We start from the raw sequence: 72,089 nt of genomic DNA, 5'->3' as shown, positions 1-72,089 counted from the left end.
TTCTAGGGCCCCTGGGAATAAAGTTCTTTTTGCCCCTAGCTCCTAGGAACCCCCACACACGATCCACACCGGGTCCAGGAATGAGAGACCCCCGTAAGGGGTCGAGCGGAGAAGGAGGGTCGCGCCATTGACTTCAATGGAGGAGCGGAGGTCCCATTGAATCTAATGGCGACGTGCGCCATGCATTGTCAATGGCGGCGCCGGCCATTCATTCCAATGGGGAAAAGCCGCGTGGCGTAAAAACGACTAAGTGTGAAATGCTGAAAAATGTAATTCCATATCTCCGGTTCTGAAATGACCAGAGGGATGGGATTTGGGTGGCATGTAGCCAAAGTTCCAGCTTTAATGCATGGCCATTCCCAGCCCCCTCCGATTAACCAGACGGAGTGTGGGCGAATGTAAAGATTTGTGTTTTTTCCCATAGACTTCAATGGCAGCGGTTTCTCCATTGAAAGCCTATGGCGGGAAACCCCATTGACGGCAACGGCGGAGCCCGCCATTCAACGCTATGGCGGCGGACCCCGTTGATTTCAATGGGAAAGAGTGAAAAGCAGAGATTCATTTTTAAAGGGACGAATCCTGTATATTAGAAATGTGTTAAAGTGCATTTCTGTATCTCCGGTTCTGGAGGTCGCAGAGAATTGAAAATTGGCCAATATGTAGCGTCATTGTAGGCATTAGTAACTGGCAGATTTCGACCCACTGGACCAACCAGAACAGAACTTATTAATATGTGAAGATATTAAAGTGTATATGGGATTTTGGATCTGCTCTGAAAATGCAGACTCCATCTGCTATGCTAATAGGGCAGGAAGAGCATCCTGAAGATTTAGCATAGCCCGGTGATCAAAAGTTAACTGCCCTGATTGTTTATACTAGGGTCAGGAACAAAGGAAGTTGAGTGGTTTGTGAGTGTCATACTTCACACTTAAAATCTACTTCAAAGAGATTTTCCTAGCCAGCTCGGCGCCTAGGGTTAAGAGTAAAGGGCTGAAATGGTATATAAGTCAGAGTCACCCCTTACTCAATTGTCTTCATGTATTGTCGTGATGTCCACATCTGAACCTGAATTATGGAAGAAATGGCCCATCCTGTATCCTGATGGCTTTCTTGTCCTAACCTTTAAGTAAGTGCCTATATTTTGTCTGTTATTTGTATAATCTCGTGTGTTCACCTTTTTCAAGGAATAAATTATATTTTATCATATCTAAGCCTCGTTCAGTTCAACCCAGTTATATCTTTGGTGTGTATTATTAATAGCCTGTCACAAAGTTACAGTCACAGGCAGCACTGTGAGAATTGAGAGTTAAAAAAACCATTAACTGATTCATGCTGTTGATGCGGTAAATTACCACTTTTTGTCATTCTTTCTTTTTCTTTGGTGTAGGTGTGGGGGGAGGGAGGGTTGTTGTCAATGATTATGATTATCATGAGTGTAAATAAATATTTATTTTATTTTTATCAGGAACAAAAAAAATCAATATAAAAATAATCATGAATAATACAAAATGCAGTCTTTATTAAGTTCTTCTGTCAGATGGAAATTGAGGGACGGTGGATAATCATGAATAATGCACATTGATAATAATATTAAGTAATAATATATATTATATAATAATATATATACATAGTAATATAATTTTTTCCGTCTTTAACTTCTTCCTCATTCTGTGTACAGTACAGTAGTTCATTGAGAGAGGGGAGGTTTTGTGTACATCATGACTGCATTTTAGATACTGTACACTTAACTGTACAAACATGTCACAGACTTTACACGATACCCCCCCTCTCTCCCAGGCCATCCTTTTTTTCTGAAAAGACAAGAAAACAAAAATTTAGTGCAGTTATGTGCATACTGTATTATGGCATTGTGTGCTGTGTAGTACTGTCAAACTATTCTGTACTGGAACTACTGTATACTGTGACTACTGTAAAATACTTTGTAACCAGATGGCTAGTGCTGCTCTCTCTGGAAATAAAAAAATTGAGCAGTTACAGTAGGTGCATACTGTATTATGGCATTGTGTACTGTATAGCTACTCCATATTGGACTACAGTATGCAGTTAGTACTGTCAAACTAGTCTATACTGGAACTACTGTATACTCTGACTACTATGAAAGAAAAAATCTGTGCCATACTTACCTGTATCATACTGTACTTACAATACTACAGTACTGCAGTACACTGTACCATACTACCTTCCTGATGCTTGCCCATTACGCGCGATCACAATGGGCAACACAGTCGCAATATGGTCAATATATTTATTGCATCGTTCCACAGGGAGTACATCGTTCCAAAAACTCAGTATGCCTTGCGCCAACTCATCCTTTTTGGAGGGTTTCACGACTTTTCGGATATGGTCCTTCAGCTGATGCCAGACCATTTCGATCGGATTGAAGTCTGGCGATCTGTCATTGGAGGGAAAAAAAAAGAACAATTAGTTAAAGAGATACAGTACACAGTAAAAACGGTGGGAAAAAATGAGACACGGTTACCGCACTTACTCCCCTGGCGTCTTCACCCAGTTGATACTGCGCTCAAGGATATGCGCTGTTGACGCTGTCCTGGTAGAAACGGTGACCATCCGGGAACTCACGCGTGATGTATTCCACAATCTCAGGCACAATTTTCTCTTGGAAGAAAGCTTTATTCATGATTCCTATAACAAGAAAAGAAAAGTGCTCAAAAAACTGCACACTAGTACAGTGCGTAAGGCAAAAGCGTGTGACATACATTTTACTGTACCTTCAAAGATGACGATGCATCCTGGTCCACACCTAGAGATGGCACCCCACACATGCATCTTTACTGTGTGTTTTGGACGCGGCTTCATAGATATGCGACCTTTTTTGTGGAATGCAAAGGTGGCAAATCTCTCCAGCGAAACAGTAGACTAGTCAGTAAAGATGCAATCCTGGAAAGTTTCTCCACTGTCGATCCATGCCTGGGCCTGGACCACTCTCTTGATTTTGTTAACGTCCCTTATCATAGGGTACGCTCTGAAATGACAAGGAATAAATAATTTTAGAGGTACAGTACAGTTTCTTAAACAACACTTTTACCTCCTGTACTGTCCAGTACTAACCTCACACGTCCATATTGCCATCCAATACTGCGTCTCATCTTCTTTATGCTGGTCTCGGATACAGTGAGATTGTAATTTTGCTGCAGAGTGTATTTGACCCTTTATGCACTCTTCTCATCATTCTCTTCACTTATTTGTCGCCCTACAATGTACAGAAAAACAACAAACAGGTAAGTTACAGTGCAGTAGGCCACAAGCACAGCACATCATTTGCAGTAAAAATAGTATTGTTACGCTGTGCAGGCCGCAGACCAGGCCAGTCCTCTGTACTGAGGTGGGATGTTGAATATACACACCGACAGCAGAGGGAGTGGGTCCGGGATGTGGTTGTAGCGTGGCCAGGCCTGGATTAAGATTTAGAATAGTCGTATTTGCCGAGTTCAGGAATATAGAGAGTTCCGTAGTTAAATCCGTTTCTGTGTCCAAGGGTCTGAGAGGTAAGAATCGTGATGGTAAGCCGAAGTCGGGAGCCAGAGGGGTAAGTCAGACAAGCCGGTTCAAATCTGTAGGAGTAAAGACAAACAGGAGCACGACACAGTTTCCAGGCTACGCAGGAAGCAAGGAGCTATGCAGAGCAAGGAAGTGAAGGCAAAGCAGGATATTTAAAGTGACAGTGACCAATCCGGACGAGGGGCATGGCGGAGGCGTGTCGAGGAGCTGCTCGTGAGTGGCTGAGAGACCAGGAAATAGTAGAACCCAGCTGAGAGTCTGTATCACCAGTGCCAGAATCCAAGATGGCAACGGCAGAGTTCAAGGTATGCACTGGGCGGCGGCATGGGTAGCGACGGGGGGCAGGGGCAGCAGCCGCTGCAGTACTGGTAGTCAGTAAGGATGGGTCACGCTGCAAGGGACGTGGCCCCCGATTCCTTACAGTACCCCCCCTTCAGGATCGACCTCAGGACGATCCATCCAAGGCTTCTGTGGAAATTTCTTGTGGAAGCGGTCCAAGAGAACTGGAGCATGGATGTCCTCCTTGGGTACCCAAGAGCATTCCTCTGGGTCATAACCCTTCCAGTGAACAAGGAATTGTATCTTTCCTCTGGATACACGAGAATCCATGATTGTCTGGATTTCGAATTCAGGTTGTCCTTGGACCGTGACTGGTTTGGGTCTATGGGTCTTAGCAGGGAACCGTTTGCTCTGGACGAATGGCTTGAGCAAGGAAACGTGGAATACGTTTGGAATCCTCATGGAAGACGGAAGTTGCAGACGAAATGCCACAGGATTGATTTGTTCCTGGATCAGAAAAGGCCCTAAGAATCGGGGGGCTAATTTCGGGGTCGGAGACTTCAACTTGATCTTGGACGAAAGCCAAACTCGGTCCCCTGTTTGGCCTCGGGGCCTGTTGACGACGGTGGTCTGCCTGAGACTTGAATTTCTGAGCGGCGCTAAGAAGCGCAGACTGAATCTTGATCCATGACTTCTGAAGAGTAGTTACCCGTTCAGCAGCCGCCGGCACTCCTATCAGAATGTTTGAGATTGGCAGTTGACTTGGGTGGAAACCATAATTCACCAAGAACGGGGTTTCGTGCGTTGATTCATTACGAAATGAATTGGTTGCAAATTCTGCCCAAGGTAGCAGGTCAACCCAATTATCCTGAGAATCGGAAATAAAACACCGTAGGTATTGTTCCAGCGTTTGATTTAGTCTTTCTGTTTGCCCATTAGTCTGGGGATGATAGCCTGACGAGAAGGATAGCGCCTTGCCAAGCCTCTTGGAGAAAGCCCGCCAAAATTTCGATATAAATTGCGTGCCTCGGTCCGAGACTATGGATGTAGGTATCCTATGGATGCGAAACACCACCTTGGTGAAGATATCAGCTAGGGTGGGCGATGAGGGAAGTCCTTTGAGTGGAACAAAGTGGGCCTGTTTTGAAAAACCGTCAACGATGACCAAAATGGTATTCATCCCTCTGGAAGGGGGTAGATCCACAATGAAATCCATTGAAATATGTGACCATGGTCGTTCAGGTACTGGCAAGGGCATGAGCAAGCCTGAGGGTCTTTGATGAAGAGTCTTGTTTTGTGCGCATACTGGAGAAGCACTAGTAAATTCATGAACCATTTTTGCCATATTAGGCCACCAAAAGTACGCTTGATAAGATGCAAAGTTCTTTTGAAGCCGGGATGGCCGGCTGAACGGACAGAGTGGCCCCATTCTAATATCTTTTGATGAAACCTGGGTGCGGCATAAAGAGTTCCTTCCGGTACCTCTAGACCACTCGGAATTTGTGTTTGAGCTTCAACGATCTTTTCGAGAATGTCAAATGAGTTGGCGGAAATGATAAACTTAGAAGGTACGATAGTTTCAGGGGTTTCTTCGGATCTTTCCTCAGGAGAAAATTGTCGGGACAAGGCATCAGCTTTTGTGTTCTTAGAACCGGGAATATAAGACAGAGTATAATTAAATCTTGAGAAAAATAGTGCCCAACGGGCTTGACGAGACCCCAGACAACGTGCATTTTCGATATAAAGAAGAGTTTTTTGATCGGTCAATATAGAAATAGGTTCACGGGAACCTTCCAGGAGATGTCGCCATTCCTGTAAGGCCATCTTGATAGCCAAGAGCTCTCTATTGCCAACATCATAGTTCTTTTCAGCGGGCGAAAACTTCTTTGAAAAAAACCGCATGGATGAAGCTTATCTTGAGGGAAGAATCACTGGGACAGGATGGCACCTGCACCACAATCAGACGCATCAACTTCTAAAGTAAAAGGAAGACTAATATCGGGGTGTCGCAGAACGGGTGCCGAGATGAAAGCTTGTTTCAGGGTTTCGAAGGACGAGAAGGCCTGCCGAGGCCATACAGACGGGTCAGCTCCCTTCTTGGTAAGGGCCGTAATGGGAGCCACAGTGGTGGAAAAATTTCGGATGAATTTCCTATAGTAATTGGAGAAGCCCAAAAAACGCTGGATGGCTTTGAGAGAGTTGGGCTGAGGCCAATCCAAAACAACCTTAAGTTTTTCAGGGTCCATTGAAAATCCTTAATCTGAAATTATATAGCCTAAGAAGGCAGTAGAGGTTTGATGAAAAAGACATTTCTCGAGCTTAGCATAGAGATTATTGACACGAAGGCGAGCAAGAACGAGCCTGGTATGCTGGACATGATCTTGAAGATTTTTAGAAAAAAATAGGATATTGTCCAGATAGACGATTACGAAAGAGTTGAGAACATCACGGAAGACATCATTCATAAAATCCTGAAAAACAGCAGGAGCATTGCATAAGCCGAAGGGCATTACAAGATACTCGTAGTGGCCGCTTCTGGTATTGAAGGCAGTCTTCCATTCATCGCCTTCTCGGATGCGAACAAGATTGTAAGCTCCTCGGAGGTCTAGCTTGGAAACATTTTTTGCCCCTTGAAGCCTATCAAAAAGTTCGGAGATCAGCGGAAGGGGGTATCGATTCTTGACTGTGATGAGATTGAGCCCTCGGTAATCAATGCATGGTCTCAGGGATCCATCTTTCTTTTTGACAAAAAAAGAAACCGGCACCAGCGGGGGACGAAGAATTACGAATGAATCCTTTTTCAAGGTTTTCTTTGATGTATGCTGCCATGGTTTCAGTTTCAGGGAGAGACAAGGGGTAGGACTTACATTTCAGAAGAACAGCGCCGGGAACCAGATCAATGGGGCAATCATAAGGTCTGTGAGGAGGTAGAACCTCCGATTGTGTCTTGGTAAACACATCGATGAAATCCGCATATGCTTCAGGAAGAGCGGAAACATTAGCTGGGGGCGTTTCCAATCCCGCGAGGACTGTGGTAGGAGAAATGACCGGCAATGGTGAGGCGTCTGACTCTGGCTCCCACTGAATTGTCTTGCCATCCCTCTAATCAATGCGTGGGTTGTGCTGCTGTAGGCAGGGTAATCCTAGGATAACTGGAACGGCAGGAGAGTGCATCACGTCAAAGGATATGATTTCGGTATGAGTACCGGCAGAAAGGGTGAGAGGAAGAGCCTCTAACGTGATGAAGGCAGGTTGCAAAGGACGACCATCAATAGCCTCGAGGCCAATCGGCGATTTCTTAGCGATGAGCGGAATCTTGTTATGAGTAGCAAAATCTTGATCCACAAAGTTACCACCGGATCCTGAATCAAGAAAAGCAGCGGTGGTTACGCGAAAATTCGGACCTTCAAGCGAGACTGGAAGCATAATTCTCTTAGGGAGTTCCTCTTCAGAGATAGGGTGAGAAGATATTGACCCCAAAATGAGTCCCTCTTGCCCCATTGGTCGTGTTTGTTCTTTGGGCCTTAAAGGACAAAAACGTACCGTATGCTCAGGAGATCCACAGTAGTAGCAAAGGCCCTCATTCCGGCGACGAGCCCTTTCGGCAGTCCGGTCAGGGGTTCTATCGGCAGTCCTGTCGGTATTACGGAACTCTTGACTGGCAATCTGCATGGGTTCCACCGTGTCTAGAACAGGACGAATAGCTGGGAAGGATCTGAGAAGAATAAGGTCAGAAAATTCTGGGACGCTGGCGTTCATGACGGCGCTGTTGAAGGCGCTGATCCACTCGTATGCATAGTGCGATCAATTCCTCCAATCCCTGGGGCCTGGGCTAAACTGCAAGTTCATCCTTTACAGAGTCGGACAAACCTTGCCAAAACACAGCAATAAGGGCTTCTTGGTTCCAATGCGTCTCCACCGCGACAGTCCGGAATTCCAATGCGTATTTGGCTACGGACCTACGACCTTGAGACAATTGACCAAGACAAGCAGCGGCAGTATCTCTGCGGGCGGGAATATCGAATACCTGCTGGAATTCTTGGCGGAAGAGCTGGTAATCCTGGGTGACTTCCGCACTCAACTCCCAGATGGGAGAGGCCCACGCCAAGGCGTCCCCTGTTAAAAGAGAGTAAACATAGGCTACCTTGGTGCGTCCGGTGGGGAACAGGCTGGGAGAAATCTCAAACTGTATTTCACATTGGTTCAAAAACCCACGACAGGCTAGAGGGTCACCCGCATATGCTTTAGGCGTAGAAATCCAGAGTTCTGATGGCCGGTTGCCACCCTGCGTGGCTGGGGCCGGAATAGGCTGTAGTGAAAGCTGGGAAAGCTGTTGTACCAGGCTTGTGATCTGAGTTCCCAAAGTATCAATGCAATGCGCAAGTCCCCTGATTAGTTGGCCCACCTCAGTCAGGTCTGTTTCTGTTGGGCTCTGCATAATGTCACGCTGTGCAGCCCGCAGACCAGGCCAGTCCCCTGTACTGAGTTGGGATGTTGAATATACACACCGACAGCAGAGGGCGCGTGTCCGGGATGTGGTTGTAGCGTGGCCAGGCCTGGATTAAGATTTAGAATAGTCGTTGTACTTGCCGAGTTCAGGAGTATAGAGAGTTCCGTAGTTAAATCCATTTCCGTGTCCAAGGGTCTGAGAGGTAAGAATCGTGATGGGTAAGCCGAAGTCGGGTGCCAGAGGGGTAAGTCAGACAAGCCGGTTCAAATCTGTAGGAGTAAAGACAAACAGGAGCACGACACAGTTTCCAGGCTACACAGGAAGCAAGGAGCTATGCAGAGCAAGGAAGTGAAGGCAAAGCAGGATATTTAAAGCGACAGTGACCAATCCGGACGAGGGGCATGGCGGAGACGTGTCGAGGAGCTGCTCGTGAGTGGCTGAGAGACCAGGAAATAGTAGAGCCCAGCTGAGAGTCTGTAACACCAGTGCCAGAATCCAAGATGGCGACGGCAGAGTTCAAGGTATGCACAGGGCGGCGGCATGGGTAGCGACGGGGGGCAGGGGCAGCAGCCGCTGCAGTACTGGTAGTGGGTAAGGAGGGGTCACGCTGCAAGGGACGTGGCCCCCGATTCCTTACAAGTATACAATGAGATACTGTAGATCTACACAATATATAGTTCTATTAATATGCAGCAATATAAAAAATATATATACTGTTGTTATATAAATATACCGAAATGACTATAAAATCAGATAGATCTACACAATATATAGTTCTATTAATATGCAACAATATATTATATATTATTGTATTATATAGTTATATAAATATACTTACGCGTTAGTTACCGTTGGTGTCCTCGTGCATGATAGCACACGGTGGTTGATGGCACAACGAGGCCAGAAGCAGCTAACCAGCGTTGGATATCTGCAATTCGGTGTCCGCTCGTGTACATCTCCTTAATTCTCATGCTGAGATCCTTTGAAATCTTTTTAACAGGCATTTCTGCGGGTAGAAAGAAATACAAACACAAGTCAGCCGATAACAGTTCCTGCTAGCGGGGCGAAACGCGTTGAGTGGACCTATTTTGATCTTGGAGGCGATCCGTAGCCCACCATCCCTGCAGCCGTGACGTCACATTCTCCGACGGGCGCAAGGAGGGAAGCTCTGACTGCGGATATCGAGCAGTGGAAGCCAGCTGAACCTAAGGGAGGCGGTGAGCAGTACGGCGAACCTCCAATTTCACCATTTGTGTGATTCATGCTTGTTTTATATTGGCACATTGTAAGTGCGCATTTTTATACCCCGTTTTTTACATAAAGAAATTTATATAAGTCTGATCGCACTATGTAGTTCTCTTTCTCACCCTACACATATACCATCGTTGACGGAGCCTTTGAGGGGGATCCTGACCACACCATTCCATATGGGTAGCAGCCCAAATTGCAAACTACTTTTTATTCACTGATTTCCTGTGAGTAGATAAGACATACGAGCCAAGAAACCACCATATATTTTATTAATTGATTTCCCATACATCTGCACTTATTTGTGTGTTTTCTGTTTTCTTTTCCCTATGTGCTCCCCCTGGATTGTTTGAGAAATTGCCTTAACCTTGGAACCCGGGAAACAGGTCCCACCAGAGGGTTCGAGCTGGGTGTTAAGATCATTATCTTCACTATATATCACTTTATTTATTATTATTATTTTACACCTTTTTTAAGTTGTTCGCGCTTCTATATCACTTTTTCACAATATACAGATACTGCATTGTGCCATCTGCTTCCATGGATCAACCCCTACGGACGCAGGAACCCACTCGCCTCTGCCATGCCTGTCATGCAGATAAAGCGAAAGGCAGGAGCCGTTTCCAAGCCAGGGCCAAAGCGACAGGCTAAGGCCAATAAAGAAAACCTTCTGCTGACCCCAAAGGCTAAGGGTTTTAAAACACGCAAGCCTTATTATGTCAAGAAGAAATACGGTGATGTACACTCAACGCAAAACAAATGGCAGCCAACCCATCGAAGCCGCAGGCCACTTCCTCGTTTATGCCTCGACGACTCTGCCGCCGGTCTCCCTTAAATCTACAGCCCATCTTCTCCACTACTCGTCCAGGACGCTGCCGCCGCTCTCCCGGAAACTCACATGCCATCTTCACCACCGCTCTTCGGCGATGATGCCGCTGGTGCCCCTGAAATCAACGGGTCACTTTCTCCATTACGCTTAGACGACTGCCGTTTCTCGCCCAGAAATCCACAGGTCGCTTTCTCCATCCCTCTTCGACGACGCTGCCGCTTCTCCTCTCCCGGAAATCCACAGGTCACCTCCTCCATCCTTCTTCGGCGACACTGCCGCTTCTCTCCATGGAACCCCCATCTCATCCTCCATAGCATCCATCCACCCACATGTCCACAGCACACCATGCACAAGAACCAGCTCGTTTGACCGCATGCTGAATGGGTTAAGTGTGGATATCCCCTTGAACTCTATTGTGCTGGCAAAGATAGATCTGCTTCTGGAGACCATGCTAACTATGGATCAACGGATGCAGAAGATAGAGACTGACATAGCGGGGATACATCATTTGCTCGGTGTTCATGCCCCTGTATCCCCGACGCCGGAGCAGGAGGGTGGCATGGATGTGATGAATGGGACCTTCGACCACCTTCCATCAACAAGCGCACCCCCTCCACCAGAAGATTTTGTGTACATGTATGCCGTTGAGGAGGAGGATAACATGACAACCCCGTCAAGACCACGCCAGGAGACAACACGGCGACCAAGACAGGAGGAAAGCTTCCTCCCAGACAACCTACCCTCGCCTGCCTCCACAAGTACACCCGCTCACAGAAGCACACCCGCTCCCAGAATCCAACCTACATACGCTTGCATCGATACGGTGCCCAACATCATCCTGCGCGAACTGCCACCGGCACTCAGGGAGAAGTATAGGGTGATGAGTGCTGGTTTACCCCACAAATATGCCTTGTTAATTTTCAAGCACCACATGTCATACTTGTTGTACTGCGAGTGGGCATACAAAGTGAACTATGAAGGAAATCGCGAAAAAAAGGCGCTTCCTGAAAATTTAAGAAAGACTATTGTGGAGGAATTGCGGTGCTATTTTTCAATGACAGATCCTGTAATGAAAACCGTTCAAGACTGCATTAATGCCATTTTGCGCCATACAAGGCATCGGCCCTGGAAGGACGATCTGGTGGGTATCGCATTTGCGTGACTGTTCAACTGTTGTTTATTTTTTGTAAATGTTTTTGTAAATGTTTTGTCTTGCTGTACTTTAATAAAGGAGATGTTGCGTGTTTTAACTTGTATGAATAAAGAAATGTTTTTGCTTAAACAAGACCTGCACAACTCCAGTCCTCGAGGGCCGTAAACAGGCCCGGTTTTCAAGGTTTTGTATATTTTATGAATAAATAATTATTTTTATTAACACCATGTGACTGTTAACCATACTGACTGACTGTAAATGTTTTGACTTTCTGTACATTCTGTACATAAATGTTTCCACTAGCAGTAAACCATACACCTGTTGATGTTTTTAATTGCTGTACACGTAAAATGTTTTTACATTGTACAGTATTTGTAAATAAATGTTTTTGTACTTACTCCATCAATAAAAGAAAATGCTGATTTGTTTTAAATTGTTCCATTGTCTCCTTTAATACTGTAACAAAATACAGTGTTTCTAGAATGTACAGTACTGTCCAGGCATACTGTACTGTATACTGTAGGCATGCTCAGTACTGTACATCACAAGAGTATTAATACTAATACATGCTGTATGGGTATAGAATACACATATGTACTGGAATACATGTAGAATAAATGCATACTTTTTATTTTCTCGGGTTTATTATACAGTATACTGTATATAAAAAATTATTGTATACGGTCTGAAAACATCAGCATACTGTTTCAGGTATTCTATCCTAATCAATAACAACGGTCACTAAACTGTAGACTCCGGTACAGGCATTGTTACACAAAGCGATATTATCCATCGGTATCCCTCCATTTGCCTTTTTCCGCATGATGACAAAGTTTTCATTTCTGAGGGGAAAAAAAAGGAAAAGTTTTACTGTAAAGGTCAGTCCCCCAAAGAAGTTCCCACAGTCAGTCCCACCAATAATTTTCTTGGGGGGCGTCTCCTGTTCACATGCGCATGCGCCTACCGCCGATGCAGTGACACTGTCATATTCTCTAGCCTGCAGTACCCAAACTTGTCCACCGGGATTGCTGCTGCTAAACTAAGGAACATTCCAGAACCTGATACCTGACACCTCTGCACCTGTGCTCCACCTCTCAGCCTGCCTATATAAACCTCCCTTTCCTGTTCCTCCTTGCCTGTTTATACTGGTTCCTTAGCTCCTGCAAGGTTCCTGTGTTTACTGCTGTGTTAGCTATTGCTATCATCCTGTTCCAGTTTCCTCGTTGCCGACCTCTGCTTGTTTCCTGACTTCGCTACCTGCCGCCTGCCTCGGACCCCTGCTTGTTTCCTGATTTTGCTACCTGCCACCTGCCTCGGACCCCTGCTTGTTTCCTGACTTCGCTACCTGCCGCCTGCCTCTGATCTCTGCTTGTGACCCCTACTTCGCTCCCTGCTGTTCCTGCCACTGGGATCCACTTCAGCTGAAGTCCAATCCTTGACAGACACGCATATGCGTTTCAAGAAGGTTCCAATGCGCCTAGCTTTCCACCAATTGTGCAGTATCTACTGTAGAAGCCGCTCAGCCAATGATATTGCTTACAGGAGAATCGCTTGACTTTTGAATCGCACTGATATTGATATTTTCACAATAAAAAAAACAGAATAAAATACGGCAACATTACTCACCATAGACTTTCCCAATCAGCTGGCGCCGGGCCACTGCCAGTCCAGTATTCTTGATCATAAGCGTCGTTGACAGGTGACAGCGGGACTACTACACCTGTAGTCAGCTGATGAGGCTGGAAATCGCTTTGGTACATGCAAGCTTGCTCGAAACTGTACGCGAAATCCGGCTCAGGCTGCAGGTATCCGTGAGTGGGCAGACAGCAAGGGTTGTCACTTACGGTCGGACCGTTATTGGAAGCCGGTGCTGGTGCTGGCGCATTGCTTGCTAGCGACTGACGTTTCTTACTTGGTTTTAACACGACCTTTCGCCTTTTGCCATCTACATGATCATAGATACAGGAAAACCCCGGTGATACACACCAATACCCTCCAATAAATTCGGGATCAATACGAAAAAAACATGGATCGCTACATAACTTTTTCCTTATTGCACGCTTCCACACATGAGGATCTGGTGAAAATTTGTAAAAGTCATAGTTTTCGATAAAATACTGATAAATTTGAACTACTGTTGCCATCTTATCATCTGTTGCATTAATCGCGGCCCATATTAAATAAGCCTACGTTCTGTCAGGTTTTTGGAACACGGGCTGCACTTCTGCACTCATGGCGGGACTCTCTGGACAATAACCAGAAACTGGTGCTTGTCTTTCTTTAATATGAAAAGCCTAAATTGATACATTATTGTAACCTCTTCCTTCAGTCCCAAGGCCAATTTACAATAGCACACTGTGGTATTAAACAAAACACCTGCAAGTCGACACATTACTGAAGCACATGCGAATTACAATTCATGAATATCTGCCATCTGGCGGACACGCGAAGAATTGCAACCAATTAAATCTGAAACATTATCAATAAATACATCAACCGCAACATGAATTCTGTGTGAATGCGGTGTGTATGTGGTCAGAATGCGGTCAGAATGCGTCATGAACGCGGTGAAGTGCGTGGCATTCGGAAAAAAATCCCGGAAAAATGCGGTGATGTTGGAGAATAAAAGGGGCCGCGGCTGTATTCATGTTCTAGTATTCTGGTTGCAACTTAAGAGGAACCTGTTATTTTTCATATTTTTGTCCATTCTTCCAAGAAAACCTTTCCCCCTGATTCCCTTTCCCCAAGAAACAGCATAATTTGGCTTTTCAGTGAATTTTATATAATTAAGAATTGTATATATACATGAGAGAAGGGGTATTCCGTAATCATGGGTTGCTCAACTCCAGTCCTCAAGGCCCCCAATAGGTCAGCACCATCAGAAGCTCAGTCGAAGACATATATAAAAATACCCCTAATCCCCCCAATACATATAAAAATACCCCCCAATACATATAAAAATACCCCCCAATACATATAAAAATACCCCCCAATACATATAAAAAATACCCCCCAATACATTTAAAAAATACCCCTAATACATATAAAAATACCCCCCAATACATATAAAAATACCCCCAATACATATAAAAATATCCCCCAATACATATAAAAATATCCCCCAATACATATAAAAAATACCCCCCAATACATATAAAAAAATACCCCCCAATACATATAAAAAATACCTCCCAATACATATAAAAATATCCCCCAATACATATAAAAATACCCCCCAATACATATAAAAAATTACCCCCCAATACATATAAAAAATACCCCCCAATACATATAAAAAATACCCCCAATACATATAAAAATATCCCCCAATACATATAAAAATACCCCACCCCCACAATATATATATAAAAGTACCCCCACCGCCCCAATACATATAAAAATATCCCCTCCGCATTACATATAAAAATACTACCACCCTACCCCCCCAATACATATTACAAATTTACAGACTTCCTTGTGGATGGTCAGGCCAGGCCCGGTGGGCCTCTCGCCAGGCCCAGCTGCCGATCATCTTGTCGCCGGGCCCCCGGTTCTCCCTCAGCTGCAGGCCTCTTCCTCATTCTGTCCCACCTCAACCTTCCAACATCAGTGCGCGCCGGGCCTCCTTCTCATTCCGGTGCACGCCGGAAGCTGGGCCAATCTTACTTACGGTGCGTTGACATCAGAGAAGCCCGTCGCACGGCAGCGTTGGAAGCTCATGTGGGACAGAGTGAGGGAGAGGCTTGCAGCTGAGGGAGAGTCGGGGCCCGACCGCAAGACGACCGGCAGCCAGTCATGGCCCCACCTTCCGTCAATTACAGCACTCTCACTCAGTCTCCCCCCACCCAAAATACATACCAAAAAACCCCAACCCCCAATACATATAAAAAAAATACACCCCCAATACATATAAAAAATACACCCCCCAATACATATAAAAAATACCCCCACCCCCAATACATATAAAACAGGATTAGGACACAGGATTTTGTAGCTAGTTAGGTACTGTAGCAGCAGATGTTATTTTAATATATAAATCTTAAAGTTGTGGGGTTGTAGATGTGGCCAATCAGATTGCTCTGTATCCCTGCCCCGCCCCGCACACGCCTCTCATTGGCCTGCATGGCTCTATGGCTCTGACGTCACCCAACTGCCACTCTCTTCTCCTCCTCACCCAACTGCCACACACACGCACAAGCACCCGGCCACTGTCCTCTTCACCCAGCTCACCTCCCCACCCTAACCCCCCCCACACCCATCACCCCCCCAGCTCACCTCCCCGCCGGCTCCCCCCATCACCCGCACCACCAGGCTCTGCCGCTCCATTCTGTCCCGCTCACCCCCTGCGGCCTCCTCCTTCACACGGCCGCTTCTCGGTGAGGGTCGGCCAGTATGGAGCAGCTCGGGCCCGCCTCTGGTTCCTCTGCCCGGCTCTGCTCCCGCTGCATGGCCGCTGTTCCCACCGCACTTTCGGCTCCTGCCTCTGCCGGTGTACGTTGTGGATGGCGGCGGAGGAGGTTGGGGGGTACAGCGCATGAGAAAGCCGCCACTGAGCGCCGCACGGGACTGCGGGGGAGGCGGGGCCGGCGCCCGAGAAAGCCGCCGCTGAGCGCCGCACGGGACTGCGGGCGGGGCCTGCGCCCGAGAAAGCCACCGCTGAGCGCCGCACGGGACTGCGGGCAGGCGGGGCCTGCGCCCAAGAAAGCCGCTGCTGAGCGCCGCACGGGACTGCGGGCGGGGCCTGCTCCCGATAAAGCCGCCGCTGAGCGCCGCACGGGACTGAGACCTCTGTGTGTGTGTCACTGTTTGTGTGTGTGTCTCTCACTGTTTGTGTGTGTGTGTGTGTGTCTCACTGTTCGTAAGTGTGTGACACTGTGTGTGTGTGTGACTCTGTGTGTGTGTGTCTGACAGTGTGTGTGTGTCACTGTGTGTGACACTGTGTGTGTGTGTGACACTGTGTGTGTGTGACACTGCGCCCCCCCCTCCTGTCCACTGTCCCCACCCCCCCTCCTGTCCACAGTCCCCACCCCCCCTCCTGTCCACTGTCCCCACCACCCCCTCCTGTCCACTGTCCCCTGTCCACTGTCCCCCCCTCCTGTCCACCCCTCCCTCTGGGGGGGGAGGGGGAACGGAGAAAGAGGGGAGCACAGAAATAGGGGGAGAGGAGGGAGCGGGAAATTTAACTCACGTGCAATGCCGGTTATATCAGCTAGTTATTCTTATTTAAGAAAAACTGTTTAGTCATATTGCAGGTCAACCTCTCTCTCTTTCTTGTAGCTGCACAAGTACTTTACATACTTATAATAATTTATGATTGATACTGTGTCCAGTCTTTGGTGACATTTCATCTAGTTCTTTGTTTATTTAAAGGGTTTACATACCTTTAAAAAAAGGAAGCAATTGTGACGGGAGGGGTTAACCAGACTCTTTAATAAAGGTCAAGCCCGTTTTGGTTACTACTGCTCCATGTATAAGAGTCCAAGAGAGTTAGCTCTTGGGCCCAGTAACTATGTACCATTCCAATGTACTGTGTGTAATAAAAGCATTTTTTGTGTTTTTCCCTTTCCGGGCATGCAATCAAACAGGGATTGCAAGGGTAGGAGTTTCAAGGTTTTTTTTGCGGAGGAACCGTTGACACAATGTGCCTAGGAGGTTGGTATCCAGAGTTGTCGGTTCCCCTATAAATATACCCATAAATAATGCCTGATTCTCAGATACATGTAGGCACATTGTCCCGGCAATACCTCCCCTTGAAAATGCAAGTATGACTCACCACTAGGGTACCCTGCTTCAGCACAGCCCAGAAAGGAGAATCAGGCACAGGGATAAATAGATATCCCTGTAACTGAGGGTATCCCTAAGTTAAGGGGGGTTATCCCAGCTAGTGCCAAGGTGACCCACAACCAGTATATAAGGTTGGGGGGGATTCAGAGAGTCCAAACTGAGCCACAGGGGAAGTGTGTGGGGACTAAGGCAGATAGAAATTAAACAACAACATTTTTCCTGTTCTGTTCCCTGTCCGCCAAGACTCAGAAGTGTATTAAAAGATACTTTAATGTAATGTAATATGCTGTTAACATTCTGAACCGATGTCCAAACAGGCTGCCCAAGCTAACCCATACGCGCTGGTACATCTGCTGGACATCGGAGTTCAAAGCAGCCAGAGTTTTCCCAGAGGTGTGAATAGCATTTAGTCAGTGGGGAAAACCGGAGTACCAGGTCCGGAGATGAATAGCAGTCCTCCGGAAAGCCACTTGTTCTGCCATACCTGGTGGTGCCTGCCCAGCGGGTGGCATTGGGATAGCCAGGGAGAGAGGTGTCAGGCTTGCGCATGTCTCTTGGCTATTTCGGATTTCCTGCTGACCCGGCTTTTCTAGCCGGCTTGGCTCTGATTGTCAACTTGGGAAAGTTCCCACGCGTTGATTGGCTGTTCAGTATTGTGAATGAAACTGAAAATACTATAAGAATCGAGGAGCCAATCAGATTCAGAGTCTCCTGTAGTAAGAGCGCGGATGGGCTTTTCAAATTTGCTTCTGTGTGAATATCAGAGCAACCAGCTTCGATTTCGAGCCTGAAAAGTCTGCCCGCCAGAGTCTAAGTCCAGCTTTTAGGGTTCTCAGAAACAAACGTAGCGGCCGCGGCTGGGATTTTATGCCGATTTGAGTTCCAGGAGATTTGGACTAACTCGCGGTCAGAAGGGACCAAGTTCTCAGAAGAGAACGTAGCGGTGGCGTATGGAATTTTATGCCGATTTGGGTTCCAGGAGATTCCGAGCTAAGTCCCGGTCAGGGTAAAACTCTCTCATAGAGTTCACTGCACCTAGGAAAGTCTAGTTTTCGACCCCAGTCCCAAAGTAAGTGTGTCATTATGTCTGTATTTTGTGTTCCATTGTGTGTAAGCGAATTTATGCAGAATAAATTACAATTTATTTCATTACCTTGTTTTGCTGGTAAAAAGGTGTAAATAACCTGGTCTCCCGTGACAGCAATTATTTAGTCACTTCCTGTATAAAACAGTTTTGGAAATGTTGTTATTTCTTAAAGGAGCAGTTCTCCATTGTAATTGTTTGTTTATTTAACTTCCACTTTCTTTTCTTTACCAGAATAGGAAGTATGGGGTCCCAGCAGTTAAAATGTGCTATTTTCAGCTCTTGGCACTCCTGGTTCTTGAGATACTTACCCCTGGCGGCAGTGCCGGTACCATCTCCTCCAGAGGCAGCGGTTTAAATCTTCTGCGGGCGATAGGAAACCACAACGTCATTCAATGAAGTTTCTTATTGGCGCACATGTTGCAGGGCTTTTTAACGACCAGGAAACAGCGATAGAACCTTTACCAGGGTGTATCCCTGGAACAAGTTAGTTCCCGGAGCTGAAACTAAAGCAGGTGAGGAGGGAGCAGTCCGTTAAGTAATCATGTGAATGCTGATTTTGTTATTGATGTTAAAAATGTTTTATGTTTATGTAGCCCTCTTTCCCTCCCCCACCCCTCCCCCCCATCCCTATGGGAAATGTTCTGCTACTGGTGTATTCTGTGGCTGCTTTTTATACCTGAGTGGTAGCAGGAGATCTTTGTGATGTTATGGGGAGGACATCAGGACAGGCTCTTTAGTGGTCAGCGCCTCCAGTCCAAGCGGATCCTGAGGCTTCAGGATGCACCTCATAGACACTTCTTCTTTGATCTATAGCCATGCTTCAAATACTACTCCAGGTGTTGGTATTACTGAGGTGTATTGAACAGCAAGATACATGCACTGAATAACATATAATTAATACCCTATCACCTATTGGATTAGGCCTCAGCACACTCCTCTAGCGGGAGAACTGTCTTCAGTGTCTACACACTCTGAAGTCTATCCCAGAACCACCTCACTCACACTAACTACTCTACACTACATAGAAGAACCCCCCTTCTTCCCTGGGGAGTGGCTTGTAAACCGGCCAAATCACTGTCATAGACCCCCCCTTACAAACACAGGCAGGTCCTGAACTTTATTTAACATGCACAATGAACAATATAACACACTCAGCATAGTCTACTGCTAACACTGCCACTTATTAAAGGGGACTTACATTGTTAGGAGTTCAGGACATCAGTAGTCCCAGGAGACTGGGCTACATGTAAAAACAAACAAAAATAAGACTAATTAGTATATAATTTTAGGTTAGTTTTATATACATGACACTTTTTGGTCAGAAACCTTGTTTTGTAAGTAATACAGTAGGTTTTGATAACTCAGAAGTCTGTAAAAAATAAATAAAACCCTATCTTGTAAATTTGATCATCTGGTTTTGTGTTGAGCTTTCCTTTTCTTATTTTTATTGCTAATTGTTACCTTAATACATTATACTTTTGCATTGTATATGCTCTGGTTGTCTAATACCTTTTTGCGGTTGTGTTATAACATTTTTGTTTTAAGAAAACATGCATCATTGCAGGATGTCCATTTTTTCAGGGTACAGTGGGTGAGTAAAGAACACACAAAGCTGCTTTAGTTTATATGATAGATGTACATAATTCAATAAATCAATTTGGGCTTGAATGATTATGCAGTCTTATTCCTTTTTATGTAAATGGTCACCCTTCACATTTACTTCGGTAAATAATATAAATGTAACTACAGGTACTTTGCTGCCAGAGGGGCCTGGCTTCATTAGTTGGGGTTGGATACTAAGGCTGCGCTTACAGTGCTGGCGACGGCGATGTGACCGATGATGTCATCCGTCGCCACCAGCAAAAGTTATAATTTGTTTTATATCGACGGTCGCCAGTGACGTCACTAAGGGGGCGGGCCACGCAATTTGATTGGTTTAGAGACAGTCACATGTGGCGACTGTCTCTAAAAAATCAAATTTAACCGGCTTCCAAATTTTTTTGCCGCAACGTTGCTCCGTTGCGCCGTTGCATTTACTCTTAGCGCTTGACGGAGTCAATTGATTTGTTTTGGAGCGACGTCGCTGTCGCCGTCGCAAGGCACTATAAGCGCAGCCTAAGGAGGTTATGACTTAGCAGTGATAACTGCTTTTAAGTGAGATAAATGCCTTTATAGCGTGATACTGCCTGCTGTGAGATTCACAAAGCAGTGATAAGTGCTTTTAAGTGAGATAAAAAGCCATTATAGCACGATACTGCACTGTTATCACTGCTTTGTGAATCTCACAGCAGGCAGTATCATGCTATAAAGGCATTTATCGCACTTAAAAGCACTTATCACTGCTTTGTGCATAGCACCCAGAAAACCCACTTATCACTGCTCAGTGCATAGCCCCCTAAGACCGTTAGACACTAGTGACTAAAGGGTGCTAAGCTATAGCACACCTTTACTCCCATTCATTGGAATAGAATTTAGGGTGTGCTAAACTCTATCACCTTTTAGTGCATATGGACCCACATCTTTTGTCTTATTCTTTTTAGCTGTCCATAATAATTATTGCATCTTCAGCATTAAAGCAGCATTTAAAAAAATATATTATCTGAACCAGGATGTCCTCAGAAACTGAACCATATTTTCAGCTCCAGGGTCCCCCAGATCCCAATATATAGATATATTTCATTTTCAAAGCGCAGGTAAATGGGCATAAAACTCCCCCTCCCCCCCCCCAAATATGGCTGCTAGAGTCACTCAGATTTGCTGCCAGAAAGATATTGATCCTGCCAGTCATTTCCCCCCACCCCCCAGACAAATAGTTCACCTTTGCAGAAACAACTACAAATATAAATCTCTAAAAGCAGAGGGTTCCAGGAGCTGAAAGGACAGTGATTCAGCTCTGGTAGGCTGATTGGCTCTGAAATGCTCATTTATATTGAATATATATTTATTTATTTATCTTTGATAATACCAATTCCCACAGGATATGGTGTCAATTATTAATTAATTATTTCACTCCACTGTGCACTGCTTAGTAATTCAGTATTATTGTGAGTATTTACATAATATTGTCAAGGTATGAGGGGGGGGGGGGGGTGGGGGAGACTACAAGGAGTCCCTTTTCCTACAGCTAACAATCTTGTGATGGGGTCAAAAACACTAGCACAAAAGATCACTTGCCCCAAGGTCCAATATACACACATACACACATACACATGTAGCGCACTTTCCCCCACCCTATGGGAGATATGGCGGCTACTGTGTGTGGTGCGTTACCTGCACCTCACAGGAGGCCTGAACCTAGGCTGCTGGGAGCCTGAGATGTACCTGATCCATCTGGTGACAGTGCCTCCACCTGCGCGGGATCTTAACAGTGTTTGTTGGATAACCCTGTGCAGGACACTATATAAGTAATACACACTGGTATAGTATAACAATAACGGTTTTACTAAGAATAACGACACAATAACAGACCCACTCAGGCCTCGCAGGGCCGTAACCCCACAATGTTCTCCAACCAATGTCCCCACCTGGTGGGTTATACCCCCAACGTACGGAGGGGCCCTTAAGCACCAAACCACCCTGGTGTCCACAATTAGGGACCCACCCAAATGTGTGAGACAGCGCTGCCCACTAGAACAGAAGGTGTATAGTTGGTGCACGTGGTGAGGTACCTGCCGGGTGCTCCAACACCCTGGCGCACAGATGTAGTAAGATGGGATCCACAGATCCAGCGAAGTTGCCCGTGAAGCCTCCGCCTCTACATTGGTTGGTGTCCCACGTGGACGGTGCCACCATGCAGAATGTCTCTTATCTGTAGTTGGTGATCTGATCCCAGACCACCTGATGCCAGGGCACTGCCCCTGACGAAGATCCTAGCGAAACGCCGCGTTGGGTGTTCCTGCTTCTGCTGTGCTGATTGGTGGCTTGTTGTGTGGGACCTGGTGTACCTTTCTCTGCCGCTCAAGTCTGCTGGGGAGGTGTGTGCTGTGTCTGTCTGCGCATAAGCCGAGCGGTTGTGAGGCGCTGATATTACTACTGTGGCTAGATTAACATAAAGAAATACGCCAACTGTGTCGGACGGCTCACCATCCTATTAGTAACGCAAGTATCATAGGTCTGTGTATTTACAGACCATCCGTTTGCAGCTTGTCTGCAGTTTTCAGACCACAATTTGCACTGTGAGGTGCTTTTTTCTTAGCCCACACAGTGTTTGTGGCAGCAACTGCCTGGAGATAGCAAGAGTGCTAGTGACATTTTGCAAACAGCATCTAGTGGATACAATACATCTCCTTGCTGGACATATAATGACTAATTCTCTGTTTGATTCATGTAGAATTTGTGTGTACAGTTGTGTGAAAAAGAAAGTACACCCTCTTTGAATTCTATGGTTTTACATATCAGGACATAATAACAATCATCTGTTCCTTAGCAGGTCTTAAAATTAGGTAAATACAACCTCAGATAAACAACAACACATGACAAATTACACCGTGTCATGATTTATTTAACAAAAATAAAGCCAAAATGGAGAAGCCATGTGAACAACTAAGTACACCTTATGATTCAATAGCTTGTAGAACCACCTTTAGCAGCAATAACTTGAAGTAATCGTTTTCTGTATGACTTTATCAGTCTCTCACATCGTTGTGGAGGAATTTTGGCCTACTCTTCTTTACAACGTTGCTTCAGTTCCTTGAGGTTTGTGGGCATTTGTTTATGCACAGCTCTCTTAAGGTCCAGCCACAGCATTTCAATCGGGTTGAGGTCTGGACTTTTACTGGGCCATTGCAACACCTTGATTCTTTTCTTTTTCAGCCTTTCTGTTGTAGATTTGCTGGTGTGCTTGGGATCATTGTCCTGTTGCATGACCCAATTTCGGCCAAGCTTTAGCTGTCAGACAGATGGCCTCACATTTGACCGCACAATAAACCATTATCAGTCAAGTCATTAACCTTTTAAGTGCCCCTTTTTTGAGCTTCCACAGCATTCGTCTTTTGGTGCTGTACTTTCTTTGGTTTTTGTACAGTGTGCTGTCTGTGTCCCTCACACTGATACTATAGGGGCAGTGCCCCTATCTATGGGCCTGTCCCTGTAGGAACCACAAGTGGAGGGGAGTCGGGGCCTAGCTAGGGCCCTCTTGCCTAGTGCAGGGGTCACTGACACCCTGCACACACACACACCCTACCATTCTCCTGTCCCAGCTCCGACTGCTGGTGTGCTCTCAACACGTAAAATGTATCCAGTTCGTGGCAGGAGAATACGGCCGCGCAATTGGCTAAGCTTAGCCACCTGACTAGCAGCCCCTGGAGCTGCTGGGGAATGTAGTTCCCTCTGTGGAGCCTATCTGTAAGGGCTCCTGCTCGCGCTTGCTCCTGCGCATGCACGAGGTGAACTAAGATAGCCGCCGGACCTGGGAATGCTCTATGCATGCACGACATGTCTCTCGAGCCGGTGCCAAACCCAACATAGCGGCGCCCTGTAGCGGTGCTCCCCGCGGGCCTCCCGCGACCCACTCGCCCGGCAACAACCTTCCTGATCAGAGGTAAGAGGAAGGGGGGGGACGAAGGAACCGGGGACCTAGTTACACACACATACACACACACAGCAGAATCACTACCTGTGAAGTCCAGATCTTTTCAGACAGTATATTCATTTGTTATGGAATATGCTCACTAAACTGTTAAAAAATCTAAATGATGTTTGGATATTTTCATCTTGTTTTGTAAACATTTTAATCTGGTTTATTCCATTAGATTTGTACCAGGTGGCTTTTGACAAACATGTTGATGTATAAACGTGCCTTCTATTCCCCCCTTGAGACCATCTACGAATTAAATGAATATAGAAACATTTAATCAAGAAATGGAAAGTATAAAGCTTATATTTATTCGAACTATATAGCTTTCAACATCATTTTTATCCAAGGTTACAAAAGGTCACAGAGCAAGCACTGGGGCTGTAATCCCACTAGTTCCCCTAACATAAATGTCCTTTAATCAATTCTCTAAAAAAAAAAAAACAAGCTACACAATTAGAATGCGTTTACATCAATGATTTTACCGCACAAATGCATTCCCATGATACGTGATTTTTTTTGTGGAATATTCTATTAATACATAATCAAGTCTTTACAAGGATCTTCTTTTCCAAGGACAATATAACAGGGGCTGGAAGAAGAGAGGACACATGCTTAGATTGTTTATGAGAAGGCAAGGTACAAAAGCAGGGACTTCCAAAAGGTATTTGGTTTCAACAAAACAGACGTAAACATGGTAATGATGCATGTCTAACACAAATTGCTGTGCCAGGGATGTTAATCTTATTTTAAAGTGAATTCTCAAATTTCTTAGTACAGCAAATTACAACATATGTAGCACCCCTGTGGGACTACTATTTTATGCACACCTTGGGAAGCCACAAGTAATTGTAGCCTCTGCTCGAAGGTGACCCCCTCTCCCCAGGTGGTGAGAACAGTAAACCCTGTAGCAGGGCGACCGTAAGGCTGCGTCCATAGAAAGACAGGCCGCACTGAGCCGTGCGAACGCTCCGCGCTGAGCCCCTGCATCCTCAATGAGGTTGTCTTTAGAGGGGGCTCACGCGAGCGTCCGCAGGTGTGCTGAGGAGTTGGATTTTTCAGCCGACAGCCAAGCTGTTTTTCAGCGCGCTGTCGGCTGAAAACATCCAATCAGCGCGAAGCAGCGTCAACATCACGGTGCTGTGACGTCGGCGCCGTGACGTTGTCAGTGCGTTGCGGGCGATTGGCCCAGCGACGTCACTGCCCCGCCTCCCCCGCCTCCCCCCACCTCTCGATCGCGCCCGCTGGCTCGCCTGTTGAAGCTGTGCGATTTCATGCACATGCAGCCTCAGCGCTGTTCAGCACTGCTCCCCCCTCTATGGACGCAGCCTTAGACACTGGGGCTACCACGGCTGCACTCACTGGATCATGCTCACCATCTGATTCCTTTGGTCCTCCGCCTCCCTCTTCCGACTCCTCCAGGGGTGGACAATCCTCCTGTTCCCCGGTATCCACAGGTGAGGTTATGCACACCTCACTCAGGTGAAGCTATGCCCGCTTCATGTTTCTCAAGATTCTCCTCCAGCACTGTCTTTGCCCGACCGGCGGTCGGTAGTCCAAAACGTTCACACCGGGTTGCAATTCGTGAACGATCCCAGGTCCGATAGTGACCTGACCTTCTGTCCATCTTCGCCTGGTGGATCAAACTAAGTGACAGAGAGAACCTGTGCTTTTCCTGCTTTGTGTAACGTGTAAGTTCAGTACTTGTTTTGAGAGCACGCAATATATGAGTTTCTCTTTATGTTAGAAGACTGCGCAGGATTTTAAAATATAAAGCTCAATAATTCCACCTCTGCCACCAGTAAATATAGCCTGTCACGTGAGACCAGGCAGTTTACACCTTTTTACCAGGATCATTCATTGAGCAAAACAAGATAATGAAATAAATTGTAGTTTATTCACAGAAATAGGCATACACACTGTGAAACACAAAATACAGACGAAAAGCACACTAGGTGCAGGGAACTCTAAATAATAGTTTTACCCTGAGCGGAACTTATCCCGAAATCCTCTGGTTCCCAAATCGGCATGAAGTTCCACACGCTACCGCTCCCTTCTCTTCTGAGAACTTGGACTTTTTCTTGACCGGGTGTTAATACCAAACTCCTGGAACTAAAATTGTCTTGCAATCCCTTCGACCGCTACGTTCGATTATTAGAACTTGGCCGCAAAAAGTGGGACTTTACATTACAGCACTATTACAGTATTAATAAAATATACCTTAATATCTGCCTAAGTCTCTGGTTATGGGGAATAGAATAGAAAGATGTACTTTTATTTCTATCAGCCCTTATTCCCCACACACTAGCTACTGGACATAGACTGTACTAGAGAGTCCCCTCACAACTTTATCAACAGTTGGAGCACCCAAGAACCCAATATAGGTTCTGGGATACCTGGGCAGTAACTGGAGGTATCCCCCTTAATCTAGGGATCCCTTATAGTTACAGGAACACTTTTCATTCTTTTGCCCCATTTACCTTTCTGGGCTATGCTGAAGCAGGGAACCCTAGCAGTGAGTCATTTTCAAGGAGAGATATTACCGGAACAGTGTGCCTACATGTAGTTAGGAATCAGGCATGATTCCTGGGTACATTTTTAGGGGAACCGACAACTCCGGACCCCAACTACATACAGTAGGCACATTCTGACAACAATTCCTTCGCAAAACCCCCCTTGAAACTCATGCCATAGAAATCCCTGCTCGCTGACATCCCTGGAAAGGCAAAAACACATAAAATCTTTATTGTCGCAAATTACAGGTTATGCATATACAGTCACTGGGCACAAGAGCTAACACTCCTAAACCCTTATATATGGCTCAGGGGTAACCATTCATGGGTTTGACCTTTATTGAGAGCCTGTTACCCCCCTACCATCACACCCCCTCCTCACACTCATTCCCTCCTCCCCTCACACACACAATCTCCCCACAAAATGCATACCAAAAATCCCACTGCCAATACAAAATAAACCTTCCCGCCCCCGAAATACATACAAAAAAAATCCCCACTCCCCAAATATATACAACCTCCCCAACCCCCATATACATACAAAAAACCATACCCCACAAATACATACAAACCCCACTCACACCCCAAAAACATACAACAAAAATCAACTCCCAAATACATATTACACCCCCCATATACATAACTCCCCACCCCTATACACATCCCAAAAATCTCTCACCCCCAAATTCATACCAAAATCCCCCTCACCCTCCAAATACATACCAAAACTCCCCCACCCCAAATACATACAACCCCCCCCAAAATACATTTTTAAAATAAATAACTAAATACAACCTTATCTACATTGGGCATGGTCTCAGGCCTCTGCTGCCCTGGGTCTCCCCCCAACTTCTTTTCATGGCTGTTGGTCCTCTCGTTGCTGCCGGGCCCGGCTCTCCTCCAGCTCTGGGCATCCCTCACTGACTGTCCCACGATGAGCTTCTGACGCCAGCACACGTCGGGGGCCTCCCTCTCATGCTGGTGTGTGGTGGAAGCTGAGCCCAGCTTGCTTCCGGCACGCGCCAACGTCAGAGAGGGACAGTCAGTGGGGAGGCCTACAGCTGGGGAGAGTTGGGCCTGGTGGCAATGAGAGCACCAGCAGCCAGGCAAAGAAGCCACCAGGCTCAGGACACTTGTCCCGGCTCTCCCCCCCTATTGGCGACCCTGATCGTATGGGTAGCTACAATTGTATCGTCTATCCATCACATGGTATGTGGAGTTGCTGGGCAGAAACAGCCACACCCACCTTCTAGAAGGTGCCAAGTTATGTCACTAAGTAAAGATACTTTGTAGAATCTAAACCCCTCCCATAGTAGCCATAGTGATTAATGATGTCACTATGGGGTGTATATATATATAGATATATTATATATATCTATATATATATATATATCCATCCTGTAGAGGTAGGAGCAGCCATCATCCAGGCACTGGATTGCCAGATATAGTGACAACAAAGGAAAATAATGTGCCTCTTTGGAGAATGCTGCATGAAGACCCCAAGGAAGAAATTATATATGTGTATATATATACACACACATACACACACACACACACATGTTCCTGTAAATAAAGTTGATAAAAAAAGTTCCTGGGGTCCTCCATCATTTCTTCTACTGCTTCCCATACCAGCCCTGCACAAATGCCAGCACTCTTAGAAACAAGGTACTGTAAATAAGAGACGGAGCATCACCTGAATAGATATTGAATCACTTTGGTGTGGCCCTCTTCTGTTGCCTGGGAGGAGGGGGGGGGAAGTTGTTAAATTATGGCACCCTATGTGGGGCTGGGTAAGCAAAAGAAAATTTTCTGCATTTGGAACTTTGGAAGACTAAACGTGAGTTTTATAACTTTAATAATATGAACTGTAAAAATGGAGATCCGTGGGTCTCAGAATATGCATAGCAGTGGGCGCTGGCTATGGTACAAACACTGATGTATTATTGCTGAACTGTTCGATTTTGTCCAGCTATAACATGTTGCTGGAGAGACTGAATTGTTGCGTGAAAGCTTCCTGTCAAACCGTGGTATACAACCAGCGTGCATGGCTGCATGCAATCTGCAGAGCGTTTATCAGTGGTGCGAAATCACTTGCCTCACCTGATTCTGGACTGTTGGGCTGTGAAGAATAAATATTGTCTTGCCCTACCAGTTTCACCAAGGGGAGGAGCCAACCGCTGCTATCCTAAGTGTCACGTGTGGACAAGAGGGAATACTAACCGTGCCCTGACACATGAGCTACCTGAGTACTGGACACTTGAGACTGGCACCAACTCGTGAGTATACCTGCAGTGACTGTTCAAATACCGATTTATCTTTCAACATGTCTACTGCCTCGCCCTGGACTGTGACAGAACTCGTCTTCTGTGGCTCCTGAAGACATCTTTTTCGAGGAGACGACCTCAACCCTAATGGAAAAGCCTTTACTGGGTAAACGCCTTCATCCACAGTAGCATCTGAAGATATTTTTGTTATATCTCAGTTATCCCCAGAAAGGAAGGATCTAGTTGCTGGCTGGGTCCGCATTCCAAATGACCCGCATGATCAGCTGCCGCCGAGGTAAGACCGAGACATGGTGGGAAACGGAGCCTTGACGGAAGAGGAGAATGAGGCCTACCGGCAATCTCTGAATGATATGGACAACAGGCTGTATTTTAGTAAGTTAGGTACTAATATAATATACAGTAGTACATTTATGCTTTCCATCTCAAGGGACCGCTCTTTTTTATTGTTGCCTGCTGCCTATGTGAGCGGTAGATTATTAAAATGTACCAATCATCTACTATGCGACTAAATTAACAGGTTCACTTCTGTAAATGTGAATTGCATTAGAAATTTTGTATTCATACATTTTGTGTAATTACATGATAGTGCTTCTGTTTAAGTTCCAAGTTTTTGTGACACATTACACAACAGGGCCGTTAGGGATCCTAATAGTGTTCAGTCTCCAATAATACAGATGTTCTGCATAAACAGCTGCTAGCAGAGTAGTGGGAACATCCCAAGCTTACTGAAGGTCACATGGCTGGTTTAAGCTGTTTGTGTATATGCAGATCAGTGGGGGAACTCACAGAGAATAACCATTCATTCTACTAGTATAGTTCCATATATATAAGGGGTAGCATGTGGGGACTGAATACCGGAACGGGGGCTAGAATGCAGATCAAGTGCTAGAGATTCAAGGTGGCATGTCCGCAGGCACGCCACTTGTAAGCTCAAAATGAATTACACAGACTGCTGCCCTTACCCTACCGGTGTCCTTGCTACCCCCGCAGCCAGTCCGTGCTCGTCAGTGGTGAAGACGCCATCTCAATGCTGATGAATAGGCTGCACCCCGGCTGTATCCCAGCATGCAATGCGCTCCGGCGCGTCCCAGGATTCAAACGGATGGCGCCTCCGCTTGCGCTGGAAAGGTAAATAAATATCCTCCTTGCTAAAATTGTGAGACCCCTGCGTGCTCCATCCAGTATAGATATAGGTAAAGTCAAAGTAGTAGATAGTCACTGCTCCCTTGAACTGCACCAAGCTCTAGAGTATAAAATCAGCTTTATTGAAACAGAATGCTGAACATCACAGACAGGAACACTTTGACGTGTTTCATCCCGACATGGGACTTTATCAAAGAGTAAAAACCCTTACCCACAAGCAGACCTAAATAGAACAAGCTCCAATCTGATTGGACAGAGTGGATTAAGACCCAGCAGATTTGAATGAATAAATAAAAAAAAACAAAGAGGCTGGGTCAGAATGTTCTGAATGGGAATGCTTGTGTGTAAAAACAATTGGTAAAAACAGTATCAAAAAATAACATATATGTAGAACAATTAAAAACAAAGACACGTGATTTCAAGCATTGATATAAACTAAATTAATGAAACAATTCTTATGTATATATGCATTTTCATAAAAAAAAATTATTACAACTTATAGCCAACAATCACAACAAATTTGCAATATAGTGTCAAAACATTGGCACACTCTCCTATTGGATGAGGATATTTGTACTATGGTCCAAAGTGGACCGAGATTTACTTACCGTAAAGCTAAAACATTGGCATTTCATCAATCACCAAGTCTTTTTGAATCTCTATCCAGTTTTCCCAATGTTAGAGGTATACCAAAAGGGTTCTTTGGGTGTTGAAATTGTTCTGTGTGTCAATATGCATTGTCTGCTAAATTTATTACATATAATAATAATAATGCTAAAAAATATTATATTAAGAATTTTCTAAATTGTAATACAAGTTTTGTTGTTTATGTTCTCTTTTGCGGATGTGGCCATAGATATGTGGGCCACACCATCAGACCACTCAAGATCAGAATAGCAGAACATGCTCGTTTAATCAGAAAGAAGGATTTGATCCACCCAGTGGCCAGACACTTTTCTCAATGCCCTAGGGGGGGTATCGGCAATTTTTCTTTCTCTGCTATAGAGCATATACCTCGTCATCCTAGGGGTGACAATAGAGAAAATACTCTTAACAAGAAAGAGATGTACTGGATATACACTCTCGGGACTCTCTACCCACTTGGCATGAATTCTGATTGGGAGTTAAAACACTTCCTTCAGGGCTGAGGGAGTTAAAGAGTACAGAGACTGTATCACCATATACCATGTGTTAATTATTATACCTATTTTTGTTAATTTATTTAGCTATTTTGGTTATTTCTTTCTTATCCTTCTCCATTTTTATGATCATGCATATATACATAAGAATTGTTTCATTAATTTAGCTTATATCAATGCTTGAAATCACATGTCTTTGTTTTTAATTGTTCTACATATGTTATTTTTTGTTACTGTTTTTACCAATTTTTTTTACACACAAGCATTCCCATTCAGAACATTCTGACCCAACCTCTTTGGTTCTTTTGATTTATTAATTCAAATCTGCTGGGTCTTAATCCACTCTGTCCAATCAGATTGGAGCTTGTTCTATTTAGGTCTGCTTGTGGGTCAGGGTTTTTACTCTTTGATAAAGTCCCATGTCGGGATGAAACGCGTCAGAGTGTTCCAGTCTGTGATGTTCAGCATTCTGTTTCAATAAAGCTGATTTTATACTCTAAAGCTTGGTGCAGTTCAAGGGAGCAGTGACTATCTACTACTTTGACTTTACCTAAAGTATGTTATGGGCACAGAGTTATGATGACCGATACATAGTTACATGAAATGAAAAGGCTTATACATTATATATAAAGTAATTGCATGAACAGTTAGAGATAATATATATTATAGATGTATGGAACAGTTACAGACCAGATGAAAATGTGAGACAGCCTTCGTTTTGAAATAATTTAGACTGGTGGTGACGTTAAGAGTCTCAGGTAGATTGTTCCAGTTGTGGGGTGCATGGTAAGAGAAGGAAGTACTGCCGGATACTTTGTTGAATCGTGGGACCGTGAACAGTCTTTTGGAGTTAGATCTCAGGTGGTAAGTGCTGTGTGTAGTAGGGGTAGGTAAGGAGCTTGTTTTGATAGGCGGTTAGCTTGCCCAGAAAGTATTTGAAGGCAAGACAGGAAAAATGAACTTTGTGCAAAGACAAGTGAGGGCCAATCTAGTTATTTGAGCATTTTGCACTGATGTATGTTATAGTTACATTGGAGGACAAAGCGGCATATTTAGTTGTAGAGGGTGCTTAGTTTTCCAAGGTGAGTTTGGGGTGCTGTACCACGTAATATGTGCCCAGTCTATAATTGGCATTAGCATCTGCGGTGTGATACGCTTTTTGACCAGCTGGCTTAGAGAGGATTTGTTCCTATAAAGCAGGGATATGCAAACTGGGGGGCGCACGGAACTTACAGAGGCCCCACCCTTTTCACCACAACATTTAAATAAAATGCCAGGGGAGCGCACAAGGCCTCTGTATGTCTCTTATCTTCACTTCGGCGGCTTCTGGCTACGTGTCACCATGACAATGTGGAGTCGAATAACGCCATGGGGTCAAATGGCAACGTGACGTCACATGTGTCAAATTATGCCGCCGATGCCAGAGGAAAGGTAAGGGGGGAGGGGAGGGAGGGGCAGGCAGGAAGGCACAAACAAAAAACAATTGCACATCCCTGCTTTAAAGTACACCTAGTTTGGCATAGGTTTTGGATGTCATGGTTTCAATTTTAAATGGGAGTCAAACCATATGTCCAGATATTTAAAACTAGTGACAGGGACTAGGATGTGTTAGAGTTGGTTCTGATCTGTTGCTCTATCATTTTCAAGTATGTCCTGGGCATAGACTTAAGATGACAAATAATACATGGTTACTAATACAGTTACATAAGTGAACAGGGTATATATACATTATATACAAGACATTGCACGCACAGTTAAAGAGAATATATATTATAGGCGTATGTAACAGTTACAGATCAGATTAAAATGTAAGAAAGCTTTAGTTTTGAAAGAACTAAAACTGGTGGTGGCTGTGAGAGTCTCCGGTAGGTTGTTCCAGTTTTGGGGTGCACGGTAAGAGGAGCGGCCGGCTTTTTTGTTGAGCCTTGGGACCATGAACAGTCTTTTGGAGTCAGATCTCAGATAAGTGCTGCATGTGGTAGGGGTAAGGAGCTTGTTCAGATAGATGTGTAGCTTGCCCAGAAAGCATTTGAAGGCAAGACAGGAAAGATTAACTTTGCGCCTAGACGCAAATGATGACCAATCTAGTTCTTTGAGTATTTCGCAGTGATGTGTGTTGTAGTTGCATTGGAGAACAAAACGGCATATTGAATTGTAGAAGGTGTCAAGTGTGGGTTTGGGGTGCTGAGCCGTATACTATGTCCCCATAGACGATAATTGGCATTAGCATCTGCTGTGCGACATACTTTCTGACTAGCAGACTTTGGGAGGATTTGTTCCTGTAAAGTACACCTAGTTTGGCATAGGTTTTGGATGTCGGGGTATCAATGTGCATTCTGAATGTTAAGTGGGAGTCAAACCATATGCCCAAGTATTTAAAACTAGTAACAGGCATTAGTGTGGTGTTAGCGTTGGTTCAGATCTGGAGCTCAGTCAATGGAAGCTTTCAAAATTTAGTCTTGGTCCCAAATACAATTGTTACAGTCTTGTCAGTGTTTAAAAACAGTTTGTTTTGGAAAATCCAATTTTTGAGTCTCAAAAAGTCAGATTGAAGTATGTGTTCAAGGTCGGAGAGGCTATGGCTGTGTGCATATAATATTGTGTGAGCACCATACATGTGTATTGAAGCTTCCTTACAAGCTGTAGGAAGATCATTGATTAACACTGAGAAGAGTAGGGGCCTCAGAACAGAGCCTTGCGGGACACCACATGTGATATCCAAGGGGGTGAAGTTAGAGCCTGAGATGGACACATGTTGGGAACTACCTGATAGGTAGGAATGAAACCAGTTTAAAGCATGTTTCCCTATTCCAGAGCACTGGAGTTTATTAAGCAGGATAGCATGCATGATCAACAGTATCAAAAGCCTTTGCAAAATCTAGGAATATTGCACCAGTGAGTTGTCCCGGTTCAATCTTATTAGCTGAAGTATGCCATAACATGTGCTTTGAGTTAGCAGAGCTCTCTCTCTCTGTAACATGTTTACCATATATAGAGTTATTTACTGGAAAGGAAGTGTGACTCATCAGTTTAAGTATGCATTTTTCTACAACACTTAGCACAGATTGGAGGAAGCCCAACACAAAATACTATAAATAAGAGCCTAGGCTGGGGATAGTGCCAGAGGCTTCTCCATGGACCGTGCAGGTGCCCTGGCCAAGAATTCCCCTCTCTCTCGGGATCAGACTAGACTGATTGGGGCTTCCCCGGGTGTTTGGAGCGTTTTTCCTGTTGTATGCTGTTAAGCTGTACAAGCTCTACGTGAGAAAATAACCGAAGCTAAGTAAAATCCCTTTTTGATTACATCTCTAAGACTGTTTACTGACTCAGAGGGTGCAAGTTATTGGCTAAATCCAGAATCTTTGCATTACAGGGGGCAATTTAACAGTGTAAATTGTAAGGTGTCTGCAATATAAAATAACACCCCTCCTCCTCTCTTTGACCTATCTCTCCTAGAAATGGAGTATCCCTGAATGGCAATATTTGCATCAGGAGTTTTAGGGGTTAGCTATGTTTCCATGAGAATGATGGCTTTGGGTTTATGCATAAGGCACCATGTTCTTAGTTCATCCAGTTTGCGCAGCAGGCTCTGGCTATTTATATGGGTGACAAATAGACCCTTTCGGACATTTTCAGTATAGCTTGCCCTGTATGACTGTTGGTCTGTGATTGATAAATTATCTGACTGTCATTTGTTTCTACATTTCACTCCACGTATGCATGGATTTGCACCATTTCATATTCTATTTTGTAAAAAATGTTCAATCCCCAAACCTCTACCAGAATGTTTTATGAAATAGAATATGAAATGGTGCAAATTGGTGCATATGTTGAGTGAAATTTAGAAAAAATTACGGAACGGTCTGAGAATTTCTAAATAACATACCTCCTCACATAAAACCTCAAATTTTTACAAGGTGTGGGCATTTTCACTTCTCATTCGCCACACCTGTGGCTACATTAAAAATTATGTTGCCCAACTCTGGTCTAAAATACCCCTAGCACTGAATGGGTTAAAGCTACAATTCATGCTCGGGGCACCTCATGACAATGGACTTGTGGCAATTTAAAGCAATACTACAATTAAACGCCTATCACAGTCCAAACTGGAGTCCCCTATTTTGTCAAAAGCTTCTTCTGTCAACAGACAGATCTTGCAAAGTTGAGCGGGGGCTGGATTACGTGTTATTTGTCGAAACGGATTGGGCCATTGGATGTGTCCGGGTCTCACGTTAAATTAACAAAACAAGTTCTGTTTTAGAGGTACTGGTGGATATTCCCAAACACAACCAACTCCAGATGGAATCCATTTGGTTCTAAATACCAGCAGGATGCACTGAAAATAACTACAAACTATTCCCCTTCCCAGCAGTGAAGATCTTCATTGTAGCATGTTGGATACGTTTTAACATCACTTTTTTTTGTTTGTTAGCATTTGACCATTTCTATATATCTGTGCATCAATAAAAAAAAATCCAGAACAGAAAGCCACTTATAACATTTTATTTTCCAGAATTACAAAATATGGTTGTGCTAATTAACTAGTATGGCATGTAAGCAAAACAAGGGCAAATACTGGATATGTATTAAAAAAAATAAGATATTATTTTGCATGATCTCCAAAGTGCATGGAATTTGTTCTCATTCTCGTAGGTAGTGATATTCAAAAGTGCAGCCAGTCTCCTTGACCCGATGTAGTAAAGCTAGCACGGAAATCATGTAAACACAGTTAGTGCAAAATGGGCTATAACCGTTGCAAGCAAAATGGTAATGGCCAACATCTTACTCACGCGTGACTTCCAAAACGACGAGCAAGGCATTTACAAAAAATACATTTTCTTTGCAAGGTCTTGGTTTATTTAGGACATTACAGTTTTTGCATGTGAAGATGATCAGGAAAATTATTCAATGTTTGTTTACTGAACAGCAGATTAACATAAAAGGTGTATTAGAAAAATAAGAGCTAATAAATTATGCTGCAATTGTACACTGAATGTCAATTCTTAACAGAGGGATTACATAAGGGCACTTAAACGCTCAAGGTACTTTTGCACTAGAAAGGTAAATTATTAAAAAATAAAAAAAAATTAAATCCCTGCAGGACCACAAAAAGTAACTTAAATGTTCAGATGTCAACCTAGATCATTGCAGGCGTAATGCTACAAGTGCAAAGTGTGGAATTCCATACTGAACATACTGTCATCTCCATAACCTAACCCTTGTATATATACTGTATGCATCAGGACAAGAATATCTGTATACACGAATAGGAACTCCTAATCCTAAGACATTCAGTAAGGTTGTTGAGGGTAGTTGCCTAAACAGTTAACTTTTGAGACATTCTAGTTTTAAATGATTTTTTAGGCTCACTTTGTGGGGAAAAGCAGCAAATGAGGGAAAGCGAATTAGGCATTGAAATATAGAAAGTGAAAACCACTTTGTTAATTTATCAAAGCTTCTCTGGAAAAAGTAGTTGATGCATAGGTGTATTGCTAAAATAGGTTTTTAAAATGATTCCACTATATTTTACTGAGGTCATAAGCTAAAAATATACTACTGCTGCCAAATGACTCCATTGTACAATTGAGCCTCTTTGTACGATTACTTCAAAGCAGATTTTAAGGGCCTTATACTATATAACCTGAAGTTTGGGCTGTTTTTGTCTGAAAATCCCCATTAAAAAGTCAATGGGGATTTGTCTGAATACGGCCCATGCAGCTCTTTGAGCTATATAGAATTACCCCATATAAAGATACAATTAGATTGTCAAATGCGAATGACTGAAAGGAAGGCTGCATCAAAATCAGCTACTGTAGTAAGGACCACGTTAAATTTAAAAACAAAGCCAGGCAGGTTTTACTTTAAACTGCTTAGAGCGAGAATAGTCACAAACTTTCTTTTTTTTAGTATTACATAAAATTGGGAGACGGAGTCAGCTGCCAGACTGAGGTAGTTTCCGGCGGCCATTTTGCCTCCAAACGGCAATTCTCATCTGGTGGCTAAACCCCCATATCTCAAGAACCAGCAGTCCGCCCGCCCGCCCGCCCCCCCTCCAGGTTCATGCAATATAACAAAACGAGTAGTGCAGATTGCTGCTTTAATAGTTTTAGAACATATAAGCTTGATACCAACACAAGTCATACATAAGGCATGTGCATACATTTGAGACCTAAATAACACCATGTTAACGATGATACCAGGGGTTAGATAACGATAGTAAGTGGTCTGCAAGTCTCATGCACAACAATATCTGCTCATATTTGAAAACAGAACAAAGACCAGACAAATAACTAACATACTTAGAAACAGTATTTTTGCTACTTTTTATTGCATCAATGCAAACCTTCCAGTCCTGACGAAGGTGCCATGGTTGCACAGGAAAGCTTGCCATGAATACACCAAAAACATTGATTCAATGAAATGCAGCATATCTGTTTTCCCCCCAAGCATGTGTTATTTTAAAGGAGCAGAGCAGGCGTCAAGTGGAGTACTTCAGCCTTTGAACATCCAGCAATGTGTTCTCTTTACTCAGGAACTGTGTGCATCTGACGACTCTTACTTGGATCAGTTTAAAAAAAAAGATTAACATAATGCCTAAAATTGTAGTCTAGCTGTTAATGCTGAGCCACAATACTAAGCACATAGTCTTGTGGATTCCAGATCTTGGTAAAAAAAATGTGACCATTTTACAGTTATTCATCATGAATGAAGCAGCAGACATTAGACTGAAATGTACAACACATTGAGGAACCTCCGCAGGGGAGAAGGTTAAGTTGATCAGTCTGTACTGCATGTCTCCATTCTGCACATGAACATATCATATTTTCAATAGATGAGCATTAAGGTATTAGATGTTTTGTTGAAATTGTTCAAATAAATGTTTGTCAACGTCACCTGAATATAAGACTTCACAGAAGCAATTTTCTGTTTCCAGGACAAGTAAGTAATTGAGTGGTGCATGATTACTGGATGGATTCATAATCTAATATGCAAGAATTACAGAGGAACAAGGCCAAGAAAAAAACCCCCAACAAGAACAAAAGTTGCATGTTGCAAGCAGCAGTGCACCAAACATTCTCCCTATGCAATACTTACTGGTTTCTCAACACTCAACCATATGCTCTCTTTACAGCGTAGACCCATCAACATAGTTTGCATAGTAACCTGCCGTCTTTCAGTAATTAGAAAATTCTCCTTCATCTTTTCAGAAGAGTATTGCTATGTTGGGTTGGTGGACTAGCCTGGTAGTTTATGTTGATGTCATTTGTTTTCCTAGCAGCAAGCAATTCAAATAAGTTCTTGACACTCAAGACAATCAGTCAGTCTGTCTTACTGGATCTCTCAGAATGTTGCTTCTGCATCATGCAGCGACGTACAATGCTGTCAAAACTTCCAAGGTAAAACAAAGCAATTGTACGAAACAGGCCCATTGTGACCACCTATAAAGCAAGACAGAGGACCAGCTTGTATCATTACTTGTGCAAAACATATCAGATATTAGAAGCAAGTTTATATCAATAATGCAAATAAAATCACACCATTTAATTTGAAAATACTAAATAAAATATATATAAATAAATATGCTTCATAGACAAAGCATTGGACCATATTAACCAAGCAGTGCTATGCCAAAAGTCACCTTGCAGCACGTTAGAATAGTAAACATGATTGACATTCACTTGAAAGGTCGGTAAGGTATTTTACAGCACGGAAGGCGTCTTATGGAGCAAATTCTTAATTAATATGGTCCACAGTCCCAGCAGTGCTGCTTTGTAATGCAAAAAAGCAAGAGCAAATTTCCCGCTCTCTTAAAAGTGGCACTGGTCAGATGTCACTTTCTAGTAACATTCTTTAATATCGATGGGATTAATTGATGAAAAACATTTTTTTTATGTTGTTTTGCATGGATGAGAAAAATTATTCTAACGGATATTTCCTTTTTCTTTAGTCCTTCATTTTACCCAGCACTTTAGGTTAACACTCCTACTTTAGTGTTGAGGTAGAGCTCATTAAAGCTGCAGTACGAGCAATATCCTACGTGTGTTTTTTCAATAAATCAGTTCTGTACTATGAGAATACTTGTAGCTTTTTTTTTTTTTTTTAAACTATTTTTAAAGACATTTTAAATGTATTCTAATGCAACAGGCAATTTTGTTTCTATAGAAACCATTCAAAGTCACACCCCCTTCCTGAGACAGGCTCTGACTCTTGAGCCCTGCCCTCTCTAGCAGTGCACGAATTGTATCTAGTAACTGCCTGGTCACATGATCTTCCCCACAGAACTTTGCATTGTGGATACAGTCTTGCTGCAATATCTGAATTAAATAACCCTGAGCAAAGCGATCGATCACCGGAGAACGTATCGATCTGCAACTTAGCTAATAATTTGTCAGTGTACAGATTGTATTGATGCACATATTGAAGGGATATATATATATATATATATATATATATATATATATTTGAAAAATATTTCACAGGCACTCCAATATAGTATCCTGAATGGGCTGGTGCATATCCCATAAAAATAACAAAAACATACATTACCAGAAACTGGCAAAAAGGAGACAGCACTCAGGCAGATAAATTCAGTAAGTGTATTAAAACACAAAGCACAGAAGTCCAACGTTTCGATCCCACAGGGGGATCTTCCTCTGCACTCCCCTGAGGAAGATCCCCCTGTGGGATCGAAACGTTGGACTTCTGTGCTTTGTGTTATATATATATATATATATATATATATATATATATATATATATATTGGCAAAAAGGAGACAGCACTCCGATAGATATATATATATCCTCCTTTTTGCCAGTTTCTGGTAATGTGTGTGTGTGTGTGTGTGTGTGTGTGTGTATAGAAACTGGCAAAAAGGATATAGCTATCTATCTATCTATCTATCTATCTATCTATCTATCTATCTGCTGTCTCCTTTTTGCCAGTATATATATATATATATATATATATATATATATATATATATATATATACATATATATATATACACATACACTTTCACGTGTATATATATATATATATATATATACACATATATACAGTGGTCGACAAATCACAAAAAAATCTACTCGCCACCTAGTACCACACGTGTGCTGCTTGGGCAAATAGGAGCTCGCCACGATGTTAAATCCACTCGCCCGGGGCGTGCAAATGTATAGGTTTGTCGAACACTGCATATATATATATACACACACACACACACACATACATACATATATACATACATATATATATATATATATATATATATCATCTTGAACTGCAGCTTTAATGTACTGGCTTTAATGGTCTTCCCATTCTTGGTAGTCTCGTACTGCAATTAACAATCACTAAAAAAGTTAAGTTCCAAATATTCTTTTTTTAACTTAAAAATCTTTAGTAGTGTTTTGAAGGGAAAAGGATCCGTTTCCTTTCCCTCCGTTAGCAGGCAGATTACAGCAGACATTACGGTAAGTTGCTCAGGTTATTTGATGGGTCACTTAGAAGGAAAGGTGGAAAGAAGTCTTACCTGCTGAAGCCCCTCTGTGATCGTAGTCACAGGAGACATTCCACAAGTCAATGCTGACAGCATATAACCATCCGAACCAACGGAGCTATTGAAATTACCTTGCTGTAAAGAAGAGGCAAATCACAAAGAAATGAGACTCAAAATGTACCACAAAACGGGGTTACAATAAATAGATGTGCTGTATTACAGCAACCTTTTATAGGAAGGCAAGGACTTCTTTTTCTTATATAGCAGCCTGGTTTTTTTGCAATGTACACTTTGCAAATGTATAAAGAATAATAACATAACAGTGCGTGGATCTCAAGCTCACGAAACATCTGGGTCATATATCAAAGTCAAACCTATCAGTTCTGAAGTAACAACTATATTAATAGATTACTTTGAATGTGTGTCAATGTATCATAGTACTTTGCACCTATTTGCCCCATGTGAGCAACATGGGGTGTGTTTCTTTGAAGCATAAGGGAAACTTACTTTTCATAAAATAATCTTTCATGTATTTTATTCTGCGCCACAAAAAAACAGCATGTTGCATCAACGTCTCTTGCCAACAGATATATGTCAAATGTGAAGACGTGATCTATTCGTTTTTACATTTGATAACGTAAGATCATTACAGATGTTTCTGGTGCCGCGGACCAACATGCTAATATTCGCGGCCCGTCCGCGGCATCAAAAACAGTAAGGTTTACGGGGAGGATTAACTCCATAGGAGTCCATGCTTCTGTATGGGACCCCAGCAGCATTAGGAGTCCATGCTTCTGTATGGGACCGCAGCAGCATTAGGAGTCCATGCTTCTGTATGGGACCCCAGCAGCATTAGGAGTCCATGCTTCTGTATGGGACCCCAGCAGCATTAGGATTCCATGCTTCTGTATGGGACCCCAGCAGCATTAGGAGTCCATGCTTCTGTATGGGACCCCAGCAGCATTAGGAGTCCATGCTTCTGTATGAGACCCCAGCAGCATTAGGAGTCCATGCTTCTGTATGGGACACCAGCAGCATTAGGAGTCCATGCTTCTGTATGGGACCCTAGCAGCATTAGGAGTCCATGCTTCTGTATGGGACCCCAGCAGCATTAGGAGACCATGCTTCTGTATGGGACCCCAGCAGCATTAGGAGTCCATGCTTCTGTATGGGACCCCAGCAGCATTAGGAGACCATGCTTCTGTATGGGACCCCAGCAGCATTAGGAGTCCATACTTCTGTATAGGACCCCAGCAGCATTAGGAGTCCATGCTTCTGTATGGGACCCCAGCAGCATTAGGAGTTCATGCTTCTGTATGGGACCCCAGCAGCATTAGGAGTCCATGCTTCTGTATGGGACCGCAGCAGCATTAGGAGTCCATGCTTCTGTATGGGACCGCAGCAGCATTAGGAGTCCATGCTTCTGTATGGGACCCCAGCAGCATTAGGAGTCAATGCTTCTGTATGGGACCCCAGCAGCATTAGGAGTCCATGCTTCTGTATGGGACCCCAGTAGCATTAGGAGTCCATGCTTCTGTGTGGGACCCCAGCAGCATTAGGAGTCCATGCTTCTGTGTGGGACCCCAGCAGCATTAGGAGTCCATGCTTCTGTGTGGGACCCCAGCAGCATTAGGAGTCCATGCTTCTGTGTGGGACCCCAGCAGCATTAGGAGTCCATGCTTCTGTGTGGGACCCCAGCAGCATTAGGAGTCCATGCTTCTGTGTGGGACCCCAGCAGCATTAGGAGTCCATGCTTCTGTGTGGGACCCCAGCAGCATTAGGAGTCCATGCTTCTGTATGGGACCCCAGCAGCATTAGGAGTCCATGCTTCTGTATGGGACCCCAGCAGCATTAGGAGTCCATGCTTCTGTATGGGACCCCAGCAGCATTAGGAGTCCATGCTTCTGTATGGGATCGCAGCAGCATTAGGAGTCCATGCTTCTGTATGGGACCGCAGCAGCATTAGGAGTCCATGCTTCTGTATGGGACCGCAGCAGCATTAGGAGTCCATGCATCTGTATGGGACCGCAGCAGCATTAGGAATCCATGCTTCTGTATGGGACCCCAGCAGCATTAGGAGTCCATGCTTCTGTATGGGACCGCAGCAGCATTAGGAGTCCATGCTTCTGTATGGGACCCCAGCAGCATTAGGAGTCCATGCTTCTGTATGGGACCCCAGCAGCATTAGGAGTCCATGCTTCTGTATGGGACCCCAGCAGCATTAGGAGTCCATGCTTCTGTATGGGACCCCAGCAGCATTAGGAGTCCATGCTTCTGTATGGGACCCCAGCAGCATTAGGAGTCCATGCTTCTGTATGGGACCCCAGCAGCATTAGGAGTCCATGCTTCTGTATGGGACCCCAGCAGCATTAGGAGTCCATGCTTCTGTATGGGACCCCAGCAGCATTAATAATTCACTTGATGAGCCATGAGGAGAGAAACCGATAACCTTGAGGATGAGCTGCGCATTAGTCTGTCTCCGTGTGCCGTTCTGAAGGCAAGAAGCAGTTTCCGTTCTGTCCCAACCCCCTTGATGACGTAGATACCCAAATAGGAATCTCTACATCATAGGGGGAACACAAGGGAGCTGGGCAGTGTTAAATGTCCTGTCCAGTCCCTTTAATGACACACAGTAGATGACTGAATATGGTCCTACAGTAATCCCCTCATGAAATAGAGACCCATATTCAGGCATCTACAGATGCAGCGGCCATTATTCGAACAAATCGCAAAATGGATTTCGAGATCTCCCCGTGATCCGCACAAGTTTTGCTGGGGAAGACAATAATGGCCCATCGGATTAACACAGCGGGAGTCCTACCGGGGTCTGCCTTTCTGTAACAGACGCGCAGTAAGAGAGGCTGAATCAGTCACTAACTGTGCGCCTCTCACAGGCGATCGCTGGGTTTTTATTTACATTTACTGTAATGTTTAATGTAACAGGGGGTCTCCGGAGCTGAACTGCATTGGTGTCAGGTCTAGGGATCCCCTATTTCCCGAGATACAGGCCCCGTTATGGGGTGCTGGTATCTCCTATGCATTGAAATGTCCCGATCACGCGAGACATTTCCATGCATAGGACATACCGGCACCCCATAACGGGGCCTGTATCTCGGGAAGCAGGGGGTTCCTGGACCTGAATGAGGTTCAGCTCCGGAGACCCCCTGCTACATTACTGTAATGTTTAAAATTAAATATCTAGTAAGCACCAATACACAACCCATCCTGTGCCCCCACCTATTGTAAAACCAATATTTATTTTTATAAACACAGGATTAATACTACAGGCCGGCGGGGGTCCCAGGGTGGTCCCCACAGTTGTCCGCAGGCCCCACAGTGCACCCCAGGGGGTACCCGGGCGTTCCCCGCTAGGCTTAGTGGCTTCCAGGTGGTCCCCACGCTGATGTCTCAGGGTCGTCCCCACGGGTGTCTGGGGGCCCTCGGGTGGTTCCCACGGGGATCTGGGGGCCCTCGGGTGGTTCACACGGGGGTCTGGCGGCCCTCGGGTGGTTCCCACGGGGGTCTGGCGGCCCTCGGGTGGTTCCCACGGGGGTCTGGCGGCCCCGGGTGGTTCACACGGGGGTCTGGCGGCCCTCGGGTGGTTCCTACGGGGGTCTGGGGACCTCAGGTGGTTTCCATGGGGGTCTGGGGCCCTCGGTGGTCCCTGTGGGGCCCCCGGTTCTTCCCTGCAGGTGTCCCTTGTGGGTACTCGGGTGGTACCCGTGGGTTCCTGCAAGCCTGCGGTACCATTCCTGCATTTAAAAAAATTAAATACACCCCCGCCCCCATCAAACACATACAGTACAGTAATGGTCAAAATAACTATTATCCAGATATGGATAATAGATTATTTGCCCATTATTAACCGCAACTTTAGCCATGCAGCATAAATAAAGTAAATAAAAACGTACTACTTACCCCTGCCAATGTGAAGGGCATCCTCGTCAGCTTACTGCAGGTCCGTGTCCTCCGATGCCAGAAAAAAAAGATAGCAAAATACATTCTAATGGCGCCTAACCCCTTAATCACCGTAGCAGTTAATAACCACTATAGTAATTAAGGGGTTAACCCACCCTGCCCCGCTACCCACCCGGCAGGCCTAACCACTCCCCCAGACCCACTATACCCACCCTGTACCATTGATTGTTATAGTAGTACATCATACCCATATAATATTGGCATGATTAGCTCCTGTACTATAGAAGTCAATCGTCACTCTAATACAAAAGCCTGACGATCCAAAATACACAATAATAAAACCTACAGTATACAACAAACCAGTACAAAATACAGTAAACCCCCAAACAGTAAAATGAAAAGCAATAGGCAATCAATGACATAAATAAAGCCACTAGCCAACCAATCAATTAAAGAAATAAAACCACTAGCCAATCAATTAAATAAATCACCACTAGACAATCAATTAAAGAATTCACATCACTAACCAAGTAGTAGTCAACACATCAATTAATTAATACATCCACTAGGCAACACATAAATTTAACCATTAGCCAACAAATTACATCATTAAATAAAAACGCTAAACAAGCTGTAAAAAAATACAAATCAAAACAAGCCATCACAATTAAACACAATTTAATCAAAACAATAAACATACATAGAAAATATAACAGTCAATAGAAGAAATGCATTTGCCCAAAAATGCATTTACTACCACTGTATTCATTAAGTGAAAAAAACTAACAATAGCGCTCTAAACACACCCTAAATGTGACAATATACAATTCAACCACATATGTGTAAATAATAAATTTACTGCTTTATTGTGAGTAGTCATTTTTGAGCTTTGTTTGCACAAATTTATTCACAACAGTATTACACTATGTAGTGTTTCTTTATTTCAGAACTACGAGACGAGCTCCCCTGATTTGTTGGAGTACCACTGTATTCATCTCTACCCTAAACAGGTACAGATTAATACATTAGCAGTCAATGGGCATTGAAAAACATCAAAAAAGAAAAATCCAATCCCAAAACTTGTAAAAATAAAAGTGATTGTGTGTGGGACCCGCAGGGACCACCCGAGGGCCCCCAGACACCCATGGGAACCACCTGAGTGCCCCCAGACACCCGTGGGGATGACCCAGGGACCCCCAGACACCCGAGGGGATCACCTGGAGGCCACAGAGTTTAGTAGGGAACCCCTGGAGGCCCCAGGGTGCACTTTGGGACATACGGATACTCGTGGGGACCACCCGGGGACCCCCGCCGGCCTGTGGTATTATTCCTGTGTTAAAAAAATAAAATATTAATAATTAATAATAAATATTGGTTCTACAGTATGTGGGTGCATGGGGTGGGTTGTGTATTATTGGTGCTTACTAGATATTTAATTTTAAACATTACAGTAATGTAGCAGGGGGTCTCCGGAGCTGAACCGCATTGGTTTCAGGTCCGGGGAACCCCTACTTCCCGAGATACAGGCCCTGTTATGTGGTGCCGGTATGTCCTATGCATGGAAATGTCTCGCGTCACGTGATCGAGACATTTAAATGCATAGGAGATACCCCCTGCTACATTACTGTAATGTTGAAAATGACATAAAACCCCCGCGATCGCCTGTGAGAGGCACGCAGTTAGAGTGACTGATTCAGCCTCTTTCTTACTGCGCGTCTGTTACAGAAAGGCAGACCCCGGTAGGTAGGACTCACACAGCAAGGACCCCTGCTGTGTTAATCCGATGGGCCACTATGTCTTCGGCCGGAAAAACTTGCAAATATATCGCAACCTATACGCGGCACAACGCAAAATGTACCCAGGTAAATGTTCAGATAACGGCCGCTGCATCTGTACGTCATGAAGGGGTTGGGACACAACGGAGACTGCTTCTTACCTTCAGAGCTGCTGGCATCGGCACACGGAGACCAAGACTAATGCGCAGTTCATCCACATCCTCTCCTGATGGCCCAACAGGATTAACGCACCGTGGTCCTATTCAGAAGCAGGGACCCCCCAGTGTTAAGCCTGTCAGGCCTCTTATTGTTTTCAGGGCTGCAATTGGCGCGGCCTCCACACTGCACCGCCACCCCCCGCGAACAGCAAGTCTTGTTACATCTGTACTTCAGATAGGTTTTTCAGCAAATATATTGTTAAAAATAAATAAATTCCCAGCATTTGAAACACTGAAAACATACTTACTATGGCATCTTTAACAATTACTCTGGCAACTTGGTCTGCTTGGCAAAGACTCGATGATTCTGAAATCATTCTGGTCTCCAAAGGCTTAAGAAAAAACAAACAAAAAACACAACATACATAGCACACCATGAAAATCCTCATAAAGAACAGCTCACTTTACAAAATGTGCAGGAACAAGCTATGGGCGGAATGCATAGTGAGCAAGCTACAGTATTCTACATATTATCCATCCATTCATATTCAGTAAGATGAAACGTGCTCATTCAGACCTGATAAAGTGGTAAGCATACAGAAGGAAGAGCTCTGACACCAATTATTTATTTATTCAAAGTATAAAACATGACTGCGCTTGGCAATCTCTGGAAAATTGCTTCCTTTTACATTTCTTTTGGCTTTGAGATGTAACCCTAAAGTCCATACACGTTACCTTCGATTTGTTCTCCTCGGCAAAGCCAGGCGTGTCAGTATCCGGGGGATAAGCAACAGTCACATAAACGTTGTAGGGCTTTACCTGTATAAGCAATTAAAAGTTACATTTTATTAATATGGGGGAGGGTGGAGCAGGCTTTTCTGGCATCATTCTATATCCCAGGTTTTGCAAATAGAAATAAAAGTGGGAGAAAACAAAGACCTGAAAAAAATTGGTAGAAAAAAATTGGTAGTTCCATATGGGATAATGCAGAATACTTGTTCTTGTTTTCTACTTGTGTGATGTGGTGCATTGTTTGACACCCATATGTGCTTAGAAATGACGTTATGCGTTCAGTATAATTTGGTCGTATTTAAATGAAAGTAGTCAGACTTCGTAACACAACCCATCATGAAGCAAGATTAGCAAACCTAGGGCTTCATGCAGAGAGCAGCGCAAAAAGTGAACGCGGCATTAATTGGCGAATTCTGCCTTGAGAAAGGCAGAGACCGGCAAGTTTTAAAAAAAGCGCCATTTTTTTTTTTTAACAGAAATTCGCCGCGCGGCTGGAGAGATCCTAATCTCTCCACTGTTTAAAAACGGCCGTATGCAGAGAGCAGCGAACGCCATCTAGTGGCTGTTTTCAACATTTTTCCTCTCCACCAAGCAGCTGGCGCTCCGTGGCCGGTGGAGGAGAAAAAAAAAAAAATCGATTTCTTTCCCACTAGTTTCAGCTCCGCTCATAGCGCTGTTTGAAACTCTCCATATGCAGAAAGGCAGTTTTATGCCCTTTCTGCATATGGAGAAAAAAACTCTCCAATAAAGCTAAATTTTCTTCCCCTCTCCAATTCTAATTAGCGCTGCTCTCTGCATGAGGCCCCTAGACTGGCAAAAAGGCTGTATCGGTGTATTGAGTACCAAAATGAACTCAGAGAGGCGTACACATCATGCATGCATTTCTCCACATTCAAATAAAACCATGCGACACACGGGCCCCTTATGATGCCATGGTCGCTCTGCTCGTTTTCTTGGGGACACTGCAACCACCCTCTTCTTCCATTGGCGTCCTTGGGGCCCAGTGTGAATTTATGGTAAATATATGTACCCTGAAATGTAACACCTCTGTTTCATCTCTTCCTATCAGACTGGCTTTCGTATATAACTGCTACTTAGTGAAGTAGGAAGAATGATTAATCTGAACATACAGTATCAAACACGATTGATAACCTCCTTCATTCAAAACCGGTACTGTAAATTACATTTTCAAATATATTATATATTTTTTTTCTTTTGTAACTTAAATTTTTTATTGGTTTTTAAAGACAAGCGAAAACATAGCGTACATCCATGGTTTCTTTTAACAATCACTGTAATACTAAACTAGCAATCAAACCTAAGGAAACCATAATACAAAGTATAGGGGGAAAAGGGGGGGGGGGAAAGGGAGTGTCCTTTCCTCTGCCTAGCGTCTCCCTCTTGCGGTATCATAAGCAGCAATAGTTTGTTTTATTTAATTTTATTTAATTGGCACCTGGGTTTCTAATCCCTGTGCGGTCCCATTCCTCTACTACTCTCAACTGTTTCTTTATCGCTTATGGCCTCAAATGCTTCCCACTCACTGGGTGAGAACGCATCTGAAACTATCATAGCCAGATTGTGGTCATCTCTACCCCTGGGATGTGTCTGTGCTAGCCAACGAAGCCAGGCTTTTAGAAAATTGACGCCAGTGTCATTAACTAAACTCGCTAATTTTTCCATCTGGCACACAAACAAAATTTTATTCCGAATCTTAGAAATATCGATGGAATTTGTGTTTCCATAATGCTGCGATCTCGCATCTCGTTGTTGTTGCAAAATGCAGAACTAATTTCTTCTCTACTTTGGCCAGGCCCGGTGTCGGTCTATTTAGTAGAAATAGCCACGGGTCCATTGGCATTGCAAGGTCAAAAATCCTCTGGAGCCAATCTCTAATTTTCTCCCATAGGGGCGATCCGAGGGCAGGACCGCAGCATATGTAACAGAGGGCCGATTCTCCACATTGTTTCGGGCACAATGGGTAGTATCCCGGTATAAATCTAGATAATTTGAGTGGGGTGAGATACCATCTTATTAATACTTTATACGCGTTCTCCTTCAATGTAGTGCAGATTGAGATCGTGGTTGCTGCCATGAAGATCTCATTCCAATAGTCATCTTCCAAAACCTCTCCCAGATCCGCCTTGCACTGTGTCATGTAGCTTAATTTTTGTGTGACTTCAGAGCTGGAACCGGTTACCTCTCTATACATTTGCGATGTGAGTCCACTAGTGTCTGTTTCTATGAGACAGAGCTTTTCAAACGTGGCCAATGGGGGGTGGGGGTTGTGTTTATTGTAAAATCTGGATGTATCAAAAAAATTCTGATGGGGGAATGTTTTTATCCGATCTGATTTGTTCAGATATCTACCAATTGGTTGTCCCTCAATCCTTTAAGTAGTGTGGCTGAACTGTCCCTACTGCTGTCTTGTGTAGGCCCGATCTGTCTAATTTTGGGTTTAGGGCTAAATTAAAAATCGCCTGCTAGGAATATAAATCCTTTAGCCACCGTAATCAGTGTGTTAAAAAATGATGTGAAGAGGGGTCTTGTTCACAGGGGGTATATATGGTGGCTATTGTTATATGCTGACCATTAACCAAAACAACCAGTACCAGGAACCTTCCCTCTCTATCTTTCCTGATCTGGTCCACTACAAATGGGAACCTGTTATGAAGAAGTATCACTACACCTCTCTTTTTGTTGTTGGCGGAGGATAATAAGAATGGTCTGTACTGTCTGTCCAGGTATTTGTGATAACTTTTATTACTAAAGTGTGTCTCCTGGAGCACGAATATATCCGTGTTTTTTCTCTTGTAATCCGTCAATGCTATAAGGTAAAAAAATGCACAAATGCGCACCAGGGATTAGTTAATGGTAATTTATTAAAATACACACAAGTACTGAGGGGATCCAACCCCACCTCAGCTAAAAATGTTATACAGTTTAGACACAGTGACCATGTAATGTGACCCCTGAAAAAACTAAACCCTCAACAGTACAACATAAAAAAACACAGTAAAAATACATATGATCAGTAAAACAAAAATCCATCTAACGATTTAAAACGAAACCGCCATAGATTAGCAGACAACTGGCAAAGGGAGACGGACACTTACACTGAGGCAGAAAAGCGTGTTCACGGTGTCCATATAGAGATTCGGATCTCGGCACCGTGAAGATGGAACACACCGCTTGTGCCTCTCGCAGGCTACGTCTCAGCTTGTCAGGAAACACGCGCAGGATGACCTGTCGTGACCTCACGCCACTGGATGACCTGTCGTGACCTCTACGCGTTTCGCACAACGTGCTTCATCAGGAGGTCACGTACAGCTTTACGTGACCTCCTGACGAAGCACGTTGTGCGAAACGCGTAGAGGTCACGACAGGTCATCCTGCGCGTGTTTCCTGACAAGCTGAGACGGAGCCTGCGAGAGGCACAAGCGGTGTGTTCCATCTTCACGGTGCCGAGATCCGGATCTCTATACGGAGACCGTGAACACGCTTTTCTGCCTCAGTGTAAGTGTCCGTCTCCCTTTGCCAGTTGTCTGCTAATCTATGGCGGTTTCGTTTTAAATCGTTAGATGGATTTTTGTTTTACTGATCATATGTATTTTTACTGTGTTTTTTATGTTGTACTGTTGAGGGTTTAGTTTTTTCAGGGGTCACATTACATGGTCACTGTGTCTAAACTGTATAACATTTTTAGCTGAGGTGGGGTTGGATCCCCTCAGTATATGTGTATTTTAATAAATTACCATTAACTAATCCCTGGTGCGCATTTGTGCATTTTTTTAACTTGTTTTTCAGGGTGCCCTCCCCCCTCCTGTAGGGGGGACCACCTTGAAGTAGGAGCCCTTGGGGAGACGCTCCATGCGCGTGCAGCAAAGGGATTATCCATACTTTACAGCTACAGCACGAGCGCTGAATATCCTTCTTTTTCCGTCAATGCTATACATCGTTTACCGGGGCTGTTCAGGCCCTTCACATTATTGGAGATAACCGTCACTGCCATTTGAGCTTTTCCGACAAATTGCTTACGGGAATCAACTGAATACTTATAGCGCACGGTTAGCACCCCATCCGAGGGCGCCGGCAGAGATGAAATGTGGGATTGAGACCTTTCCCTTTGGAACCTCCAGCAGGAGGACTATATATTTGGATACGGAGGGGGAAGGGGAAGACAAAATGAAACAAATTAGGGGAACCAGAAATGACGATGGATGGATCTGGTTCTTGTCCTTGGGGGGTTCTGTCCGCTGGAACACCCAAAAGAGGTGTCCAACGACCCGAGAAATCTCAACCTTAGTATGTAACCATTATTATTATCATCATCTGTGCCCAGCCTGGTAACCGAAAACCCTCATAATAAGACTCCTAGGGTGTGCCTATGTCTAATTCACATAGTCCAGTGAGGTCAACGTCATTGTGGGTAATATGCGTCAGACCCCAAGGGGCTAGGGAAACGATCCCGTATGACCCTTCTGGAATAAGTTCTGCTATTCCCCAGTACATGAAGAACAACTGTGCAAGTGTATGGCCCAAACACCTCTGTGACTCAATCTGCCCATATCATATTATATTTTAAAGGTGTCCTTCATCTATGAAACGTAGGACTCATTAACTTAATGAGGTCTTGCACAAGACTGCATGTCTGATTTAGCAAGTTATGTTGTTGTAAAACCTTGAAGCATAGTCCCCTATCTGTAAGGAAGGTACAGAGACTCTCTTGGTAATTATACAACAAAGATGCCTGCAGGAAAAAAGGTTAATTATACCTCCATTTGCAGGGATTCAGCTAGTCCCCTGAGAGCAAACTTTGTTGGGGAGTAGGCTGTATAGCCAAATAAGCCAAGCTGCCCTGCCTGCGACGAGACAAACACTATCCTCCCCATCCTTCTCTCTTTCATGGTAGCAATCACTGCTCGGCTGGGATACACGCTGCCCAGGTAATTCACTTCCATCAGTCTCTGCACACACAAGAAAGACACCACATGCACATTGTAAGATGGAATCCTTTCCCAGTCGGAAGCTATGCAACAAGACAGCTCTGTAATTTAAGCAGAAAAACATATTACAGGTTTAAAGCAGGGGGGGTCTCTGGAGCCGAACTGTGTGCCTAACAAAATGGCAGCATTTAAATGTTCTGCGTCACGCGGGCCAATAGGAAGTAATGATGTCATCCCTTGCGGCTTCCTATTGGCCAGTGGGACCGGGGGCTTTAAACGGAAGACAGATACTTGCACCCTCTACAGGAAGTAAGTATCTCTGGAAATAGGGTCCGCAAAGCCGAAATTAACAGTCCAGCTCCAGAGACCCCCTGCTTCAATGCTGTAATTTAAAAAAGAAAAAAAAAAAAAATGTCCGAGGTACAATGTTTGTATTATGTTCTTAGGATGAGACAGCATCTGAACAAAATGAGATTGTTCATAGAGCAGTTTATAGGCCAGGTACCTCATCTTATAAAGAACGTCAACAAAAGAGAAGTGCAGAGTCTACAGTCTAGAGAGCCCAGTCATGTCAGCATACCTTACATGTTCAATGGAAGTGCTGTCGGGGTATGACCTTGTCGTTAAGAGCAAAAAGTTACAAATAGCAACACATCCCTATAGATCCACTTTTTTGTAATAAGAAATATGCATTGCAGGCTTTATGCAGCATGTTGAATAGAAGAAATAAGAAATAGTTAAATATATCTGTATTGCGCCTTTTAAACAGGAAGTGTAAAACATTTCTGGATCTAGAAGGATGTATATTAGTTTTTTTTAGTTTTGCTCTATTCAACAAAGATACATTTGTAATTGAAGACAATATGAAAGGACTCATTCATGCAATAATTTAATGTCGGTTCAGAACACCTTTGGGTGTCCGAGAGGACAATTAATGGATTAGTTTAATGCCAATGCAGACATCTGGGAGGTTAAGCTTACTGCAAACTGATCAATCTCGATGTCCTCAAAATTTCCAGCGATTGCCATACCCGCACAGTTCACCAACATGTCGACTGGACCTAATTTTTCCTGAGCCTAGAAAAATAATATATATAAAAGGTTTGTTACTTATTGTGCAAGTACCAGTGAGCTGTGTGATGGTCACTGCACACCATCTGAATGAGCAGGTACCGTAGGACAGCCATAAGAATTAGCTGGAGGCAATGACTTCTAACATGGAAATATCTTGCAAGAAAATGCTTCAGATCACTCCTGTTATTAAATCATATAGAAGATATAAATCAACATTCACTGTTTTGGGTGGATGAAAAATAAATCAATGAATTACTACAAATTTCATTTCTTTTTTTTATTTGAAACACATTTTTTGCTATTCTGTTTAACAACTTGAAAGACATTGCATATAGTAAAATAAATAAATAAATAAATAATTGTCCAACGCATGAAATCCAGTAATCTTAACAGAATCCAATAATATTAACGTGTATTTTTACGGACTCATTGGGTTCTGTGTTTCCATTTACCTTCTCCTCCCCCTCCCAATGTCGCAGTAAGCGCCAAAAATGTTTTTTTTAGTCCGGTATGTTGGTACAAAAAGGTCTAGAAGCAGAGCAGCAGCGATGCTCGTGGCACACATGTCAATGGTATGTACTAGAATAATTTGTATGTGCGTGTCAAAAAAATTGTGGAGACGTAAAAATTGTACGCCAAGTTAAACCTAATGTAAATCCTACAGATTGTGTATGTGTAAGGTTGCTATGTGTATGTATCAATCCAAAAATACAGATGTATTATACATTTAAATATTTTGTAACAGTCACTGTGAAAATATTACATTTAAAATAATAACCGATATTTACTATCTAATAATAATACTGGTAATAAAATAAAAACCTACACAAAATATACATTATCAAGCCACCCGAAGCAATGCGTCACTAAACGTCAGCATTCAGGACATCGTTCTCACCTGTTTAATAACATTCTCCACTTGTCCATAATCTTTAGATACATCAACTGATATACAAAGCACCACCTAGCAAAGGAGAGGGGAAGAAAAAAAAAGTGATTTTAAATGTACAACAAAATTTTTTTCTAAGGTTATATGCATTAAATGTTCACATTGCGTGTGGAGTTGTAAAACATGGAACAACACAAGATCATTCTCTGTTTGCAGGGCTACATAAATGGCAGACTCCGGCTTCTGGGAGAACGTCAAGTCTACTTTTCCTTTTACAGATGCAGATTCCACCTTTTCAATCTCGTGCACAACAGCCTTCTGCTGGATTCTGCAGGTGCTATAAAATCAAGGTCAATGGAAATGTGACTCCTGTGAAACTTCATAGGATGCCATGTTGCCAAACCATGGGGACTATGCATCATACCAATGTTGGAACACAGAGTGTTCTGGTGCACTGCACCATTGTATGGACCACGTGTCAAAAGTAATAAACAGTTTATTAAACCTGGTGCAGATTCTTAGAAGACAGAATGTATGCCACCTTACACTTGGTTTGAAGCAGATTGACGGGGAGCGAAGATGCTCCATAGATGCGCACAGTTTATACATCATTATAGTCTGTCATGTAATGCCTCAATCGCACGCTGTAGCGTATGGGGCCCAAATTGGCGTAAAGTGCTTGATACATTGACGTACAAAGAGGGGCAAGATGAAAATGATGTTAAAAGCGTCAATTTTGCTCTCAAGTTGCCTTGCCCAAAAACAAAATATAATAAAAAATAAAAATATATAATAAAGTTTATCAAATAGGAGAAACGCCACACACACACAGACACACAGACACACAGACACACAGACACACAGACACACAGACACACCTCGTGTTTGTGCTTAACGAGAAAGTGAATCCTGCTTTTAAAAAGTGATAATTCCACCAAAACTACACCTTGATAAAAAAACATCAAGTTAAAGAGTGGCATTTGAAAGGTACTACTTCAATACAATCCCATAACCTACATTATGGAGATATATAATATCTCTATAGCAGGCACTCAGTAAAGGATTGCCACTATCTCAGGGAGACTATAGTGATTCTATTGCCTCTCCCAGAATCCTGTGCCGGTCTTATTCTCACCATTTATCTGCCCTCCTTACTAAGCATGAGCTGTAACAAACTACAGGCCAATCTCACTTCTCCCAATCCTATCCAAAGTCATGGAAAAATGTGTCCACTCCCAATTAAGCGATTACTACACCAAGACAAATTTCCCTAGCCAATTCCAGTCTGGGTTTCGTCCCAAACACTCCACCGTAACTACCCTGCTAAAAGTTTGCAATGAAATCCAGTGTGGAATGGAACGGGGACAACTCACTGGTGCAGTATTCCTAGATTTTGCAAAGGCTTTTGACACAGTTGATCATGTTATCCTGCTTAACAAACTCCAGAGCTCTGGAATAGGGAAACATTTTTAAAATGGTTTCAGTCCTACCTATCAGGAAGATCCCAACATGTGTCCATCTCAGGCTTCAACTCCAACCCCCTGGATATCACCTGTGGTGTCCCGCAAGGCTCTGATCTGGGGCCTCTACTCTTCTTAGTGTTCATCAATGATCTTCCCACAGCTTGTAAGGAAGCCTCAATACACATGTATGCAGATGACACAATCCTATATGCACACAGCCATAGCCTCTCTGACCTTCAACAAATACTTCAGTCTGACTTTTTGTGGCTCGAAAACTGGATTTCCCAAAACAAACTGTTTTTAAACACTGACAAGACTGTAACAATGGTATTTGGGACCAAGACTACATTTGTAAAGCTTCCAGTGACTGAGCTCCTGATTAGAACCAACGCTAACACCACCCTAACACCTGTCACTAGTTTTAAATACCTGGGCTTATGGTTTGACTCCCACTTAACATTCGGGATGCACATTGATACCCTGACAACCAAGACCTATGCCAAACTAGGGGTACTTTACAGGAACAAATCCTCCCTAAGTCTCCTGGTCATAAAGCGTATCGCACAGTAGATGCTAATGCCAATTATTGACTATGGAGACATAGTATATGGTTCGGCTCCTCAAACCCACCTTTGCAAACTTGACACCCTCTACAATTCAATTTGTCGTTTTGTTCTCCAATGCAACTACAACACACATCACTGCGAAATGCTCAAAGAACTAGATTGGTCAACACTAGAGTCTAGGCGCAAAGTTCACCTTTCCTGTCTTGCCTTTAAATTCTTCATGGGCAAGCTACCCAGCTACCTGAACAAGCTCCTCACCCCTACCACTTGCAGCACTTATCACCTGAGATCAGACTCCAAAAGACTATTCATGGTCCCAAGGCTCAACAAAGTATCCGGACGTTCCTCCTTCTCCTTCCGTGCACCCCAAAACTGGAACAACCTACCAGAGACTCTCACATCCACCACCAGTTTAAGTTCTTTCAAATCTAAGGCTGTCTCACATTTTAACCTGGTCTGTAACTGTTTCATACACTCATAAAGAAAATATATATTAACTGTGCACGCAATGTCTTGTATATAATGTATACCCTGTTCATTTATGTAACTGTACTTGTAACCATGTATTATTTGTTTTACTCTGTGCCCACGACATACTTGAAAACGAGAGGTAACTCTCAATGTATTACTTCCTGGTAAAATATTTTATAAATAAATAAATAAATAAATAATAAACATCAGACTGGAATTAATGCATCTGACCCGTTGTGCATCTGCCCCGTTGTGCAGGCAGCAGGGATTTTCTGTAGGCCTTTATCGCCAAGAAAGGTTCAACAAAAGTTGAGGGAATGGCCTCTCCAGGAGATAAGAACACCTGCTTTTCTTTTAAGAGTAGAAGGGATTGGACCTTGAGGCGAATTAACTGGCTAATGCTAGTGTAAAGTAAATATATCCCTGCAAAATGGGGACTAACATCCGGGAGAAGCAGAGGCTTGTGTCTGCAAGATTTGAGGTACAGAACTTCAAACTGCAGCTTATTATGAATAAATTAAGGAAAGGTTAATTTAAAAATGTATATTTCAATACAGGGAGGGAATAATGGCTATGCATATCATTATTAATAATAAATAAGGGGAATTAATTTACTAATGTTCATTTGTTTATGCACCACAAAAACAAAAATGGATGCCCCTTTGCACTGAAAAAAATACATTAAAAACCATAATTTCAAAATCTTACCTGTTTATCATTTATTGCATATTTTTCTATTTCTTTCTTAGCCTGGACCAACTTGCTCTGCAATCAAGAACAAACCACTAATCAGTTTATGCTGAAGTGCGTTATATGATTTTCAGCATCCACAGGACTAAATGGTTTTGCAATGTATGTTTTGCCAGATGACAAAACACGGTCAGAGTTCATTACAGTTTTTTATTCATATTAGGTTGAAGTCCATCCAACAGTGCATATGCCGAAGGGCAGCCAAAGGGGTTGAGCCGTTTGCTGATGTCTGGTGATGTAAATGTGATGTTAAAGCTGCTCTATTTCAATCTAAAACTCACAAGCCTTTTTTCCCCCGTACCCATTTTTTCATCTATCTGTCTGTGATTTGACTGTACAACCCCTGTTCTTTAATGTAACCATGTATTTTTTATAACTTTGTGCCCAGGACATACTTGGAAACGAGAGGTAACTCTCAATGTATTACTTCCTGGTTACACATTTTATAAATAAATAAATAAATAAAATATACCAGGTTTGTTAACTCCCAGTTATGCACCTATGTGAAACTTCATTGCCTTGTTGCAATGGCCAAGACGATAATACATTACATACATTCCTAAAAAGTATGAATACATATGTATTTTACGAAACAGTAATTTCAGGGTTGCTATCCCCAAATGGGAAGCTGAAAAGCTGTGTATGCAACAGGCATAAGCTTAAAGGGGTTGTCCATGATAAAATGGGTAAGAAGCAAAAAGGTGACACTGTGCTCATTTGCATGTCATTACCCAGAATCCCTGGCTGCAGTTGAAGCATTTTAATGGGGAAAGGCAGGGTTGCAGACCTGTCAATATGCTCACGAGTAATATTTTTATTTGCTATTCCCAAATGGGAAATACTAAACTGCAGTTAGGCAAGAAAAAAATGAATTCAAAAATGTATTTCTAAAAAGCAGACGACATATTCCAGAGCAGTGATTTCCAACCTTTTTTGTTTGGAGGAACCCTTGAAGTATTTTGAAAAATCTCGGGGAACCCCTATCTGGCTGACACATATTAGGTTCGACAGGGGTCAGTCACAACATTTCATACCTCACGAGCCACCTCTATTTCCCACCCTCTACTCATGTATTTCTCTCCCATCCATCACACTAAATCTCCCCCTCCCTTGCGTCTCACTCTTACTCCCTATTTTCCTCACTCACTCACTCCCTCTTTTCCTCACTCACTCACTCACTCCCTCCTGCCCCCCTCTCTTCTCTCACTCTCGCCCCTACCTTCCGTCAATTACCCCACTCTGACTCAATCCACCCTACAAAATACATACCAAAAAAAAAAAAACACCCCCAGGGGGTGGGGTGGGGGGGCTGTTGTCCATAGGAGGACCCCTGAGACTGCTTCCACGGAACCCTGGTTGGGAATCACTGTTCCAGAGGGATTCACCAACCTCCAAAAAGGTAGACAATACGGAAGGAAGTTTCAGCAGGTTGCTTCGTGATATATGGAGAGAGATTGGAACACAACCACTCAATGAGAACCTTGTATGAAGAAATTCCTTCCCACCGGGGACAGGTGGCTTCCAAACCGGAATTCACCGGCCTGAATATACTCACTCTCTCCCAAACATCAACAAATACATCATTACTGTGGAGAAGGTCTTTCCTCTTGGATGCTACAGTGTGTCAGCATAGTTGGCGTTAGCACAGAAATTATAGCAACTTTAGCTAAAAAGTGCTGGGGATTATTCAAATTCTACTTGAAATAAAAAGGAGGCGTTACGGATCAGAGGTATTTTAGTGTCAGGATTTGTGAGGACATTACAGCTTTTCAACATAATCATCCTTCTGTGCCAAACTAAAATTCTGCAGAACAAACCGTATCTAAATTCTCTCATGCAGATTAAACTACTGTGACTCAATGAGGATTGCGAATTTGCTGTTAACACGCTGTCCAAAACAACTAAATTGGCGTATCCGGTTTCAGCTAATTTAATATACATTTGTAAATTGGAGATCACAAGTGAATCCAGAAAACAATGAACAGGAATGTCTGAACACAAGATAAATGGAAAAGTTGGTGCCTGGTGTATTTATTACTCTGATCTAGATAAATATGAACTCTCCCAGACTGGGAGCACAATTTATTACCAAATGCAGACGTCCATACTGGCGGCTGCCCTGGAACCCAGATGAAAGGCTGTCTGCACCAAGCTTTTTCTATTTTATTATTATTAGACATTTGTTCTTATGAAACCTCTAAAAAGGTATCAGCACTCCGAAAATAGCATTTAAACAAGCAAAAACGATAAAAATATATAAGCATAACAATATTTTCTTTTTTCCCTAAAACCCAGAAGACATCATGAGATAAGCATTTAATCACCCATCCTTCAGGCATATTGTACAGTAACATGGGCTCTTGTTCAGAGATCTGCTTTGAAGGCGCTTCCCTGCGTTGGAGAAGAGATCAACTCCGGTGAAATTAATGAGACTAAAAAAAAAAACTTTGTCCAGCACGGAGAAGCGGTTTCACAGCATTTTAAAAGAAAATAAATGTATTTTTACCATTTTAAAAATATGTGGTAGGGGAGGTGTGGTTGAAATCTTTAAAGTGTGAAAGCAAAAATAAAAAAAAAAGGGGGTGAATTACTGCAAAGAGGATAAGGCCGATTCAATGACAATTTTTTTTTCCCATTTCCAAATTTGTGCGCGTAGATCAGTGTTTTTCAAACCAAGGCTCCCGGGCATCCCTAAAGGGCTCCCTGCAATTTTCTGGTCATTTGAAAATTGTATCAAATACAGAAGAATGTACAATGCATCTAATCTCAGACGCGCTATTAGAGAAAGTTGGGGGTTCATCAGAATTTCAGTTGGGGTTCTTTAACAAAAAAAAAGTGGTTGAAAATCTAGTAGACAGTAAACATTAAAGTTGCAGTTTATTATTGGCGTTCATCCCCTTGATAATGAATATGCTACTGTGTGAACATTCAGAGTGTAGATTATACCCCCCCCCCCTAAATTTAAACCCCATTTTTGTGCACACGAAGCTTGTTGGGCGGCTGTATGGCAAGAACACTCGTTAAACAACAATTGAAGGAGCTGGTAACTACAGGGTTAAACTCTGGCACAGCATGTAAGAATTAACTAGAAGGGGCAGAGATGGCATCAGACAAGCTTTTTACATTGTCCGATTCATCATGGGGTTTTCAACATTGGGGTTAACGATCACTGCTTTTTAAGCAGCAATTCCTCCATCGCAACACATTTTCCCCCCTCTTGAAGTTCAAGAGATATTAATGTAGTTATTTTTAAGAAGCAGGGTACTGAGCAGGTTCCTGTAGGTTATTCAAATGGTCAAGGACAATGTTCTCAGCCAATCTAACTGAGCCAGTTCTTGGCTGCTCATGCCGGAGTGAAACAAATGGTCACTGAGAAGAAACCAAACACTCCCAAACAATTAGGATTATTGTGGTTCTACACAAATTACTGCTCTAAAAAGAAGTGTCATGGGATACGTTATTACACAGAACACAACAGCACACTTACAGGCCAACAGCAAATCCATTTCTGATGGCCTCCATGTACGTACAAATAAGTGAAATAACTACAGTATAAACTATGAAGAAGGGCGATAAATAAATGTGATTGCAACGTGAAATATTTCAGAAGTGAGAAGGGATGGTTTAAAAATAAATAAATACACCTTACCTCATCCCGAGCCACCAGAGTTATAAATGCACCTTGTTTGAAACATTCAATAGCAACACCTTTCCCAATGCCACTGGATCCACCAGTCACCTTAATGGGACAAAGAAAGATATTACAGGGAATGTTTTGCAACTGGAATCAGCACAGATTGAGTGAGAGCACAAATGTTTCATCACGAGCATCACATGCACAGGGCAGAAACATACAGCATTACAATGTATTTCTAGCCCATTAGTGTATCTACACTTGTGGAGACATTTTGAGACATGCCTTCTGCTACCAGACATACCAACATGAAGATGATAATCCTTGCTGTAGAGTAATCCATACTGAGCACACCCACAGAATATAAATATATATCTGCAATGAGATATGGTAAGGAGTGTATTCATTAAACTACAAGTGCCGATTGGGGCTCTATGACACGGAAACTCCTACTGCGTTCAATAGGAGTATCCGTGTGGCAGCGTCCCGATCTGCACCAAGTATGCTAGATGTAGGTGGTTGATCTTGTATAATAATGAGCCACCCAATTAGATACTGCAGAGTTAAATATGGTCTATTCACAATCCTGCACATACAACCTGCTTATGGAGGACTCTGTTTACAGAAACAATATGCAGAGGACCATCATCAACTCCCACACTAAACAGCACCAGATGATAGGAGGGTAGGATCTCTGCTGTGACCCAATGAAATTAAGATCGGCAGGAGCTGCATCTCGTGTTTTATGAAAAAGCTGCACAATAAAATGCCATTCTGAAAAAGTAAAAGCCACAATTTAACATGTATTAAGTGTATTTTGTTGGTCACACTAGCCCTAACTCATGGTTTATTTTAAACTGAATAAACCAGTGGTGCCCCAATATTCTGTGGAAATCACAGGGTGTTTCACAAGGTTATCAGAGGTACACTGAGAAAGTTGGGTTATGCAGATATTCTACTCTTCAAGACAACATTTTGTGTGTTGCTATTTTGTTCATGTAATACATTTTTAAAAAAAAGTTATAAAATGTAAGTTATATTTAATATGGAAAGCTGATAATTCCACCCATGTGACAGGAAAGCCTAGAATGCGGATATTACCTTTCCGAAAACGGCATGTTACACCAACACAAGAGGTATATGTATTACGGTGCAATTCCACATAGCCAAATCAGAAAACAAGTCTAATTGGGGTCGAAAAACAAAATATAACATGCTAATCGTAAAGATTTTGTGGCTTTCATTTTGTTGGGGAAGGGTTTGTTAATCAAGTGTATTCTTTACCCTTATCGCAGTGTCCTTATCAGAGAGCCAACCAAGATAAGGGGAGTGGAAGAGGGGCTTTGGCTGTGCAGGCACGTAAAGAACACACAGCAATATGGAAAGAAACAGGTTTTAAATACTAAATGCTTTTTTACCAGTAGGGTCCCAATGCACTGCTGAAAATGTGGCAGTTAAGGAATGAACATATGACTACCATCAAACAACAGCTCCTACTTGGGTGTATGTATGTATGTCTTTATTTATACAGTATATGTATTTTACTGAATATACAGTATATGTATTTTACATTTACGGGAGCACTGTATGCGTGTCGATAATGGTTGAAAGGCAGGGTTGCAGACCTGTCTAAGACATGTGAATGTGCTCACAAGTGATATATTTTATATATATATATATATATATATATATATATATATTTATATATATATATATATATAAAAATAAATAAATCTTTCATATAGCGCCATCAATGTACATAGCGCATCACTGCAGTAATACACTACATAATATCACACAATGGGAAGAAGCACTTCACAAAAGTAACATACTGTAAGGAAAAGGAGTCTCTGCCCTGAAAAGCTGACAGTCTGAGTGGCAAGTAGGAAGAATTTAGAGACAGTAGCAGGGTGCTCTGGTAAAGGCGTCTGCAGTGTGCCAAGGTCAGTGCAGAAGAGATTGTAGTATCTGCTAACGAAGCTACCTTTATGCTTCACTAAAGAGGTGGGTTTTAAGAGGAGTCTTAAAAGTGGAGAAAGAGGGTGCCAGTCGGGGAAGGACATTCCAGAGGTGTGGGGAAGTGAGTGAGAATGGTTTTAGGCGGGAGAGAGCTTTAGATAAAAAGGGGTCCTTTTTTGACATCCTTGAGCAGGACACAAGAATTGGGATTGTGTATAGCGAGAAACTAGGGCTCAGATGTGAGGAGGGGCAGAAGATTGTATAACCTTAAAAGGGAGAAGAATTGTGTGTGTGATACAATTTGATAGGCATCAGGAGAGGGATTTCAGCAGGGGAGACACTGAGAGATTTAGGAGAGTGTAAAATGATTCTAGCTGTGTTTAGGATAGAATGTAGGGAAGACGGGCGAGAGGCAGGAAGGACGGACAGTAGAAGATAACAATAGTCAAGATAGGAGAGAATAAGGGGCCTGTGTTACCGTTTTAGCAGTAGAGTGACAGAGGAAATGATGAATCATTGCAATGTAACGGAAGAAGAAAAAAGGTTTTAGCTACTTTGTTAATGCGAGAGGAGAATGTGAGGAAATCAAATGTGACACTGAGGATTTGGGGGTTGCGTCCCTTGCGGCGCGGTTCCTCCTCTTTACATAACAGTACTGCAGCGGCTGCTGCCTCCGATCTGCCCCCCGCTGGTGCGCGCACCCCCGCTCTGTTTACAGAGCGCGCGCACTCCCGCTCCTCTTCTACCAGGTCACAGACCTTAGCTCCGCCCCCTCGGTCACGCTGCGTGCACGCGTGACGTCGCGCAATGAGCCCCAGCTGCGAGTCAAGATTGCTGTAAGCCCTTGTCTCCTGCAGCCTATCCTTTGCATCTGCAGAGGCTCCGCCTCCACTCCGCCCCTTCTCCTACTGGTTCCTGTCTCCTCTTCCTCTTCCTCTTCCTATCATACCTTGCTGAACATAACCTTGTGTAGCCTTTGCGTGTGCCTGTCTTGTCCAGCCCAGTCTTGTCTTGTTCTCTGCAGTTAACCTCTCGTGTACCGACCTGGCTTTGCATTCTCTCTGGCTCTTGACCCCTGGCATACGGATAACGACGACGAGTACCTCTCCAACCCCAGAGCACAGGCTTACGGACTCCAACTACGTGTACCTCTCCAACATACGGACGCCGGCAAGTATTGGATTAACCCTTTCTACATACCCAGACCCAGCAACGCTACAAACCACCTTCTGGGCTCGCCCCCACTACTGTGGGTGTGTGGCACAGTCCTTCCCACCTCAGTGCCGGGTTCAGGTCTTGTCTGTGGGCTCGCGCAAGCGTTACAGACACCAAGGCAGCGTGCTTGTGATACTGGGTGTATAATAGTGCTTCCAACAGTAATGTAGAAGGGGGTAGTAGGGCTAGGCATGGGAGGAAGTATGAGGAGCTCCAACTTTGACATGTTAAGTACGAGTCGGCAGACGGCCATCCAGGATGATATACTGTAGCGGAGAAACATTCAGACTTTGGTCTGTACAGCAGGTGTAAGGTCAGGGGTTGAAAAGTAAATGTGTCATCAACATAGAGGTGATACAGCAGAGCCCCGCTTCTCGGCGCTTCGCTTTTCGTCGATACCGAGAAGGGGGCCGCCATCTTTGATCCTCAGTCGCGCATGCGCAGAACGGGCGGTTGCGCGCAGCACGCATGCGCAGACCGTTGTCTACGCGCGCATACCGTAGTTTGCGAACGTGCAGACCATAGGCCGCGCATGCGCAGAACAGAAAATCGCCGGATCCACTTTCCGGCGATTTTCACTATACGGCGGGCCCCTGGAACGGAACCCGCCGTATACCCGGGGCCCTGCTGTATTTCAACCCAAGAGATGCGAGAAGGTCACTTAAAGAGTGTATAAAGATAAAAGAAAAGGAGGTCCAAGGACAGATCAGAGTTATGGCCACAGAGGGATGAACTGAAGAGGTGTTCGCAGACGAGACACTGAAAGTACGATGGGATGTCATGGGACGTTTGGCCCCAACCAAAACATTGCTGGCGTTCTGCCACCGGGACACTTTGCTGCAGGGCAGCTGAACATTTCGCCACGATGTCTGCTCCTGCTCCGACAACTGCATGTTAAAATGTCCCGCTCGGGACCGCTACACTGCCAAGACAGGCCACTTCGATGAATCACCTTTAAATGTCCTGCAGGACATTTAAAGATGACGTATTGGAGCGGCCTGTCTAGGAAGTGTAATGACCCCACGTGGGACATTTTAACGTGCAGTTGTCGGAGTGCGGTCGGGCGCGGAAGAGCTGGCTTGTCGGATGTAATTGTGGCAGAATATTCTGCGTTTTGGTCGTAGCCAAACGTCCTACATTGGGATGGGAGAGGCAAAAGGAAATCCAGAATAGAGCTCTGTTATGGATATAAAGAGTATGGAGAATGTGAAGGAGAAGAGGGTGGTCCACAGTATCAAAGGCTGCAGAGAGGTTGAGTAATATGAGCAAAGTGTAATGACCTTGGTCTTTGGCAGCATGGAGGACATTAGTCATTTTAGGGAGGGCTGTTTCAGTGGAGTGAGCAGTGCGGAAGCCAGATTGTAGAGGACCTAGGAAAGAATAGGAGGTAAGAAAATTGAGCAAGCGAGAACATACAATGTGTTTAAAGGCAAAAGGCAGGAGGGAGACAGGGTGATCGACAAGTAGGGTCAAGCTTGTCGTTTGAGTAAAGGTATAACTGTTGCATGCTTGAAGGAGTAGCAGACCTGAGGGAGGAGTTGAAAATGTGTGTGATTAAAGGAATTAGAGTGGGAGAAAGAGGTTTTAGGAGATGGGAGGGAATGGGTCAAGGGCAAGTGGTAGAGAGTGAGGAGATCAGCAGCAACACAAACTCCTCTGTAACAGAGAAAAAAAACGAGTCAAGGAAGACAGGAGGGGAGTTAGGAAGAGGTGGTGTAGAATAAGAGCAGATTTCGTGCCGAATGGAATCCACCTTTGTCTTGAAAGTCAAAGTCCTAAGGTGAGTGGAGGAGGAAGAAAAAAAAACAAAAAACAAACAGGTAACAGACGGTCTGAATAGGGCAAAGACAAAAGAGTCGGAGTGGGTTAGACTTGAGTGTTGATTAGAGACGAAAAGTAGGCTTCTTTAACCTGAGAGAGGTCAGAGCTGAAACAGGATAGAATGAAATCTGCGAGAATATATGATTTCTTCCAGAGGCGTTTAGAGGAATTGAGTGCATATGGAATTCTGCAAGTACACAGGAGTACATCAAACAATGCATGCTGGGCTGCTTTCCTCTACTGCTCACTTTACAGAAGAGTGCACTGACATTCTGGGCTCACCTAAACAACAGCCATCCATAGTCATACTGCTACAGAGCAATGAGAAGACAGGAGTTTCTCACTAAACCTTGTGCTATCAAACAACAACTTGTCCTCTCACTCCAAGAACTAAACTCCACACAGATCAACAGCCTGGCCAAAAAAAATCAACTTAATCGCCAGCGAAATGAAGAGTAGTATGTGACTATGTGGGAAAATGATATCCAGCGCTCAAAGAAGCTGGAGAGCTACCACAACTTAGAGAGAATTCACTCTGGCACCCTACCTACTGAAGGTAAAAGACCCAAAGCAGAGACAGACCTTGTGCCAGTCAGAATGAGTGCCCACAGGCTGGAAATAGAAACAGGCAGACAGACTGAACTGGAAGCCCCGGGAGAACATCTTTTATATGCAATCAGATAAAAACATAGTTCCAGCCACACATTGTTTGTGTTCCCACTGCTGAGTCCTTGTTTTTGTTCTCTCGCAATTTTTGTTACTCCATTTGTTTTTATTTTTCTGCTAACGTACGGTTAGCCTGTCGGAGAACGTTTGATACTGACACTTTAATTTAATGCTTCCATAAACCAGGATCACGCTATGGGAGTTTGCACTTCCTTTTTCTTATTTTTGCAGATAGTTGCCATCCTTGTGGGTGCTGGCTGCAGTACAGTGGTGAAGGCAAAAGGTTAGCGAGAGAAAGCAGGAAGCCCAAGGAGAGAGGGGTCATCAATATAGCAGTTGAAGTTCCAAGGAGGAGTGTCAGGAAAGAAAGATGGAAAGTCGGGATTCAAAATCAGAGAGATAGAATGGGATCAGTAGACAGTATATGTAACATAAGAGGTAATATGTATATTAAGAATTTCATTAAACAATCCACATTACCTCACACTACTGTAACTTCCTTCGTTCAGATAATTCCCCAGACTCAACATATTCCCATAAAATATAAGAATATCAGTGTTATGGGCTGTATACCCAAACTGTGTAGTACAGAACCAATGTTTTCTTAATCCAACAGCCTATTATCACGACACTAAGGCCTTGCTTCTCTAAAAAGTGCTTTGCTTTCGCATGCCTTGGCTCCTAATCACTAGAATGGGAAGGGTTAACACCCTTTAATGAATGAGTCCAAGTCCATGGTGGCTGATGAACTACCAGTGAGCGGTGATCTGAACTCAGACTTTTATGGCAAATTTGAGGTTTTCCATAAACCACAATACAAATAAAGAATTACCACCCACAACAAACACTGAAAATACATATTGAACATTTCCTACTGTGATTATGTGAAAAATAGTAAGACAACAACATTAAAATATAGCAAATACGCATGCTGGAGTCTTTGTGGAAAATTGCCCAAGATCAGATCATATGTACATATACATATATAAATAAAAGTCTAAAAGTCCATAATGTCCAACTCGATGTTACAGAATTCTGGCCACTAGTTAAATACTATATTCCAAGTCAATGGAAGAGGAGACCTTACTTTATGGTGATAGGGACCAGTATGGTGCATTGGTAGAACCCCTCATATACACAAAAAGGTGAATACAAACGGTCAATGTAATTCATATAAATCTGAACTCACCACCACATGTGCTCCGGACAGTTTGAGGGGTTTGGGGCTGATGAGTGGAGACACCATATAGAGCAGCAGCACAAATGCCACCAAGAAGGCAGCGGCCAGCAGCAGCATGACCGACTGAGCAAGCGAGTCCAGCCTGGGGAAAGGGGGGAGCACAGGGAGGAGAAATGGGGTGACAGGTGGCTCAGGCTGGGGACAGGAGGGGAGAGGGGATCTTAACCAGAGTGAAGGGAGAAGAGGGAGCACAGCCTGGACAGGAGACGGCCTAAGAGTGAGGGGAGAAGAGGGAGCACAGCCTGGTGGACAGGAGACTGCCAAAGAATGAGGGGAGAATTGGGAGCACAGTCTGGGGGAAAACTCACTGGTGTATAGGGGGGGGGGGGGGTGGATATAGGAGGGGTGTCCTGTCTGGGTGTAACACCTGCAGTGTATGAGGACAGGGAGAGGAGAGCACAGGGGGGTTTAGCCTAATGAAGAGGGAGCATAGGTAGCACAGCCAAATTAAGGTGACAGAGATCACACTGGGGGAAGGAAAAATAAGGTGATCAACATCGCTATTAAAAACAAAGGCGAGAATATGCCAATCCCAGGGGTAAATGTGTCGGAGGAAACACAGGCTGGTAAATAATGCTCAGCAGAGAGCGAGCCAAGGAAGGGTAACAGTAAGAAGTGAAGGAGAGCACGGGGCGGTGGCAGACACCCCGCAAGCAAAGTGCCAGGCTGTTTTATAACAGGTCAGCCCCCTGCTCAGAGGACGCCGGGGCTCATCCAGATGTTAGTTTCATTACTGGAGTCTGCAAACTATATCCCTGGTAACGAGCACCTCTCCTAGAGCTGTGTCTCTTTACAGGCACCGCCTCCCTGTCGTGCTCTTCCTGTTTCTATCTCCCTTTCTCTCCAGGCAAGAGGGCAGCTCAGAGCTGGCTTTAGTGTGGCACAGGGAAGTCGTCTCGCCATCTAGCAGTAATATAGAGCAATGCACCTCTGAGGCCAGCATTGCATGGATTACCTCCAACTCCAATCTGTTTTTACTTTAACAATGTCTCCCAGCGCCAAAACACAAATAAACAGCACCAGGAGAAACATCTCACTAAAATAATGGGCTTTTTGTTATTTGTAACACTGGTGATTCGTTCTTTTTCTTTGTTGGCCGCAGCATTGACACTGGTTTTAATTAAGAGAATGTCACGAATAATTACTCAAAGGGTGTAAGTATCAAGCAAAAACGCATGTTGACATTTGACACTAACCCACATGTTCATAATTCAGTTCTTAAGCCTCTATTCATTATGAGGATAAGAGAAATAAAGCACCAGTAATACCATCATTCAATAATCACCTTTATTTAAAAACAATAAATATGGAAATTCAGCACCACTCACTGTTAATCTCCTCATTACTCCAGTGGCAGTCACTGGGCTAAAATGCCGAGTGTGAAAGAAGAAAATGGACCGATTGCTGTACATTTATGAACACAATATTTGTTAAGGGAAAACACCAGGAGTTAAAAAAATAAAAAAAAATAACATGCTCATTTTATAATAGAATGCAACCTGGCCGGCAACGCCACATTTACTTACTATGTCACCTATCCATTGTGACATCATAAAGCTCCAGCCATATAAATAGAGCCACAGCATGGTCACATCACCAGTGCAGCAGGACTTCTGCTCAGCCAAATCTCATGCATTCATGTTTGCTGGTCCCTGATGCTGAAGACAAATATAATTTAACTGCAAAATTCCCAAGAGCCTTTTAGAATGAACAGTTACCAAGTGGAGATCTGATGGGTCACGGTAAGGGGGCATTTTGTAAAATAATTTACAATTTGGTGCACACAATTTTACGAACTAGCTCCGTTTTTGTTTGTCCGGTTAACCTTTACAGTGCCCTTATGATAAAAAAAAGTTTATGTACCCGAAAGATAATTACAGAAATTCCATAGTTTCCCCATGATAACCTTCTGGAATCTTTTCTTAAATATCTAATAGGGTTTATATTAACCAAATTTCATGTTTTAAAAACAAAACGATGTATGAATTAGATAATTAATAAACATACACAACCCATGCAAACTCTCAGTGCCAGTCAGTGTCTTTACTCACTGAGCCACTCCTTCTCAACACTTAGTTGAAGTTATTGCTGCTGAAGGGGGTGCCACCAGGTACTGAATCTAAAGGTTCACATACTTTTTCACACATGGATATTGAATGTTTAATCACTTGAGGATAAATAAATGTTGAAAAAGTATCATGTTTTTTGTGTAATTTGTTTGATCAGGGTATCTTTATCTATTATTAGGACTTAGATTAAGATCTAGTAACATTTTAGGTTTGAAATATATGAAAATTCTAAGGGGTTCACAAACTTTTTCTTGCCACTGTACCTGGCATGCTATGGGCCATGGTTCGCCAGAAGGCAGATGTACTAGGTCTGTCATAGACCAGGGATTCCCAACCTTTTTTGTTTGGAGGAACCTTTGAAGTATTTCGAAAAATCTCGGGGAACCCCTATCTGGCTGACACATATTAGGTTCGACAGGGGTCAGTCGCAACATTTCACACCTCACGAGCCACCTCTATTCCCCACAATCTATCCATGTATTTGTCTCCCCCCCCCCCCCTCCCGCCTCGCATGTATTTATCCCTTGCGTCTCACTCTTACTCCCTCTTTTCCTCACTCGCTCCCTCTTTTCCTCACTCACTCCCTCCCGCCCCCCTCTCTTCCGTCAATTACCCCACTCTCACTCAATCCACCCTACAAAATACATACCAAAAAAAAACACCCCCGGGGGTGGGGGAGGGCTGCGGTCCATAGGAAGAACCCCTGAGACTGGTTCAAGGAGCCCTGGTTGGGAATCACTGTCATAGACACTTGCTCGGTTTCCTGTGGGTGATCGAGTTAACCACTCTAATGGAGCAGGCAGTCTGATCACAACAGAAGTGGGGCCCTCTCCACTCCCATGGCATCCAGGGCCTGGCACTGTCATGTGATTGGTCCTAGGGCTATCACATGACCTAGAAGTGCCAGAGGTCTGGTGGCACTCTGGACCCCCCGGCACTGTAAAGATTAAAGCCCACATTTTTTTCTATTTTTAAATCCCAGCTGAAAGTTCCCCTCTTAGAAGCATCTTATTATTTACCCATACACTACTGACTCCAGATGCACTTGACCTCCCTGACTTGCACTTTAAATAAATGCACGTTTATTCCTACTGTGTATAGAAGTGTCCCAATATTCAACTTAGATTGTGAGTTCTTCGGGCAGGGCCTCTCTTTGCCTTATGTTATTCACGTGCTGAACTTATTCCCATTTTTTATACTTTCTTCTCCCTGTATTGTAATTTTGTTTAAGCATTGTATACACTGTTGGTATACATATAAATCAAAGTGTTATGCTTAGCAAACAAATGGAGGAAAAGCAGCTTCCCTGCCCTGGGTTAGTTTCCACAACCCAGAACTCCCTGTTGCACTTAACTTAGATTGTAAGCTCTTCAGGGCAGGGACTCCCTTTCCTATTGTTACTTTCATGTCTGAAGTGCTTACTCCCACTGCGTGTTATATTATTATGTTACGTACTACTGCTGGGAAGCGCTATGTACCTGGATGGTGTATATAAATAAAGATATCCTTATGTATATCTCAATGTCACCTAAAGGTTTTTCAAGAAAGAATTACTGGAAGTTATATCATAAACCCAAATACTTTGCCATGTCTGTCTTCTTGATTTTGTGTACTGTCTATTTCTACCCTTTATACACATTCCACACTTCCCTGACAACGTGTTAGTCACATTGGCCCTTCTAAAAGTAGAAATGGCTGAATAATCGAAAGTAGAATAAAAGTCAGACCTGGCACACAAAAAATAAGAAAAACAAAAGCAAAAAAGATGAAAAATGTAGTGCCTCCAGCAAAGCAGTCAAGAGTCCCTCAGCACACTCAACAAATATAACAAGATCAATATCAGAGCACAAGCTAAGCACTTAAAAATTGACTTTAATATATTACTATTTTGAAGAGCCCAGCTTGCTTCCTGATATTAATCAAAAGTAGAGCCATTTTCCAAAGTCATGGTTTTCCCACTGCTGAGAAGGGGAGAGGGCATTCTGATTAGGATACAGCAGTTGTAATTACCGGAGGGCGCCAATAATATATGCTTTGTTATTTAGAAGTGAAATACAACTTAAATAAAAAAAATCACCAACGCACAAATTGTTTCCCTTTTTCATGTTGATCACATACTCCATTATGACTATATTCAGCAGTTGTACATATTGATGAAATGTTGCAG

At 43.6% G+C, this 72,089-nt stretch overlaps 1 protein-coding gene across 1 annotated transcript; it reads right to left on the bottom strand.

Annotated features, from left to right (window-relative positions):
* Positions 1–35,510: 35,510 nt before the first annotated feature.
* KDSR (3-ketodihydrosphingosine reductase) lies at positions 35,511–68,684 on the bottom strand. Its single transcript, XM_075585846.1, has 10 exons — positions 67,803–68,684; positions 60,968–61,057; positions 57,277–57,333; positions 54,078–54,143; positions 53,087–53,182; positions 51,935–52,126; positions 47,103–47,186; positions 46,676–46,759; positions 40,550–40,651; positions 35,511–38,461 (listed from the first exon to the last, which is right to left on the bottom strand). Exons 1-10 carry the CDS (start codon positions 67,908–67,910, stop codon positions 38,342–38,344), a joined length of 999 nt encoding a protein of 332 aa, XP_075441961.1. The 5' UTR covers positions 67,911–68,684; the 3' UTR covers positions 35,511–38,341.
* Between the last annotated feature and the right edge of the window lie 3,405 nt (positions 68,685–72,089).

Source organism: Ascaphus truei, chromosome 2 (genome assembly GCF_040206685.1).
Source record: "Ascaphus truei isolate aAscTru1 chromosome 2, aAscTru1.hap1, whole genome shotgun sequence".
NCBI classification, from domain to species: domain Eukaryota; kingdom Metazoa; phylum Chordata; class Amphibia; order Anura; family Ascaphidae; genus Ascaphus; species Ascaphus truei.
The sequence above is the reverse complement of the archived record's forward strand: the minus strand, read 5'-3'. Positions and strand labels throughout refer to the sequence as shown.

Coding starts and splice junctions, on each gene's coding strand:
- KDSR (XM_075585846.1), bottom strand. CDS start 67,910: ATGCTGCTGCTGGCCGCTGCCTTCTTGGTGGCATTTGTGCTGCTGCTC. Junction 52,127..53,086: donor TCGAGATTGATCAGTTTGCA/GTAAGCTTAACC, acceptor TTGTGTGTGCAG/AGACTGATGGAAGTGAATTA. Junction 47,187..51,934: donor CTGAATCCCTGCAAATGGAG/GTATAATTAACC, acceptor TTGCTTATACAG/GTAAAGCCCTACAACGTTTA.